General features: G+C 41.5%; 5 protein-coding genes and 1 long non-coding RNA gene across 6 annotated transcripts in view; 3 read left to right on the top strand and 3 right to left on the bottom strand.

Annotated features, from left to right (window-relative positions):
* The window catches only part of LOC109197377 (uncharacterized), a 3,759-nt gene extending 2,135 nt beyond the window's left edge, over window positions 1-1,624 (top strand). The window contains exon 2 of the mRNA XM_025903517.1: window positions 28-1,624. Coding sequence (XP_025759302.1) covers window positions 470-1,309 — 840 coding nt within the window. The 5' untranslated portion in view covers window positions 28-469 and the 3' untranslated portion in view covers window positions 1,310-1,624. The remainder of the gene's footprint in view (window positions 1-27) is intronic.
* Window positions 1,625-3,425: 1,801 nt separating this feature from the next.
* Window positions 3,426-4,093, top strand: LOC112844229 (uncharacterized). Its single transcript, XR_003216969.1, has 3 exons — window positions 3,426-3,630; window positions 3,726-3,848; window positions 3,939-4,093. It is a non-coding gene; the product is annotated as an uncharacterized LOC112844229 (long non-coding RNA).
* A 10,234-nt stretch (window positions 4,094-14,327) lies between these two features.
* LOC100707551 (trace amine-associated receptor 13c-like) lies at window positions 14,328-18,506 on the bottom strand. The gene is made up of 2 exons (XM_003449572.5): window positions 17,213-18,506; window positions 14,328-16,994 (listed from the first exon to the last, which is right to left on the bottom strand). Exons 1-2 carry the CDS (start codon window positions 17,383-17,385, stop codon window positions 16,187-16,189), a joined length of 981 nt encoding a protein of 326 aa, XP_003449620.1. The 5' UTR covers window positions 17,386-18,506; the 3' UTR covers window positions 14,328-16,186.
* Window positions 18,507-43,854: 25,348 nt separating this feature from the next.
* Window positions 43,855-45,618, bottom strand: LOC109197402 (trace amine-associated receptor 8a). The gene is made up of 2 exons (XM_019352384.1): window positions 45,545-45,618; window positions 43,855-44,668 (listed from the first exon to the last, which is right to left on the bottom strand). Exons 1-2 carry the CDS (start codon window positions 45,616-45,618, stop codon window positions 43,855-43,857), a joined length of 888 nt encoding a protein of 295 aa, XP_019207929.1.
* Window positions 45,619-48,619: 3,001 nt separating this feature from the next.
* On the bottom strand, window positions 48,620-50,061 carry LOC109197403 (trace amine-associated receptor 13c-like). Its single transcript, XM_019352385.1, has 2 exons — window positions 49,889-50,061; window positions 48,620-49,433 (listed from the first exon to the last, which is right to left on the bottom strand). The coding sequence occupies exons 1-2, from the start codon at window positions 50,059-50,061 to the stop codon at window positions 48,620-48,622; spliced, it is 987 nt and encodes a 328-aa protein (XP_019207930.1).
* Window positions 50,062-63,861: 13,800 nt separating this feature from the next.
* Window positions 63,862-65,191, top strand: LOC100706220 (trace amine-associated receptor 13c-like). Its single transcript, XM_003449567.3, has 2 exons — window positions 63,862-64,025; window positions 64,378-65,191. Exons 1-2 carry the CDS (start codon window positions 63,862-63,864, stop codon window positions 65,189-65,191), a joined length of 978 nt encoding a protein of 325 aa, XP_003449615.1.
* The last annotated feature ends 6,543 nt before the right edge of the window (window positions 65,192-71,734 follow it).

Here is a 71,734-nt window from a genome sequence, read left to right as displayed (position 1 = left end):
AGATTTTGAATAGTATACATTTTTCAGGGAATGGCACCAATGTCTGCTGCGGAGAAGCAGCGGCGCTACCGAGCACGTCGTGATGCTGACCCTGAGAGAAGACAGATATATCTCAATAAAGAGAAAGAGAAGTGGAGAAAGGACAGAGAGGAAGGGAAAAAAAAGAAAGTGGCAGATCTCAGTGAACGACAGAAGAGAGCACAGAGAAAGCAGTGGCGAGAAAGGAAAAGAAAGCAGAGGGCTAGTGCCAAAGGCAGGACAGAATTTGAGGCTATGAATACTCCTCCCCTAAGTCCAGAATATTCCCTAGAGCCAGAAAATGCCCCGCAACCAGGACCCTCAAGGTTAGAAGAAGAGTTGACAGTTCAATGCTTTGCTGATTAGGTAGATTTTGTATTTGAATGATAAAACACCTTCCAGGCGGCATGATCCCCCTGCGATATGGGCCCATCTTGACCCTGTGTTAGACATGATCAGAGAAAGATACCCTCTTATCAAACACCTCCATGTCTTCAGCGATGGTCCAGCTACACAATACAAACAAAAGGGCAACTTTTACCTGCTCTCAAAAGAACCATTCAAAAAAGGGTTCAAAAACATCAGCTGGAACTTTTTTGAGGCCAGCCATGGAAAGGGGGCTCCAGATGGTATTGGAGCCACCCTTAAAAGGTCAGCTGACACAATTGTCCGCCATGGAGGAGATATCCCCAACGCAGAAGCTATGTTTCACAAGCTGAGAGACATGGGCACTTCAGTGGAACTTTTTTTTGTGGGAGAAGATGATGTTGAGAGGAAAGTAAAAGAAATTATTGATGGACCGACACTTGTGCCTGTCAAAGGAACCATGAAAATCCACCAAGTACTCAGTTTCTCTCCAGGAACAATAAAATACAGGGACATAACCTGCCTTTGCCAGGCAGACAAAGGTGTACTGGACTGTGAATGCTATGGCCTGAAGGAGATAAGCCTTAGTCAAGAGGCAAGTCCACATTGCACTGAGGGACCAACCCGGCCTGAGAACATCACAAAAGATCATATTGGTCAGTGGTGCATTATCAACTACGATGGTGAACCCTACCCAGGAATCATTCTGGAGGTTGAAGAGGATGTTAAAGTGAAATGCATGCACAAGAACGGGACCAACAAGTTCCACTGGCCAAGTCCACGTGAGGACATAACCTGGTATAGGGATGACCAGGTTGTGTGTCTGATGAAAGAACCAACACCTCTGAATAAGAGGTCAGTTCAGCTGGAGAGGAAAGTGTGGGATTTCCTTGAAAAAAACTGGAGTTGCTGGTCTGTTGCATAGGTAAAAGGTGTGAGAAAAATGTTCATTATGTTGGGTGTACAGTGAAAATTTGCTTGTTTAATGTGGACATGTATCTACCTGTGTTGGTTGGACGGGCATGGTGAAGGTGTTCAAAGTTTCTTTAAGGTGGTATTTTTTGTCACTGATGTTATGTCCACCCTGTTACCTCCTGTCCACCCTGTTACCTGTGTGTTTCTTTTGTTAATTAAATCAAATCAACAAACATAATGCATGTCTCTTTGGTTATTGGGAGGGAATGAATCAGCAAAATTAAGTTACTTAAAAATGGAGCCAATTTTTTTTTTATATTCCCTTTGAATCTAAAAACACTCTTTTGAAATTACACTGTGTCTTAAAACTGAACCTGTCTTCTTTCAATATAATGCTTGTTTAAAATACTTCCTTGAAATTTCCTTGCAGATTTTAAAAAGGGACATTGTAGCTTTTAGAAAATGTAAATATTACTATAACTGTGTATTCAAAACAGTTATTAATAGAAAATTGAATGTCCTGTAACAGGGTGGACACTTGGCACGTCATGGGTAAAGACTTTGATTTTAAAAAATATTATAATATAATATCCTTAGCTGGACCAATACATTTTTCTTATAGGTTGAAAATCCCTCTTTTAGATGAAATGTTAAAATAATTCAAAATTTTGTATTTTTTGATGAAGAGTGATCACACTGAAATGGCACCGAATAGTAGGAATGACCCATTAATTATATTTTTACCAATTGTTTTTGTTGTTGAAAATTTTAATTGTAATTTTCGTATTATAGTTTATCAACACTATTTGTTTTAATTTGTTTACTGGTTTGCGTGCACTTAAGATTAAAAAAAAAGAAAAAAAAAAAAAGATCGCCACCACGGCAGACCCGATGGCATTTTCATGCTTCGCCGCATCATTTATTCTTACAATAATCACATGGTTGCTGTAACAGTACATTCAACGGCTGCAGCCGTACACATCACCACCACCAAACCTGCAGCGGCATCGCAGACCACGGCCCGCCACAATAATAAAGCATTTTTTATTTAATTATAAATAAATTATTTCTCCTAATTATGTCCTGGGTTTTAAGTAATTAATAATACAAAAGGAAAAATCACAAAAAACACTTAAGGTCATGAAAATTAATTGCGATTTAGCAATTCAATGAGGCATCCACCTGATTTATTGAAAAGTATCCGTATCGGTATTGGTATCGGCGATACTGGCCTGTATTTACTTGGTATCGGATCGATACCAAAATATGCAGTATCGCACACCACTAATGAACAGCGCCACTGTAAGCGGTAGTGATGGGATTTCCGTCTCTTTTTAGAGAACCGGCTCTTTTGGCTCGGCTCACTAAAAGAGGCGGCACTTTCGGCTCCGAACCGGCTCTTCAGTTTGTTTTGTTGCTTTAATTAATTTATTATTAACAATAATATAAAATTATGCACAAAAGGAATTACTAATGTAAAAAAAAAGGGGGTTTTATTTATATATGTTTATATATAAATATATGCGGTGGCCCCTAGAGACAAAGCATGTACAAACTCCAAAGCACGTACAAACTCCAAAACACATTTCTAGGGTTAACTGACCTTCCAAAACAGAGCTACCTAGATCACTTAAATTACACAATTGAAAGCATATGTGTATAGTTTGTATATTTATACACAAGCACTCATATATATTCAAATAATTAAAATACACACACCAAATCCGGTTGTTGGTACTTGCTGGCTTGTGTAGCCACTAGGTAACAAAAGCTCAACACTGCACCTAGCATCCTGGAGCACTTCTGTTGTGTTTTGTACGTGTTTTGTAGTTTTTACGCGCTTCTGAGTTTTTACGTGTTTTGGAGTTTGTACGTGCTTCAGGGTTTGTACGTGTTTTGAAGTTTGTACATACTTTCTCTCTAGGGGCCACTGTAAATATACTTTTATTTATTCACTCCGCATAAAATGTAATAAATAAATCATATAATACAAAAACCAACTATTCACATTTCAACTTTTAACTATTTAAATTTTCAGCTTTTTCCTTTTAAACAAATTTAAAGTGAAACAACACAAAACACTGCAAACCACAACACAATTAAATATAAATTAAAATATGAAAACAAAAAGAAGATGCACATTTATTAGGAGTTGGTGGTATGTGTGTTGGTGTTTCTGGGGTTTGTTTTCCTTTTTCGGCACAGGTAGGCGGGGGGCGGTGTTTGACGGCATGCCGGCACACCTGCGGCGCATCGGACGTCATCAGTGGGAGCATTTAGGGAGCTGAGTGATGGACGTCTGATGTCGGATTATTGTCGTTCCCATAAGTGGTAACAGTGCTGTTGCAAGTTTAGCCTGTTGGTTCCGAGCACCTGAGCTACATGTTTTAAGATTCATCTCCTGTCTGCTTTTTTCCCTACACCAGCCTGTCTCGCCGCCTGCTCGCCTGCCTGTTTCTTTGTGCGCTGGCCCATTTTTTGGATCTGTGACAGAGACTTACCTGGCGCTGGCCTGCGATCGTTGTTACTCCTGTATCCTGGTGTTTCAAGTAAGCTCTCCAACTCTCTCCGTGTGTCTTAGTTTCATTCTCGATTCTCGCCGGGTATTCGTTAATTCTGTTTTTGTCCCTCATTCTCAGGTAGCTCTGGTTTGCGCATCTATCTGTCTGCGTACCTTGGCTCCGTTCCGTTCCCCCTCGGCTCTGTTTATTTGCACATTTATTTGGTTATTGTATATAGCCCTGTCCCCTTGTAAATATTTCCTGATTACGGTTAATAAATCTGCTTCACCGCTGTTCTGCGCCTGTGTGTGTTTCTGCCACTGAATCCATCTGTTTAAATGAACCTAACAGAATAATCCGACCATTAATATGGATTCGGCAGAACGCACAGCTCCCGCTTCCGGCGACTTACTCCAGGAACACGAGCAGTCTTTGTCAAGCTTAACTCGGCAGTTTAGGGAATCCGAGCAATGGGCTGGTCGGGTTAATGAGACCCTGACAGCCATACAAGAGACTTTAGCCCGGTTAGTTCCTCCGACCGTTCCTAGTGCGCCGCCACCCCCCCGCCCGTTCCGCAGGGTTTGGGCTCTGTTCGTGACCCCGCTCCCCCAGCTCTGGTGCCTTTTACGGGAGAATTGGGCCGTTGTGGGGGGTTTTTGATTCAGGTTTCTCTGCTTTTTCAGCGGTTTCCTCATGCGTTTTCTGATGATGCCTCTAAGATTTCGCATTTTATTGGTGCTCTCCGTGATCGTGCGTTGAACTGGGCTGAATCTTATCTCGCTCTTCATCCCCTAGAGACTGTCACGTATGAACAGTTTGTTCGGGATTTTAAGGCTGTTTTTCATCATCCTTTGCGCTCTGATGAGGCCGCGCGACAGCTGCACGGGCTCCGACAAGGAAGCCGCTCGGTGGCGGAGTTCTCTATTGATTTCCGGGTTAAAGCCGCGGAGACGGGGTGGGGTGATGATGCGCTGCGCGGGGCTTTTGTCATCGGCTTGTCCGATCGTTTGAAGGATGAGCTCGCTACTCGCGACGAACCCGAGAGTTTTGAGGCTCTCGTTAATCTGGCCATTCGCATTGACAATCGCCTTCGCGAGCGTGTGGAGGAGAGGGGCGGTCGTTCCCGTGCTGGGTTGGGGGAATATGCTGCGGTGCGCGTGGTTTCCCGTCCTCCTCCTCCCGGTCCGGCTCGCGCATGGTCTCCTCCAGCTGACACTGCTGTGGAGCCGATGCAGCTGGGTCGTACACGGCTTACTCCTGAGGAGCGTCAGAGGAGGTTTGAGGGGCGGTTGTGTTTGTATTGTGGCCAGTCGGGCCACTTTGTGTCCGCCTGTCCGTTGCGCGCAAAAGGTGGTGCCCGCCAGTAACTGTGGGGGTACTGGTGGGCGATATTTCCTCTCTTTCCCGAGTCCCCCGCATGCAGCTTTCTGCTATCGTGAATACAGCGTCTGGTACTTTTTCCACTACTGCACTTTTGGATTCTGGCGCCGAGCAGAACCTTATTGACTGCGGTCTCACGCATCGTCTCGGCATTAAGACGCGGCCTTTGCCGGTCCCCATCTCCGTTGCGGCTCTTAATGGACAATCACTGCCCTCTGTCACGCATGAGACCGAACCTGTTTCGTTGCTTCTTTCCGGTAATCATCGCGAGTTTCTTCGGTTTTTTGTTTTTTCCTCCCCTGAGTCTCCTGTCGTTTTGGGTTTCCCGTGGTTCGAGCGTCATAATCCTCACGTTAATTGGTCTACCCGGCGCATTGAGAGTTGGAGTAGCTATTGCTTGTCTCACTGTTTACAGTCTGCTCTTCCGCCTTCGCCTGTCTGCTTGTCTCAGCTGGCACCTGAGGAGTTGGATCTCTCGTCGGTACCTGAGCAGTATCATGATCTGGGGGCAGTTTTCAGTAAACGCTGTGCGCTCTCGCTTCCCCCCCATCGTCCTTACGATTGTTGCATTGAACTGTTGCCTGGAGCTCCGTTACCCACTAGCCGGCTGTACAACCTCTCTGGTCCTGAGAAGGCGGCCATGGAGAAGTATATCACGGAGTCACTGGAGGCGGGTCTGATCCGTCCGTCATCTTCGCCGGTGGCGGCCGGCTTTTTCTTTGTAGACAAGAAGGATGGATCTCTCCGGCCCTGCATTGATTTTCGGGGACTTAATGACATAACTGTAAAAAATAAGTACCCCCTTCCTCTGATCTCTTCTGCTTTTGACTCCCTGCGGGATGCGGTCATTTTCACGAAGCTGGACCTTCGCAATGCGTACCATCTGGTGCGCATACGGCAGGGAGACGAATGGAAGACTGCCTTCAACACGCCGCGTGGACATTATGAATATCTGGTGATGCCTTTTGGCCTGACTAATGCACCAGCGGTGTTTCAAGCATTGATTAATGATGTGCTGCGGGACTTTTTGAATCGTTGTGTGTTCGTCTACCTGGACGATATTCTCATCTTTTCCCGCTCTTTTGAGGAACATGTTCAGCAGGTGCGCGATGTTTTGCAGCGGCTTCTGGAAAACAAGCTTTTTGTGAAAGCGGAAAAGTGTGTGTTTCATGCTAGTTCGGTGTCATTTCTGGGTTATGTGCTTGCTCGGGGGCAGGTTAGGCCCGATCCTGGTAAAATCAAAGCAATCGTGGACTGGCCAACTCCCCCCACGCGCAAACACTTGCAGAGGTTTCTGGGGTTTGCTAATTTTTATCGCCGGTTTATTAAAAACTACAGTCGAGTTGCTCTTCCGCTTACTCGCTTGACGTCTCTGGCTCGAGTTTTCTGTTGGTCGCCTGAAGCTGAGCAGGCGTTTACCCGATTGAAAGAGTTGTTTTGCTCCGCGCCCGTTCTCGCCCACCCTGATACTTCCAGGCAATTTGTTGTGGAGGTGGATGCGTCTGATGCGGGTGCAGGAGCAGTGTTGTCGCAGCGCTCACCCGACGATGGCCGCCTTCATCCCTGCGCGTTTTTTTCGCGGCGGTTTTCTTCTGCTGAGCGGAACTATGACGTGGGAAACCGAGAGCTGCTGGCGGTTAAGCTGGCTTTGGAGGAATGGCGTCATTGGTTGGAGGGGACGGGTCAGCCGTTCGTGGTTTGGACTGATCATAAAAATCTTTCCTACATTCGGAGTGCAAAGCGGCTTAATTCCAGGCAGGCCCGGTGGCAGCTGTTTTTTAGCCGGTTTAATTTTACTATCTCTTTTCGACCGGGTTCCCGCAACACTAAGCCTGACGCTTTGTCTCGTCAATTTTCTCCCGACTTTGAGTCTACTGGGGCGGCTACTATCGTCCCCTCGTCCTGTGTGGTGGGGGCCCTGACGTGGGGTATTGAGGGCCTGGTGCGCCGTGCGCAGCTGCGGGAACCGGACCCTGGTTCGGGTCCGCCGGGTAAGCTGTTTGTTCCATCGGCCGTGCGTGCGCGCGTTCTGCATTGGGTGCACGCTTCTCGACTCGCCTGTCACCCTGGTGTGCGTCGTACGGTTTCTCTGTTGCGGCGCTCTTTTTGGTGGCCCACTTTGGCGAGTGATGCCCGTGAATATGTGCTGGCCTGTGACACCTGTGCGCGCAATAAGAGCCGCCACCTGGCCCCTCCCGGGCTGCTGCATCCCCTGCCTGTTCCGGGTCGGCCCTGGTCGCATATTGCGGTGGACTTTGTTACTGGGCTGCCGCGTTCCTCTAACCACTCGGTCATCCTCACCATTGTCGACAGGTTCTCCAAGGCGGCGCATTTTGTCCCTCTTTCTAAGCTCCCTTCGGCCCTCGAGACTGCTCGTTTGCTGGTGGACCATGTCTTTCGGTTGCATGGGATACCTTTGGACATTGTATCTGACAGGGGGCCTCAGTTTGTTTCTCGGGTGTGGAGGGCTTTTTGTGCTGTTTTGGGGGTGGGGGTGAGCCTTTCCTCGGGCTATCACCCGCAATCTAACGGACAGACTGAGAGGGCTAATCAGCAGCTGGAGTCGGCTCTGCGCTGTGTGGCCTCCTCTGACCCCGCTTCCTGGAGTAGTCATCTTGCCTGGATTGAGTACGCTTACAACTCCCTCACCTCAGCGGCTACTGGTTTCTCTCCGTTTGAGATCTGTCTTGGATATCAGCCACCGCTGTTTCCTTCTCAGGAGGCGGAGATTGCTGTCCCGGCGGTGCAGGACCATTTACGTCGTTGTCGGCGGATCTGGCGCCGGGCTAAGGCGGCGCTGCTCCAGACTGTGACTCGGACCCGCCGTGCTGCTGATCGGAGGAGGACGCCTGCACCTCGATACACTGTGGGCCAACAGGTTTGGTTGTCCTCTGCGACGATTCCTCTGAAGTGCGTGTCCAGGAAGCTCGCTCCTCGCTTCCTGGGTCCTTTCACCATCCAACGCATCATCAACCCTGTTTCTGTGAGGCTGCGGCTGCCGGCCTCCATGAGGGTTCATCCCACATTTCATGTGTCTCAACTCAAGCCTGTTTCTCGCAGCCCGCTGTGCCCGCCCTCGGAACCTCCTCCGCCCGCCCGGGTTGTGGACGGCGGCCCGGTCTATTCGGTCCGGCGGCTGCTGGACGTGCGCCGTCGTGGCCGTGGTTTCCAGTTTTTGGTGGACTGGGAGGGTTATGGCCCGGAGGAGCGCTCCTGGCTCCCTCGGGCCTTTATTGTGGACCCGGGTCTCATTACTGATTTTTACAGGAGGCATCCTGAGAAGCCTGGTGGGCCGCCAGGAGGCGTCCCTTGAGGGGGGGGTACTATTAGGAGTTGGTGGTATGTGTGTTGGTGTTTCTGGGGTTTGTTTTCCTTTTTCGGCACAGGTAGGCGGGGGGCGGTGTTTGACGGCATGCCGGCACACCTGCGGCGCATCGGACGTCATCAGTGGGAGCATTTAGGGAGCTGAGTGATGGACGTCTGATGTCGGATTATTGTCGTTCCCATAAGTGGTAACAGTGCTGTTGCAAGTTTAGCCTGTTGGTTCCGAGCACCTGAGCTACATGTTTTAAGATTCATCTCCTGTCTGCTTTTTTCCCTACACCAGCCTGTCTCGCCGCCTGCTCGCCTGCCTGTTTCTTTGTGCGCTGGCCCATTTTTTGGATCTGTGACAGAGACTTACCTGGCGCTGGCCTGCGATCGTTGTTACTCCTGTATCCTGGTGTTTCAAGTAAGCTCTCCAACTCTCTCCGTGTGTCTTAGTTTCATTCTCGATTCTCGCCGGGTATTCGTTAATTCTGTTTTTGTCCCTCATTCTCAGGTAGCTCTGGTTTGCGCATCTATCTGTCTGCGTACCTTGGCTCCGTTCCGTTCCCCCTCGGCTCTGTTTATTTGCACATTTATTTGGTTATTGTATATAGCCCTGTCCCCTTGTAAATATTTCCTGATTACGGTTAATAAATCTGCTTCACCGCTGTTCTGCGCCTGTGTGTGTTTCTGCCACTGAATCCATCTGTTTAAATGAACCTAACAACATTCTCTGTCATATGGGCCTGCATGAATCAACTTTCTGAATCCTTTATCATCCGCAACTGAAAATAGTTGTGGACCATTACTATACCTTTCTAATGTGACGTTTTTGTCCCTGGCTCTCTTTCTCTCTCTTTCCCTCCGTCTCTGTTTCTGTGCTACTGCGAGTGTAACTACCCCCCCTTTCCCCTCTGCCCAGCGCAAAGCACAAGGCTCGCGTGCGGACTGAAGCGGAAAAAAAGTGCGAGAGAGAGGGTGAGAGAAGGAAAAAAAAAACCCCCACGGCTCGCGATAAGGAGCCGGCTCGCGTCATTCACGTCAAAGATCCGGCTCTAAGAGCCATTTCGTTCGCGACCGACACATCACTAGTAAGCGGAGTATCATCTCACTTTAATTCGCATGACATCGAGCTGTATATCAAAAAACTAAATAGGGTTAAATATTACTGACCCGTATAATGCTCCCGGCGTGCTTTTCAAAAGTATTTCAGCGGAAAAAGACGTCCCAGGTCTATGCTATCCAGACATATATAACTACCGTATAACCTTCCTATCGTCCTACCTGGGGGACTCTTTAAAAGCTTATAAAAGCCTGGAGGATTACAAATGGACTCAATCTGGCTTTGTAACAAACATTCAGCTGTGGAATCTTCAAGCAAAAAAAATTCTGCATCATCACTGGAAAGGTAAGTGTCATGTTATCCCAGGCGGTGTAACGTTAGCATTGTTAGCGTGGTCCGCGTTGTCGTTTGTTTAAATTAGCTTGGCTAAAACGCGTCTGGTTGTCAGTACCTATTTTGTGTTTCTGATGTACTTAACCAAGATTGTTAACATTGGACCAACTGTATCACAACCTCTCCCAATGCCGCACACAAGAGGGGAAGATCATCAAACCCTAAATTAAAATTCTAAATTAATGCTATTTTGTTATTAATATAATTCAGTGTTTTATATTGCACCTTACCACTGAATCAAGTGGCTAGTTTGTAGATTTTTGTTCACTGAAAAAGGCAAAAAAAAAAATTTTTCTTAATTTAATTCTGATCTGTATCTCTCAATCAGGAATATGAAACATGGTTAGTGGAAATCATTTGAGATAGATATGAAGATCAAAAAATAGTGAGCCCAGGTGACATCTGCCATACTCTTATTCTGATATTTGTAGGACAAGTAAGAAAGCTTTCCCTTCAAAAGTCAAGTCACAATAAGCGAACAAAAAGTGAGAGTTAATAATGTGTATTTGTTGGTTGAGCACATCAGTCACATAATTTTCATCTACACTGAAAGGGCACCACAGATTCAGATACATTTGTAAGCGCACAACATACACCCACAATTTTGTCAAGATAGGTCACATAATTTTCTCTGTCTATCTCTGTGAAAGTTATGGGGACAGTGATTTTGACGGAGAACACCTATTACTCTTTTATATGTATCCTGAGAGAACCAAGACATCTGGTTTTCTCCAAATCAACAGGTTCAAACTGTTTCTTTCCATGAGTAAATGCTGGAATCTTTAACTCTGCTTGGCATGTCTGAATGGACTCTTTAACCAGGAAACCCGTCTGCTAAAACTACATCACCTGGGAGCAAATGAGATAAAAAATTACTTTGTTCTGTAATAAACTTAAAACTTGTGCGACCTCCACATCCAGAGGAGATGAAACAAGTAGAACCTTGAGGTCAAATTGCAATTAAATATTTTAGTCTGTGTTGTGACTTTTACAAGGAGTAACACTGAGCACTGACTAGCAATCTACTCGGTTTCTCTAGAAATATTTCAAAACATTCTGTGATGCAGTCTTCTCAAAGCTGTTGTTCCGAAATGCATATGGCAGAGATTGTCTTAAGGATTCTCTGTCAGGACACAACACTAGACCTGGCACCAGTCTACAATGCATCACACTGATACAGTGTTTGAAAAGCTTTGGAACAGTGGTTGAGTTAATTTTGAATTAAAAAGTCAAAGGACAAGTTCATTCTAAGCTTCATTAACATTAACATGTACTGCTGAAAACATGTTAAACAAGATTTAAGTTTGAGAAAAGGAACCACAAAATGAAAAACTGTCATGAGAATTGTATATGTTGGCAAACCAGTAAGAATATTAACCCTTTTATCATCATTATGCAAGCTCATTTCATTCAGTGTAGTGTTTCCATGCATGCTGAATCATCCAGGTAAGTAAATCTCCAAAGGTCGATTCTGTTCATCTGGACGTAGCGTTTTGTGGGAGAAACGTTTCGTCACTCATCCAAGTGACTTCTTCAGTCTAAGCTGACTGCAGGTTTCCCCAGTCTTATAAACAATACATTTGCATAATGACTGAAACCAGCCCACTGAAGGAACAATGCACTGGGAGGTCAGTTCCTTAAATCATAATTATGCTAATTCTCATGACCATTTCAAAGCCCATTGATCAAAGGTCACTGATCAATGGCCATGAGTACCATTCACAGAGAGTTGGGGAATGGCTGCAATCACAGCATTGTAAGATGGTGAAAGATGTATCCTTAGGCCCCCTCCTCGATTCAGAAATGGTCTTTCCCTTTTCACGTAAATGGCCTCCTTGACTCCACGCTCAAACCAGCGTTCACATTTACTCAGGGCCTTCTTGATGTGATGTTCTTCTGCTTTCTGAGTTAATGTGATCGGGGACCAACGCATCAAAATCACCAGGGAAGATATGAAAAGTGGCAGGTTAGCCTTCTTAGACTGTGAGATTTCCATCAGTAATGGGGGATATCTAAAAGCTGATCTGTACCGTAAACCTACACATACGGATCAGTATTTAAGGTTTGACTCTCACCATCCACTGGAACATAAACTGGGTGTCATCAGGACGCTACAACACAGAGCAAACACCATCCCCACAGACACAGCGGCCAGGGAAGCAGAAGAACATCACATCAAGAAGGCCCTGAGTAAATGTGGTTATCCCAGCTGGACGTTTGTCAAAGCTGGGAAGGCGCCAAAAGAAAGCTCCAGCTGATCCAGGAGAGAAGGACACCGCTGTCTAAGCGAAAACCTGTAGTGATCCCGTATGTGTCAGCAGTATCGGAACAGTTGAGACACATTTTTTCTGAACACCGTGTCTCTGTGGCTTTTAAACCCCAAAACACGCTGCACCAAAAATTGGTCCACCCCAAAGATCGGGTCCCCCGACACAGAGTAACATAGTGTATGCTGTTAAGTGCCAGGAGGATTGCCAGGATTTATACATCGGGGAAACCAAACGACCTCTGGCGAAGCGGATGGCACAACACAGAAGAGCTACCTCTTCAGGCCAGGACTCCGCAGTCTATTTACACCTACAGGCCAGTGGACACTCTTTCAATGATGAGGATGTACACATCCTGGACAGGGAGGAATGCTGGTTTGAGCACAGAGTCAAGGAGGCCATTTACGTGAAAAGGGAAAGACCATCTCATCGTTTTATTGCACAAAAGGCCAAGACCATGATGGTAAAGTGGAAATGGAAAGGACAGAGACAACCACATTATACGGCTAACACAACTTCAGTTCTTTTCATTAGCATGTTGTCTGTGGGTTTACATGCAAATGTCCTGGATATTGACTCTTACCTGCAGTGTAACTTTCTGACCAACAAATGGCCCTCTTACAAATACCAAATCTGATTTAACTGCAGTTATATCAGATGAGCCCTTCTGTCCAGTAACAACCTTTAGTGAGGGCCACACCAGATGTGAGGAGCAATACGTGATTCGTAAAAATAAGTTGCCGTTTGGTCTGCGTAACAGAAAATGGCAGCATTTCTGGATTATGTTCACATATGACTTCTTCTGGGCATAATCAAGCTTTAATGTGTGGCAAGCACAATGATCTGTGTTTTGTTGCAGTGATTTTCATGACAGAATCTTGACTGTTTTTAATGCTGTACCACTTGAGAGCCCAGAGATCATGGGCATCCAGTATTGATTTTTAACCTCTTCCCTTGACTCTGAGTCCTTTGGTAATATGATTTTCTATAGATTTCTATAAAGTGGTGCTTTGTTGTGTCTCCAATTCAAAATCTTCACAGTTTTACATTGATGACCATTATTTTTAAATTGTAGACAACTGTAAACAATTTTTAGATATGGTTTTTGTGGACTGGTGAATCTTTTATCTGCTCATTTAAATTCACTCATGTTACTGAGCTGCTATCAATGAATCTTTTAGTTGCAAACTAGTGATGTTCGATTCGTGAACGGTTCAATACTCGAGAATCACTTTACTGACTCGTGAATCATGATTCACAAGTGCAACTGACTCACTGACTCATCCCTGTTGCTGTTAGCAAGCTAATTCCATTAGTAGAAATATATCTAGCTTATAATTAAAATTGTGGGGAAAAAACAACAGCCAGTTTCTTAACAAAAACATTTCTGCTCTGAACTGGAAGAAAAAACCCTGAGTAGAAGCTCACATCAAGACAATAGCTCCTCGGTTCACAGTAGCATCGCTCAGCTAGCATGCTAACAGCACATTTGAGTTACTCACCCCCTCCCTTGCTGTGCTGAATCATAGCATAAGCGAATCAATCAGGACTCACTAACCCCCTCCCTCCTGGCTCACAGCTCAAACGAGTTGAACGAATCACTGACTCACTCACCCCCTCCCTTGCTGTGCTGAATCATAGCGTAAAGCGAATCAATCAGGACTCACTAACCCCCTCCCTCCTGGCTCACAGCTCAAACGAGTTGAACGAATCACTGACTCACTCACCCGCTCCCTTCCTGTTACGAATCACTCACTCACTCACTCACCCCCTCCCTCCTGGCTCACAGCTTCTTCTTCTTCTTCTTGGTTGGCAACCAATGTTAAGGCGCTTTACCGCCCCCTGGCTCACAGCTCAGTGGACATTTAGATGAGATATATTTGACACATTTAAGGAAAATACCAATAAAATAAAATAAAAATAAATAAATGTTCCCTTTAGAATTTTTTTTGCTCTTTTTTGCTCTAAAAAATAGTTGTTTTCTTTTACAATCATTCATCTTAGCAGTAGGATTTACATTAAAAGAGAAACAAATTAAGTTTGAGTGAAAATATACATTTTTGCACTCTCTGGTCAACAGACTCAGTGACTCAAATGACTCAAGAAACCTGATTCACTTTGGTGAGTGACTCATTAAAACTCGATTCAGTAAAAAGAATCGAATTTACCATCACTACTGCAAACTGTTCCTCCAGCTGTCTCTTAAGTATCACCTGACCTTGTCTCATAGGAAGTGGCATGTACTTCACTGTGCTTTTAATAAATTCTTTTCTCTTGTTTGTGCTGCACAAGAAAAATTTCCCACTTTCTAAAGAAGTTTGGAAGCTCACAAGCATTACGTACATTCACTCTAACATTATTAATTATTTTTGTATATAAATTATATAAAATGAAAATGAATTAATCTGATCTGTAGTTTTGTCTCATTATCATTTTTTTTCTTTTAATCTTCAAAATTGTTAAAAAATGTCACTTTCCTGCTAATGTTTATATACTTTTGGAAGACACTTAGAGGACCATAACATAGCAGCTGCTGTGTTATGTAAGGACTATTGTTGTGGCCCTGTAAGATTTCTTTGTATTATTATTAGTGCTGTCAGTGTTAATCTCGTTAAAATGATGTTAACGCCACAACCGCATTTACACAGCAAATCTCCGTTAGCAAGTTACCGTGGTTCGCCCTGTGCGTGGGGCTGCGTTAGCGCGGTTAACTTGTTAACGCGTTAGCGCCGTGTTGGGTCTAAACTCAGACCCCGCTGTATCCAGGACTTATTCCCGTGAAAGAAAAACAAGGCAACAGCGATCGATCGTTTACTTGCAAGGGAGGCCTCGTCGGTACCTCAGCTCATTACGAATGACCCCGACGATGGCCTCCTCTCGCTGCCTTTTATTGAAAACATTCAAACAATAGTTTACAAACACCTCCCCTCGTAACCCCCATTGGTTACAAAGACAAGGCACTATGTATATGTGTGTGTGTGTGTGTTCTCCTGCTGATCAAAGGGTCATAAAACATAAAAGCAGGAGGAACATCCTTGGTCATAAAGAGGGTAATCTCCCCCACACCCAATGTATGGTTTACCATAGATAACACAGTGAAACCATACAAAGGGCAGGAAGTTTTACCAAACATCAAACAGACCTTTACAAGGATGTGTCTGTGATAAAAACACTACAGCCCCCCCACCCAGAACCTCGAGAATCTGGGGGGAGGACAGAAAGAATTCCTTTCATCACAGAGTTAAACAATGTACAGATGGTAAGCTTAAAAATGACAAACATTCAACAATTCACTCTAACACGCCGTACAAGCATAACAAGCATCATAATACAGTTCTTATGAAACAAATATAACAGCGGAATATAATAACATAAAGCACTTAATTGAAGAGTCTTTCATTTCTGAGGAAACTGGAGGAAAGCAAACCATCAGTTTTGATATTATTCAATCAAATGATGTTAATATCAGTGGCATTAAATTTTTACTTAATCCCAAAAATTCTATAACCCCTTTCAATGTTCAAATTCTATTAACTGTCATATTTTAAAGAAGGTAAAACATCTGACTAGGTCAAGAATGTATCAAGGAAAAATAAACTTTTCAAATGCAATTTTACATTTCCAGATTACTGGATGTGCCAATTTGCTGATTTAAAACCTTGACGGAGCAGGTTTCAGGTTTCTTCATAGTAAGCTGGCTTTATTGGTGTCGTTTTTGACGATCTGCAGATTGATGATATGTTTAACACCATTTCTAAATCAGGGGTAAAACAGGGCATAGATCAACAGGTTTAGAAAAGAGTAAAAATAAAAGAGCAGGACCACAAAATATGTAGATGGATTATTGAACATATCTTCTGTAACAAAACTGTAGCAGTTCTATGAAAAGCTCAATAAGCTCTACTTACCGAGACCAAAAGAATGGTTCCATTTACTTGTATATCTTTTAAGTTTCAAACCCTTTTAGAACAGTATTTCTACAGTATGTTGACCTCACAGGAGCCAGTCCGGAGGATCTGTAGAGTGACAGTTAGTTTCACAGCTTTTCTAAACCAAGGGTAGAACATAGCATAGATCAAAGGGTTTAAACAGGAGTTTAAAAAAAACACACTTATAACTGTGGAGGCAATTGAGCTATTTTCATCTCTTACAAGAGAGACACAGTAATACGGGCAGAAACAAAGTAGAAACACAACTACAAGAATTCCAAGAGTCCTGGCTGCTTTCAGCTCAGATTTGTTTGTTTGGTTTAGTGAACGCTGAAGTGTGACAGTTGTTACATGAGAGCGCATGGCACGAGCCTGAGACACAGCCACCACAAATACTCTCATATACAGAACTATGATAACAGTAACTGAAACAAAAAAAGATACAACAAGGTCAAAAATGCCTGCAATGGCACTGATGACAAACACACACTCTCCATAGCAAGAATTATACCTGCCTGGGTCAATTAGGAAGTCTGTTGTATAGAGACTGCTGTAGAAAATAGCAAAAAACCAACACAGACAAACACAGACTCTGACTCTTGCCACAGTCATTCTGGTGGGGTAATGCAAAGGGTCACAAATAGCCACATAGCGGTCAATTGATATAAGAACTATGTTCCCTATTGAAGCACAGATAATGTTGCCGGTCAGACACCAATAAACAGAACACATAAGATCACCAAGTACCCAGCAGGCTGTGCTCCTAAAGATTTCTAATGGCATCAACAGAAGACCCACAAGAAAGTCTGAGACAGCCAGAGAGAGGAGCAGGATGTTAGTGGGTGTGTGAAGCTGCCTGCAGAGAGAAAGAAAAAGAATATAAGACACATTAATAATGCCACAGTTGTTCACTAATTGCATTAGTAAGGGATGATTCAATCTAGGCAAGTAAAACATTACATCATGGTTAAAATACATCAAGAATCTGCCAGATTCACTTCATTCATCACGTAATTATAGTGTTGAAGACTTGAAAACTTAAACTATAATTTCAGCTGAGAAGTTGATCTGTGCCTGAAGTGGGAGACTGAGATGATGACAAGAAGGTTTAGAGCAGAAGTGATCAAAGAGATGCAGGACAGCACAATGTTCAACAGCACAGCTTTGGACCAGTGAAGTGTTGGCTTCCTGCAGGAAGTGTTGAGGAAATCTGGAAAACAAAGCTCGGTTCCTTTCTGCATTTCCATTTTCAGTTGGCTGCAGATCCTGCAGCCTTCTGATCAGAGCTTTTCCTCACAGAGCTGTTATATATGTTTTGCCCCCCACCTCTGGCTCTCATGTTTCTTTCGACATAGTCTTGAGTTTTCACTTTCACTCACTATCTCACATGTAGTCACTTAAATCTTTTATTTGTGACACCAGTTATTGGTCGATCATGCATTCCGAAAGTTAAACATTTCCTTAAAAACATGCAGGTCATAATTATTAACAAACTTCAAACCACCTACTCTTCTGAATCATAGTAAATTGACTTGTGTCTCAGTTATTTTCAACATAGCAGTTAAATATTTCTGGATATGCACCTTAGTTGCCCCAGGTTATATTTTAAGGGGCCGCAATAGCCCCAAAGTGCACATCCAGGAGATAGAGTGGGCTGCAAATGAGCTCATGGTGTTAATTTTGCTGACACCTGACCTGGTGTGTCAGATCCAACAACTGCTATCCCACTAGTGTGTAGGTGGGCATGGGAGCGCTGTCTGATGTAGGTGAAGTTTGCCAAACTCCCCAAGCTATAGCACAACAAAGAGGGGGGGGGGGGTATTCAAATATAGGCACTTTCTCAGTTTTTATTAAAATGTTTTAGTCTGAGTAGAACTTGCATATCCCACGTTTTTTGGACGTTTTTGCACAATAAATTAAGTTACATTTACATAAAGATGATAAATGGTACTTTATAATCGCACACAGCAATTATTACCGTTTATGTTTACATTTGGGAATTAAGGCTCTTGATGTTGTAGGGCTGTCTTGGTTGACACGCCTCTACAATGTAGCGTGGAGATCAGGGGCAGTACCCCTGGACTGGCAGACCGGGGTGGTGGTTGCCATCTTTAAGAAAAGGGACCAGAGGGTGTGTTCCAACTACAGGGGAATCACACTCCTCCATCAGCTCTTTATCCTCTCAAGGATATTCGAGGGTGCATGTGTAACACAGTAAAGGGAATTGTTGAAACGAATATATAAATGGGCCAATAGGTTCGACTATAGGAGCACAGGGGTGTGTTTAAATGAGACACAGAGACATGAATGTAACTCAAAAGAACCAGCCGACTTTAGTGAAATAAACCATAATGCACTTTAGAACAACACGCAGCAACACTACACATGAGCGGGAGGAGGGAGGTATGGGGTCTTCACACACCCCCGTTCTCTACTAGCCATCGGGGCGGCGGACTGGGAGGAGGTGTTGGCTGTCCGATTGGCCTCCCTTCTGCTGCGGAGCCTGGGGCGGTCTGCTTTCCTCCACCCCGGGGGAAAGGGTCACATCTCTTGGGTCTGGGTGCCGTTTCCCCCTCTGGGGGCAAGGGAACCTGGACCCGGGGCATAGAGTATGTTTGGGGAGTATGAGTGTGTGTACATGTCCATGTATGTCTATCCCTACGTTGGGTGAGTGCTGAGTGTTTGTATATGTGTGCATGAGGGTGGGAAAGCATGTTTGTGTCTGTGTGTGCCTGTTTGTCTGTGTCTATATGTCAGGTCGGGTCTTAGACTCCACCTCCCTGGGAACTCCCAGGCCCTCCAAAGTGTGGAGGCCTATCTCCCCTCACCACACTCCCTGCCGGTAACTGATGCCCTCAGGGGTTGGTGCATTGGTGGTTCTTGGTGTCCGGGGCTGGGCGCTCAGGTATGCACCAGCCCACTCCCGGTGGCTACTTGGCGGGGCCTGGTGCCTGTCGCTCGGTCAGGCCTCTTCCAGGGCAAAGGAGGCCCTCGGGCCTCCGGCCTCGGGGCCTGGAACTCGGTTCACTCTGGCACAGCTGGCTGCCGGCAGGGCCGGCGGGCACGCCGGTGCAGCCCCCTCTGGCTTCTGCTCCATGGCTACTGGGTGACCCCTCGTCTGGGGATCTCCTCAGCCCTTCCCAGGAGGGTGGCACGGATGCCCCTCCGGTGGTACTCCTTGGGCTCTCGCACTCTGGGGCCTCTGGATGTCTGGAGCCTGGATCTCCTCCATGCCTGCTTCATGCCCTGGGGGACGGGGCTATGGCCCTCCACACCCTCTAGCAGACCGTTACATGGGGAAACCTTTTGTATACAAGCGCGCTGATCAACACAGGTGTGCACACGGGTGTTCACTGTTCGTAGACATAAACTACACCTTTCTTAGCTGCTACTTCAAAGCACATTGTGCGTTGTCTGTCCTGCGTGCTGCACAACAACATTCAATATTTAGTATTTACTGCTGTTCACACTTAGCTAGATTAACGTGATGGTGTTGTGTTTAGTATGTTGCTTTGTTTTTTTGTTTTTTTTGCTTGTTTTCTCTTCTTTTTCTCTCAACAGGTGATCAAGGAGATTTTTTTTTTCTCTTTGTCTTTGTAAGTGCCCTTTCTCACTGTCCCTTTTCCCTTCTGTTTTTCTTTTCCTTCCTCTCTTTCTTTCTCCCTTTCCTATCCCTCAGTCATGTCTGTCCCATCTGTAACAACTGAAAATAAAGTAAATAATAACAACAAAGTTTGATCAAATGGACCAATACGGCAATGCCATGATGATCCATTTGGCAAAATAAATCCATTTGGTATCCTTGTTGGTCTTCAGACAACAATTCTGACGGCTAAAGAACCAAATGGGACAGGCAAAAAAAAAAAAAGAAAAAGAAATAAACCATAAGGTTGACAAGCACAGGTTAAAGGCACTTTACAATTGCAGAAAGGAAACTTACAAAAATGAAAGAAAAGCAAAACACATAAACTGCTAAGACAATGACTTGGCCAAGTGTTACTTTTGGTTTTCAATGTTGGGTTTCAATGCTCGGGTTTCAATGCTCAGGCGCACCCTAGTAATCTGACTCCTTAACTCTTATAGAAACAAATTACACAAATCTAATGTACATTCAAATGAAGATCTCACACTCTTTTCACATGTGGAGAATGTTCTACACAACAGCTTATTATTCAAAGTCCCAAATAAAAAATGTCCAAGGGGTATAGTCCAAAAAATTCCCAGGGTGTGAAAGAAAATAGGGGTGAGAGAATGTCAGTCAGTGGTCTTATGTATAACCAGCTGTGTGTGAAAGTGTGAGTGATACAGTCCTACCACACCGCAAGGTGCAGCAGATCATCTAGTGGAAAAGAAGCGAATCTCAGTCTCTCCAAGTCCAGGTGGGAAGGCTCGCCATCTATTTCACCGGAGGAATCCACCTCAGGAACAATTCAGCATACAAAAAAAACCCTGACCTGTCAACAGACAGGGTCAGAAGAGCAATTCAAATATTAATTATGCTGTTCTAGCTATAATTCACAACTTAGAATTTGGTTGACATCATATTCGACATCAATTTGCAATTAAAATACTCAAATTTGCAAAAATAAAACATCTCTCTTACACAAACTATGCATTACTGCAATATATTGTCAATATTCTTATTTGTACATTGCAAAACACTTCTTCAAATATAATATGAAAACATTGCAACTTATAACCAAACTAAGTAAAGGGTATTGCATATGCAACAATTTTTAATCAAACAATTCAGATAAATTCAGTTACTGAACAATAAAGTGCAAAACAGACTTAAACTGAGGCATACAATATGTGCTCACCAATCTCAGTGCATCACGGCCGAAGACAATGGTATGGTGTCTCTCGGTCGGAACATGCGGGGCTCTAAATAACATAACGGTATGGTTTTTTTCTTTAATGACAGTAATACGATGTGAAGGAAAATAAACATAAGTTACACTTCAAGTGTTACCTTACTTCTGGAAGCAGATTGAGATGAACTTTCAGGCAGTTGATAACAACTAGAGCTAATGAAGGCTAACAGTTTAGCTCCACGAGGTACTTTCTAAGGTCGCCAGAAAACTGCAGCATTCGCCTGTTTACTCACTTTGGCTACTTTTAACATGGAAGGTAGCTGATAACCAGCAAACTTATGTGCAGCACAGTTGGTTGCAACTTATATCTAATACTTTTTCCAGGTCAAAAACTTCAGCTTCTCAGGGATCAAAGTTTTGCTACGGGCCATTCAGTCCTTATACAACTGTTGCAAGAGCTTGGTCCGGATAGCCGACAATAAGTCAGACTTGTTCCTGGTGGGCGATGGGCTCCGCCAGGGGTGCCCTTTGTCACCGATTCTGTTCATAATTTTTATGGACAGAATTTCGAGGCGTAGCCAACTGGCAGAAGGCTTTCACTTGGCTGGTCTCTCTCTGCTTTTTGCCTATGATGTGGTTCTGTTGGCTTCATCGGGTGATGGCCTTCAGCTCACCTTGGAACGCTTCGCAGCCGAGTGTGAAGCAGTGGGAATGAGAATCAGCACCAATCTGAGGCCATGGTCCTCAGCCGGAAAAGGGCGGAGTGCCCACTCCGGGTCAGGGACGAGTTCCTGCCCCAAGTGGAGGAGTTTAAGTATCTCGGGGTCTTGTTCACGAGTGACGGGAGAAGGAAGCAGGAGATTGACAGACTGATTGGTGCGGCAGCCGCAGTGATGTGGACGCTGTACCGGTGTTCTGGAATCCATACTACCTGACAAACCATCCTACCTGTTGTTTCTGCGCATGCGCACAACACAAAGTTAAGTGGCAAACCGTCCTACCTTTGTGAATATGAGTATGTATCTTTCTTGTTTAAATGTGAATTTGTCTGTGTTATTGTGTAAATACTAACACTATTGTGTACTTCATACACATGGAGAAATGCCAAACTGCCTTTCATTGTTCTTATAACAGTGACAATAAAAAGCTCTTCTCTTCTCTTCTCTTCTTCTAGAAACATACTCTAACGGGTAAAATTAAGTGCCCGGTATGCACGGTACAGAAAGTGCACTATACAAACAATCTGGAAACATATATATGGACACGAGTATTCAAAAATATTGGTGTATGTATACACACACACACACACCTATCTATCTATCTATATATATATATATATGATATAGATGTGTCTGTGTGTATAACTAGACTTTATGCATATTATATAAGGTGTGGCTATATAAATATATGTACAACTCTGTGTATATATGTTTATGGCCAGGCATCCATTGTAGTGACAAGGATTGACAAGAACTAATATTGCATATGAGAAATATTGCACATAGAAACTACCATGGTGTATAGTACGCTGCAGGTAAGGAAGGAAAGTAGCCTTGCAGGGAAGGAAAGACCTGAATCTCTCATGGTTAGGGGTTGGGGGAGGGTGTGTTTGCACAACAAAAGCAGGAGAACAATGGAGCTGAAGACCTGTGAAAATCTCAGCGGGGTGCCAAGAGGTGTTAAGGTCGGGGGGAATTTACGCAAATCTGCGCAGGCTAGTAAATCTAGTAGTAGGGACTTGCACCAGGGAAAAAAGGCTCAGTAATTCTAGTGATAAACTACTTACGGTAGGACGTTTTGCCAAAGTAGGATGGTTTGTCAGAACACTGGTCTGTTGTGGTGAAGAGAGAGCTGAGGGTAAAAGTGATGCTCTCAATTTACCGGTTGATCTACGTCCCTACCCTCACACGAGCGGTCACTACCCACAAGCTCTGGGTAGTGACCGAAAGAACAAGATCGCGGATACAAGCGGTGGAAATGGGCTTCCTCCGAAGGGTGAGAAGTTCGGCCATTCGGGAGGTGCTCAGAGTAGAGTCGCTGCTCATCCACATCGAAAGGAGCCAGTTGAGGTGGTTCAGGCATCTGACAAGGATGCCTCCTGGGCGCCTCCTGGGTGAGGTGTTCCGGGCATGTCCCATCGGGAGGAGGCCCCGGGGCAGACCCAGGACACGCTGGAGAGATTATCTCTCAGCTGGCCTGGGAACGCCTGGGTGTTCCCCTGGACAAGGTGGAGGAGGTGGCTGGGGAGAGGGAGGTCTGGGCTTCTCTGCTTGGGCTGCTGCCCCCGTGACTCGGCCCTGGATAAGCAGAAAAAAATGGATGGATGGATGTTGTGCAACATTGTCTATCGAGGTAAGTAAAGGAAAAAGGAAACCTGAATGTTGCTCTGTGCCTATGTTTTGAACATACCACAAGTTTGATCATCCTACTGATGTCACATTTTTTTGTTCAAAGACTACTGCCTGAGTGCTGCCAATAATCACTTTATTTACTTTACGTGAGCTAGAGATCTCCGTGAACACCGGTGCTAGCTGGGCAGCGCCGCTCTCAGGATCCGACCAGAGATTGGTCCTGCTGCCTTCCTGATGTTCAGCACAACAGAGCTTTCCTCACAGCATGCTCTGTGATGATGAAAGCGTTGTCTTCATTGTACATTAACATATCTTATTGTGTAAACTCATGAACCATACTCAGTATAACCAGATAAATATTTTATATAGTGAGAGAGAGAGTATGCAATTGGCTAACAAAAAGTCATTATAATTCATCATACATTGAGAATAGCAGACAAATCAACAATACAGCTCTTCCAGTTAATGGCTAATTAATACTGTGCTGAACACGGTCCAAAAGATTCATAAGCCTCATAAGTGTCTACTGTCTGTCTACTGTTTGCTATCATAGCCAAGTGGCTAACAAAGGTAAACAGAAGTTTTCCAAGTCCCTACTAATGAATGATATCTTGTTTTAGGATACATGTCATATATAACACCTGCCATTATCCAAAGACACATCTGCTTACCTGTATCTTGTGCTTATTTCTCCTCTTCTTTTCTCTGTTTTTTCTTAACCGAGGACCTGATGGCTTTGACCTTTTCTTGTACATCTTCCATCAGTAACTTTGGACTCCAGTATCAATACCCAACCCCACAACATAAACTAATAGACCAACACCTTAGTGCACAGATTTGGTTTGTATAGGTTTTTTTTTTTGAGGGGGGGGGATTTCACACAACCCAGGAAAAATAATTAATACATAATGGGCTTGGATTGACAACATTATGAATAAAATGTACACTATTTGGAAGCAGCATGCCCCCCCTCCCCTTTCGACAGGTTGTGTGTGAGCAGCAGCAGCAAGCAGGCGCACCAAGGGCCCTCGTGCTCACTTTTTGCATACATATACATATATATATATATATATATATATATATATGTATCTATGTGTGATAGAATTTAGAAAACACTTTGGTGCAAATTATAAGTCTATCATAATGTCTTCTGTTTTTGTGTTTGTTGTAGGGCTGTCAACGTTAACGCATTAATGCCATCATCACGATTAGGGGTGATCGTGGCTCAAGAGTTGACAGTTCATCTTGTAATCGGAAGGTTGCCGGTTCGAGCCCTGGCTCCGACAGTCTCGGTCGTTGTGTCCTTGGGCAAGACACTTCACCCGTTGCCTACTGGTGGTGGTCAGAGGGCCCGGTGACGTCAGTGTCCGGCAGCCTCGTCTCTGTCAGTGCGCCCCAGGGCAGCTGTGGCTACAATGTAGCTTGCCACACCAGTGTGTGAATGGGTGGATGACTGAATGTAGTGTAAAGCGCTTTGGGGTCCATAGGGACTAAGTAAAGCGCTATACAAATACAGGCCATTTACCATTAACGTGATTAAAAGTTTTAACGCAATCAACCCATCTGGAGTGCAGAATGGACAAACTTTGGACAAACTGCCCGAAATGGGTTGGTAGTGACGTTTCAGGGATTTTGAGTCATTCTCCGCTCCAGATGGATTAATTGCGTTAAAAATTTTAATTGCGTTAATCATGATGACGGCATTAATGTTGACAGCCCTAGTTTGTTGGTTTGTTTTTATTTAGTTTTATTTTGCGAACTGCATGGTTATTAGCTCTCGCTCTAGCCAGCCAGCGAATCCACCAGCGTCCTGCCCCTCTCTTCCCTGTGCATCAAGCAGCAGGCGCACTTCGTAAATGAAGGGCGCCTGCACTCCTTGCAAATGGGCAATAGAAAACCATGCCCCCACCACGATGCCGCCGTGGGCAATGGCCCATGTCGCCCATATCAACAACTGCCACTGCCTGACACTAAAACCACATTTTGAGTGCAAATAATACCTTCAACCTCGTGGGGTTGCTGGATCCCACAAGTATAGTAAATTTCAGATTTTGATCCCCACCAAGATAGTTAGAAACTGCACACACACACACACACACACGCGCAGGCCTGTATAGGTATATTTCACGGATTCATTCCTGAAATCTAAAAGTAGACATCACTAAAACCAACGTAAACAGTTTGTTGCATCTTAGTGTTCTGTTCCATAACATTCTTCTCTTGTTCCCATTAGAAGCGTCTTTTAAATTACAAACATCTTTGTGGCTATAGTTTGTTAATGTCTATGAAAGAAGGCTTTATTGCACCGTGCGTTGTATATAATGTGTGGTCTTTGACAATAAACTGATGGGAGGCTAATGTGCTAAACTGCCATTGGCTCTGTTTTTATTGCTATGAAATCCATTATGATCTGTGCTTTTGTGGAATGTGAGCTTACACTTAAAGCTAAGCAAGCTTTCTGTAATTTATTATCTTAACAGATAAGTTTCTTCCTATTAACCACCCTAACATGTGTGATGATAGAAGACCTTTAATGACTACCACTGGCTATGTTTCTTTAGCCAGCAAAACCTTGATGATGGAGACTCCTTCGCTTCCCTGGTTTAATAAAACAAGAAACATGCAAGTTGATGTTCCATTTATAACCTGGATTACAAACCACCTGACAGATCAACCACTGAATGTCAGGCTGAAGAGCTGCTGCTCAGACAGCATACAAAGCTGGGAGCAACACATGGGACTGTCTTATCACCCTTCCTCTTCACCCTCTATACTTCAAACTTGGGGAATAGATCAGAATTGTACCACCTACAGAGGCTTTCAGATAACTGCTATTATTAGCTATATTATTGATGAGGAGGAGGATGAACACAGAATGGTGGTGGATAGTTTTATGGAGTGGTGTGGTCTAAACCATCTACAGCTGAACATCAGTAAGATTAAGAATAACCTGTATCAACTCCAAAAGACAAAATAATTTCCCTCACAATTAATAAAGTTCTTATTTAACTTATATAACTTCATTTTAAAATGCTGACAGAAATTGCTCAAGTCTTTTAATTTAGCTGAGAGGTTTGTATTTAAAAATTATCAAAAGTACTTCTGTAAATTTTACCAGTAATTTTCATCCTCAAATATATACTACAGTGACAGTTCATATCCATAAATTAAAGTCAGTGTTATTAATACAGTGAAAGTCTTCCTATCCATTTTCTTCCACTTATTCAGTTATGGGTTGAAAAGAGCAGAAGCAGAATACACCCTGGACACGTGTCCAGCCTTTTAAAGGCCAACAAATAGAGACAGACAACCATTACACCAACAGTCAACTTGGAATCACTTAACCTAACCTCATCCGAGTCTTTAGACTGTGAGAGGAAGCCAGAGTAGCCACAGAGAGAACAGGAAAACATGCAAACTCTGCACAAAGAAAGGTTGCAGGCTGGAGTCAAACTCAGAGCCTTCTTGTTGTGAGGCAACAGCAAGATCCAATGGACCACTGATTTTATATCTTAACAGAGCAAGTTTAAAGTCTTTTTATAATATGTTGACTTCATTTATGTCATACTTGAAGATCTGAAATGTGACAAGAAGCTTGACAACGTTTCTAAACCAGGGGTAAAACAAGGCATATATCAAAGGGTTTAGACAAGAGTTAAAATAAAAGATAATGACCACAGTAGATACAGATGGATTATTTACAATGTTTTCTTCCACAAGAGTGTAACAGTAAAATGGACAGTAACATGCAAGAAACACAACTACAAGAACTCCAAGAGTCCTGGCTGCTTTCAACTCAGATTTGTTTGCTTGAGTCAGTGACCTCTGAAGTGTGACAGCTGTGACATGAGAGCGCATGGCGCGAGCCTGAGACACAGCCACCACAAATACTCTCATATACAGAACTATGATGACAGAAACTGGAACAATGAAGCATAAAACAAGGTCAACAAACCCTACAATATCACTGCTCACAAACATACACTCTCCGTAACAGGAATTATACCTGCCTGGTTCAATTAGGATATCCTTTGTATAAAGAGTGATGTAAAAAATTGAAAAAAACCAACACAGACAAACACTCAGTTTGACTCTTGCCACAGTCATCCTAGTGGGGTAATGCAGAGGGTCACAAATAGCCACATAACGGTCAACTGATATTAGAATTATGTTCCCTATTGAAGCGCAGGTAATGTTGCCAGTCAGATACCAATAAACCGAACACATTAGATCACCAAGTACCCAGCAGGCTGTGTTTCTAAAGATTTCTAAAGGCATCAACAGGAGACCCACAAGAAAGTCTGAGACAGCCAGAGAGAGGAGGAGGATGTTACTGGGTGTGTGAAGTTGCCTGCAGAGGAACAGAAAAGAATATAATTCACATTAATAATTTTAAAATGTCTTAAGTGAATATGCTGTGTTGGGAAAGTATGATTAAGTCTAAGTAAATAAAACATTACAGTCATGGTTAAAATAAACTGAGCAAAATTCATTTAACTCTTTCATCACTAATTCATAAGATGTAAATCTAAGTTTTCACATGTCTAAAAGTTAAACTGTATTATAATTAAAAAATTTATTGCTGCCTGAAGTAAGAGACTGAGACGATGACGAGAAGGTTTAGAGCAGCAGTGATCACAGAGATACATGAGAGCACAATGTTCAGGAGCACAGCTTTGGACCAGAGAAGTGTCGGCTTCCTGCAGGAACTGTTGAGGAGTTGTGGAAAGCAGAGCTCGGCTCCTTTCTGTATCTCCATCATCAGGCAGCTGCAGCTCTGCGATCAGAACCTTTTCTCATAAAGCTGATTTATCTCTCCCCTCCCACTATTCTCTTTCAGTGAAAAACATAATGACCCTCCTCTCTTTTTCTTACAACACAGTTTCCTCTGGGAAAAACAAAGTATTCTGGTTCTGATTCCAAATTCATCATCATACCTTATCTTTTTCACACTCACTATCTCACACACTGTCATGGTGCCGGGTCGTTGACGCAGCGTTTTGTGTTTCATGATTATTTTCCTCTGTTCTAGTTTCCTGGCCAGTTCTGAGACTGTGATGCACTCCAGGGCCTCCCCAGAGGCTGAGTTTCAGCCCTCAGCCCACTCTGGACCCCTGGAGGCTAAGAACCCAGCTGAGGACTGCACCCGGCTGTCGCTGACTGAGCAGAGTCAGTGCTCCGTGCAGCTGCAGTCTGCTCTGTGTTTGCCAGAGGCCCGTGTGCCTGCTGGTTCTGTTTTGTCCCTGCCAGAGGCCCGTGTGCCCGCTGGTTCTGTTTTGTCCCTGCCAGAGGCCCGTGTGCCTGTTGGTTCTGTTTTGTCCCTGCCAGAGGCCCACGAGCCTGCTGGTTCAGCCCTATGTGTGCCAGGGGCCCCTGTGCCCGCTGGTTCTGTGACTATTTCCGCTGGGGGTTCTGGAGAGCCCAGCCAGCCCATTCTCGTCTCCGCTGGAGGGTCCGAGGGACTGCTCCAGCCTCCTGTCTCCGCTGGAGGGTCCGAGGGGCCCGTCCAGCCTCCTGCCTCGTCAGCTGGAGGGCCCGAGGAGCCTGTCCAGCCTCTTGCCTCATCAGCTGGGGGTCCTGGAGGACCCAGCCAGCACATCCTAATGTCTGCTGACGGTTCTGGTGAGACCGTTCAGCCACCACCTGCTCCACCACCTGCAATCTCCACACCGCCGCCTGCCGCAGCGGCTTCATCCACGCCGCGTGCCGCAACAGCAGCTTCATCCTCGCTGTCGCCTGCCGCAGCAGCAGCTTCGCCGTCGCCATCGCCTGGTCCAGCTTCAGCTTCGCCGTCGCCTGGTCCAGCTTCTGCTTCGTCTGGTCCAGCTCCAGTGTCTTCATCCACCTTGTCTGGTCCAGCTACAGAGCCTTCAGCCTCGCCTGGTCCAGCTTCAGAGCCTTCATCCTCGCCTGCAGCAGCCTCCGAGTCTTCATCCTCCCCTGCAGCAGCCTCCGAGTCTTCATCCTCGCCTGCAGCAGCCTCATCATCCACTTCGCCTGCAGCAGCCTCATCATCCGCTTCGCCTGGTCCAGCTTCAGCTTCAGCTTCGGCGTTGCCTGGTCTGGCTTCGCCTGGTCCTGCGGGGGCCATGCAGCCTCAACATCATCAGTTATCTGCCAGGCCGCTTGTTGATTCTCGTCGCCACTGTGGACAACCTCCTGAATGCCGCCACTGCCTTCCGCGTGGCCGGCCTCCGGACTCGCTCTGTCGCCGCCGTTGCCGTCCGCACGGTCGGCCCCTGAACTGTTTCCAATTCGTCACCACTGCCTTCCGCGCGGTCGGCTTTTGGATTTGTGTCGCCAACATGGCCGGCCTCCGGACTTCTGTCGCTGCCATTGCCTTCCGCATGGCCGGCCTCCGAAGGTGAACTGTTCCGGACTACTGAGTTGTCAGCCTCCGGGACGGAGGACTCCAGTATGTGTGTTTGTGTTTTGGACAATTCATTTGGATCACTGGAGCTTGTTTTTGTTTGATTTTGAATTTGAAATAAAATCACTTAAAACTTGCATTTATGTCGCATTGACTGCTTTTCAGTCTTTTCCTGTATTTTTTACTTAATGTCTGAAATTGAACACACACACACACACAGATACAGGCCTGTATATGTATATTTCACAGATTCATTCCATCAGGGCAACCACTGCTTATCCAGTGAAATCTAAAAGTAGACATCACTAAGACAAACATAAACAGTTTGCTGCAACTCAGTGTTCTGTTCCATAACATTCTCGTCTCTTCTCTTGTTACCGTTAGAAGCGTCCTTTAAATGAATAACATCTTTGTGGCTGTAGTTTGTTTTTGTCTATGGAAGAAGGGTTTAATCTGCTTGCCTTTGATTACACTGGAATCTGTAGCTTGTTTTAATTTAATGTGCATGTTGATGTCCCATTACTAATGGTTTGAACTGTCAAGAGGTCAGGTTTGCACTGTGCGTTGTAATTAATATGTGGTCTTTGACAAAACATAATGGTCTTTTTCACACTTGGTCTTTTTCACACTCACTATCTCACACACAGTCGTGTGTGTGTGAGTGTGTGTGTGTGTGTGTGTGGGGGGGGGGTTAAATTATTACCTGTATGTATTTTCTGTCATATTTTTAATCTATAACTGAGTGTGCTGTCTCTCTTTTTGCTCTGTGACAGTCTTGTGACCTGTCCAGGGTGTACACTGCCACTCACCATATCAACTGGGATAGGCTTAGGCCCTCTCCCCTGAAACTGAATTGGATAAGTGGAAGAAATTTAATGGAGTTGTTAGCTCTATTTTTTGTTAATGATAATTTATTTTGTTTGATTGTTTTCATTTTGTTATATTTCATTGTTTTGTTATATTTTATTGTTTTATTTATGTAATATTTCTGTTTTATTTTGATAAATGTATCTTCTGCTTGCTTCTATTTCTTGTTTTGATTAGTTTCAACTCCAGCTGTGTCTCATTGCCACATCAGGCCTCATTGCGTCTCTGAGTAGCCCTGCCCTTGTCTTTATTCTTTGTCTGAGCATCTGTTTTCCTAACATGTGCATTTCTGCTTCCTTGTCTGAAGCCTTCTTTTTGATTTTCTCACCCTCTTCTTTTGACCTTAATCCAAGGTTAGTTTTTTTGTATGTTGCAGGCTTAACAATTCTTTCACAGGCCGCAGTGCCTATGTTTGCTTTGTATTTGTTTAAACATTATGAAATTCCCAAGCAAACATGCAATATCACATTTTCTCTCTCACACACTATTACACCTTTCAGAATTAATCAGTGATATTAATACCATAATTCCAGCATTTCTTCAGCAAAGTGATGAACTCACACATGTTCTTTATCTAGGCTACCACAAGCCCAAAACAGATTTAGTGTTGCTAAAGTAACATAAAGACAAATGCAATACATATAAACACTGAACAAATGAAATAAGCCCATTAGCCACACACCATCACAAAGTGAATAGACTCTACCAAACAAGCACACTCCTTTATGAAATTTTATTCAACAAAAAATTCCAAAAGATGAGATTCTACATATATCTCACACACATTATATTATTTTCAACATATAAGTGGTAACAATTTTTCAATTCACAATTATGGCTCTGTTGTTCTCTATTGCGACTCCACTGAGTCTTTGTCAATAAACGTGTAGAAAATGAATGCTCTGCACTTGCACTTCTACATTCTACTGAATGTAAAAGACATTCAGCCTATGTTGACAATGAGCATATTGCCAAGATCCTTCACAGGTAATTCTTTTGCTATCTATGACCTGAAACAGTTCATGAAATGTAAAAGCTTTTTTGAAAAACTTGGTGATAAATCTTTGTGGTATTGGTCCACCAGGTGTAGCATTTTTTGGTAAAGAACATCAGAGTGTAAAACACATGTATGACATTCACTGTCATGTCCGGTGTGGCAGACGTGTGGAGTGTAGATAAGGACCCAAGATGCAGACTGCTTAAGTGGTGAGCGAGCTTTATTAACCAAAGGGTGACACAAACGGAGATGAGGTGGACAAAAACCAAAACCTAAGAGTAAACTAAACTGGGAAAAGCTAAGCAAAAACAAACCTGAAACCTTGAGACATGAAACGGAGATGCAGGGAGAGTAATGCGGCCAGAATACACAGTAAAATGTAGTGATGGGTCCAGCAACACTGACGCACCGGCGCATGTATCAAGCTCACAGAGCGAAGCTTGTATCGGTGCGTGCGTCGCTTTAAGAAAAAGTCACGTGATCGATACAGCTGCTGTATCGCTCATTGCCAACGCACCAAACTGTCTTTAAAAGGTACCGCGTCCGCATCTGCCAACAGAATGAGTCGCCACCAAAAAAAACACAAAATTACTCTCGCAAAGACAAAAAAAAAAATACACATCTCTCCATAACAAAATGGAGCCCGAAAGAAAAAGAAATGTTTCTGCTGTGTTAAAAGATCATTTTGATCTTTTAACTGCAAATAAGGTCACTGTTTGTCTGTCTTTGTTTCAGTGTAATCTATCAGAATAGGAAAAACAGCAATGTGACTTGCAGTGTAAATTATTTATTTCATTTAATGCAGGTTAAATGTCGCATCTGTTCTGCAGAGCTTTCTTACACAAACAAAAGCACCTCCTCAATGTTTAGGCATTACAGAGCCAAACATGAACATGAGGAGACAAACACACTGAGAATGAACACAGGTAGGCCTATATTGACACTGAACAGCTTTATCATCATTTTTTTTAAATTAATTTGTGTTTTATTATTTTGAAATCAAGCATCTAGGAAGACTGTTCTGGACCAGGCAGTCCTGAATTCTATTATAAAGGACTGCCAACCCCTTAGTATTGTGTAGAGTGTCGGAGAGAAACATTCCAAGATCAGAGGATCCTTTAACGTACTGGGGGAATAGGAAGACATCTTATCAGAACCTTTTCCACCTGGCTTTACAGTTTTTGTGTACCCCAGCTTCATCTGTGCCCTGTGAGCGTGTTTTCCAAAGCTGGGGAAATGGTGTCAAAAAACCGCAATAGACTGAATGCAAAAACATTGGATAAACTTATTTTTTTGAATAGAAATTTATAATAAACTCTGAGTCAATTATATTTAAATGGGTAATAATAATACATTCACAATACTTTTAATTTTCACTTAATATCATTCACAATGTATTTTAAAGACGTCTACAATATTTGCAATGTAAAAGATATAAAATGATTCCATGGAAAGTACCTTACAGTCAATGTTCTCTCTAAGCTGCGCACGTGCGCAACTGCGCACTGCTGGCACGGTCTCTGCGCACAGAAAATCTGCGTTGCGCACAAAAAAAAATCTAACCTGAATTGAAATTAGAATTAACTTTAACAATTCTGTTTTGCAGTGTTAGTCAGTAAGTGACTGGCTGCTCCCGTATGGGATTAGAACGATGCCACCTTATCCTTTAGTCCAGCCAATAATGCGATTCACATTCATATATACGCAGCCAATCAATACGGAAACGTAGAGCTGCCACCCAGGCAAAAGAAAAAAAGAAGTATATCACGTTATAACGTGAAAAGTTTATTGTTCTAACAAGATACTTTTCACGTTTGTACAATATACTTTTCACGTTTGAACAATATAATATCACGTTATTACAATATGCATAAATATCACGTTCGTACAATATATTTATATTGTACGAACGTGATATTTATATTGTAATAACGTGATATTTATGCATATTGTAATAACGTGATATTATATTGTTCAAACGTGAAAAGTATATTGTACAAACATGATAGTATATTGTACAAACGTGAAAAGTATCTTGTTAGAACAATAAACTTTTCACGTTATAACGTGATATACTTCTTTTTTTCTTTTGCCTGGGTGGCAGCTCTGCGCTTCCGTAAATCAACGTCGTTGACAGGCTATGACAGCGTCCTTATGTGCCGACACCGGTGTTTTAACTAGCAAAGCGGCGTGGCTGATGTGGAGTGAAGCCACGTTAATGACAACGTGTACAACCATTGGAGATGTGAGCAGGACAGACGGAACAATTGTCGGAAAAAGTGTGGACTTGATACCAGTTTTTAAATTGTGTTGATAGGCCACGTAAAACCAGAGTTATGATAAAAATATATGCAATGTTTGGTTTTCTTCCTGAATACTATCGTTGTTTATATTTACTGTGGGACGAAATGGTAAAAACTGCGTTTTATAAGAAAAAAGTCTCGAAAGCACTCTCCGCCTGTGAGCAAAAACAACCCGCTCCCCCTTTCCTATTCGTCCAAAAAAGTACCATGTCGACCAATCAAAAAATTATATGGTAACGTGGCATCTAGTTGTTAAGGAACGGGGGAATTTTTAGGAATGACGGCGGTGTTCTGAGATGCGAGAGATTTGAGACGTTTAGCGCAAATCTTGTGTAGTTAGTGTGTAGTGTAGTTTTGCTGTGTGTGTCAGAACAATGAGGCGACTGCTGAATGTTACAGGTGTTACAGGAGTGATACATCTCCTGTTGTCAGGCCTGCAGGTATCAGGCTGTTGTTCTCCTTTATCTCATAGTGGACAGAAATTATTTTTTCGAGTGGCACAAATAATTTGTGTGGCATCAGATTTGATGCAGAACAGCTGATTGTTCTGTAAATAGTTTGAAATGTTTATTTAAAAATGCATTGGCTGCATTAAAAAAAGTTGCAAAAAACTTGGTTGTTTGCCAAACTGAGTTACTTTTTTGAAGAAGTAACTATATAATTAATTGCCCAACATTGGTCATTATATACTGTATTTTGCAGACAGAGTTACAGGACTCTCTCCCAGACCACAGACTCATACTCATAATACAAGTCAGAGCTTTATAAAAAAAAAAAAAAATGAAAGTTGTGTTTTCGAAATTGGAGTTCAAGTTATTTTTACTTCCAATAGTGTTAACATACTACACAGGTCAATGACTAGATTTTTTTTTACATTTTCATTATAAATGGGCTAAAGCAGTTAATTAAAAGTAGTCTAACATAAATGTAAATGCTGTAATTTGATTTGATTTTAATAAACCATGTAACTTGGATGGATTAGATGTGGCGTGACCACAGTGCACACGTCTGATGTCGCTGACAGTGGTCCAAGGGATCGCTCAGGGAGTTTGTGTGTTCGCTCAGACAAGTATGACTTGGTCATTGAATCAGTGTCTGTTGTGAGTCTCAAGTAAGTTGCCTGCAATGATATTCAAGGTCCAGCAGGTGTCAGTACAGAGCAAAACAGCAACACAGTGTCGACACAGTATCGATACAGTTTGGGGAATGTGCTGAAACGCTTCACGAGGCCTCATCTACCCATCACTAGTAAAATGGAGGGGAATAACACAGACGAACCAGCAACGAGGACGGGTGAACACACACCAGTAATCAGGGGATGGGAAACAGGAGGGAAACACACCTGGGAGACATAACAGCTGACGAGGTAGGGGAAACGTAAACAGAACACGCTGACATAAGACAGAGACCTTCAAAGTAAAACAGGAAACACATATGCAAGGACACAGACTAGGAAACGCGGACTTAACACAGGAATAGATGGGCAGAACAGAATAAACACTAAACAGGAGGAACAGAACCAAAATCACAATAATAGAAAACACAAAACGCTGGGTCAAAAGGACGCAGGATCATGACATTCACATCTGAGTGTATAATATAGATCAGATTAATTTCACACTTTAAAATGAACCTTTGTGAGACCTGAGTGATGATGATGATGTTTAGGCTGGCACTGTAGGCTTGATCTGGAAATAGCTATCCCCATGGCTCAGCCTTTTATCCTCAAAAAATTTAATCAAAGTGGCATTTCATGTGTCTTTTGATTATTTCAATGAATTTGCACTGCGCTTCCCATCTGTCTGCAAGAATTGTATACTTGACTTGTTCTAGTCATTTCAGATTGGAGACAGGGCCTTGATTGTGCTTTGCAGGAGACATCTGGTTTTTGGAATGTCTACATCCTTTTCCTACAGCACCTTCGACATTTCATTAATGTGTTCCAGTACTTTGGTCTGCTATCTATTAGAACAAAGCTGAAATTTTCCATTTGATTTTTTTTCCTTTTAGGATTGCAGCTTTGACACATTCTTCCTTCTCAGATGGGACTGGGGTCAGACTAAAATAAAAAGTTCTTTTTAGATAAATTTTTCTCAAAGATGCTGTAAACCTAATTTCACGACTCATGAGGCACAGCATGCTTGTGAAAAGTTTTATTTACAGTTAACAGTTTTGCTTTGTTGTTTCTGACTCCGGCCAGACAGTTTTTCAGTTGTCATCATAGTGGTGGTAGACAAGCAGGTGAAAACGGCTGTAGTGATAGATGTAGCGATATCGAATGACACCAACATCAGAAAGAAGAAACACAAGAAGCTTGAGAAGTACCAAGGGCTCAGAGAAGAGCTTGACCCGAGCTTGAAGGATAGACTGCCCGCAGGGGCGAGAGGGGGATTTTTTAAAATATACATATATATATATATATATATATATGTATATATATATATATATATATATATGTATATATATATATAAAAAACACCCATCTCGCCCCTGCGGGCGGTTTATCCTTCAAGCTCGGGCCCTCTATCAGAGGCCTGGGAGCTTGAGGGTCCTGCGCAGTATCTTAGCTGTTCCCAGGACTGCGCTCTTCTGGACAGAGATCTCCGATGTTGTTCCACTCACCTAGCTTGGGAGTTCCAGCCTCTATGGATCTTGTACTCAGATCCAGCTTGTTCTTGTGCTGCCATGATTAGTGCCTCTGTGCTGTCTTTCAGTCCAGCTTTGTCCAGCCACTGGTAGGATTTCTGGATATCAGCCACCTCCTCTATCTGCCGGTGGTACATACCGTGCAGGGGCCTGTCCTTCCATGATGGTTCCTCATGATGGATCTTGCCCTCTAGCCTTGTGGCTGTTCAACTTGTAGCCAAGCATCACTGCTGCCGTAGTGTAGATCAGCTCGGTAACTAACGACGTGGTTGTAGGTATCATCCGTAGTGCTGCATTAACATCATCTAGCAGACCTTCTGAGGGTACTTCACGTAATCTTGGTAACCGGCTACGGGGATTCAGGTTTCAAGCTTGGTCAGTTCCTCTCGCACTCAACGATCCTTCTCCTATCGCACTTGGGGCTATGTACCCAATCTCGGGTGGGGGTGATGATATCTCCCCCCTGACCTGGCGTCCTGACTCCTCCTTGCCATAGCATTTATGTTGTACCTCGTCAATCTCTAGCTGTGAGAGCAGTCCCTTGTTTCGAATGTTGGAACACTGAGCTACTAGTTGTTTCGCCGTCATTGTGGATGTTGGGTATCGAAGAATCCATAGGTCCCTTATTATTATTATTAATCAAGGTACAGGGCTGCTTTTTCTAAGCTCACAAAAATGTTTTCTTTAAGCTACGTGATTCTAACAATGTTTCCTTTACTGTGTGATCATCACATGACCTAGGGTCACACAGTTCCAGGTGGTAAAAAACATTAGTCATGTTTATATAATATTATGATGCGTAAAAAATACAAAGATAACAGTATGTAACAACCAGGGGAAAAAATGAACCACTGAAGTCAATGTTAGTTCATTACTTTGAACCAAAAGCTGAACACACTGAAAAAAAAAAAAAGATTTACTAGGTAACAATTTCCACATAGGAATTTGTCATAGTTTGTATTTAAGAAATAATCAAAAGTACCTTTGAAAATTTTACCAGTAATTTTCATCCTCTAATATATAAGCTACAATGACAACTCGTATATTTTATCTATCATTATATACATCCATAATCCAAAGTCAGTGTTATTAATACAGTGAAAGTATCCTTGACTTGACTGCAGAGGCAGGATACACCCTGGACAGGTGGGCAGTCTGTTAAAGGCCAACAGATAGAGACAGACAACCATTTACACCAACAGTCGACTTGGAATCACTTAACCTAACCTCATCCTAGACTTTAGACTGTGAGAGGAAGCCAGAGTAACCACAGAGAGAATAGGAAAACATGCAAACTCTGCACAAAGAAAGGTTGCAGGCTGGAGTCAAACTCAGAGCCTTCTTGCCTCACAGCAAAAACTGATTTTACATTTTAACAGAGCAAGTTTAAAGCCTTTTTATAATATCTTGACTTCAGTTGTGTCATACTTGAAGATCTGAAATGTCACAAGAAGCTTGACAGCGTTTCTAAACCAGGGGTAAAACAAGGCATATATCAAAGGGTTTAGACAAGAGTTAAAATAAAAGATAATGACCACAGTAGATACAGATGGATTATTTACAATGTTTTCTTCCACAAGGGAGTAACAGTAAAATGGACAGTAGCATGCAAGAAACACAACTACAAGAACTCCAAGAGTCCTGGCTGCTTTCAACTCAGATTTGTTTGTTTGAGTCAGTGACCTCTGAAGTGTGACAGCTGTGACATGAGAGCGCATGGCGCGAGCCTGAGACACAGCCACCACAAATACTCTCATATACAGAACTATGATGACAGAAACTGGAACAATAAAAAGTAAAACAATGTCAACAAACCCTGCAATATCAGTGATGACAAACACACACTCTCCGTAACAGGAATTATACCTGCCTGGTTTAGTTAGGATATCCTTTGTATAGAGACTGACGTAGAAAATTGAAAAAAACCAACAAAGACAAACACTCAGTTTGACTCTTGCCACAGTCATCCTAGTGGGGTAATGCAAAGGGTCACAAATAGCCACATAACGGTCAACTGATATTAAAACTATGTTCACTATTGAAGCACAGGTAATGTTGCCAGTCAGATACCAATAAACAAAACACATAAGATCACCAAGTACCCAGCAGGTCGTGTTTCTAAAGATTTCTAAAGGCATCAACAGGAGACCCACAAGAAAGTCTGAGACAGCCAGAGAGAGGAGGAGGATGTTACTGGGTGTGTGAAGTTGCCTGCAGAGGAACAGAAAAGAATATAATTCACATTAATAATGTTAAAATGCCATCAGTGAATATCCTGTGTTGGGAAAGTATGATTAAGTCTAAGTAAACATAACGTTACAGTCATGGTTAAAATAAACTGAGCAAAATTCATTTAACTCTTTCATCACTAATTCATAAGATGTAAATCTAAGTTTTCACATGTCTAAAAGTTAAACTGTATTTATAATTTAAAAATTTATTGCTGCCTGAAGTAAGAGACTGAGACGATGACGAGAAGGTTTAGAGCAGCAGTGATCACAGAGATACATGAGAGCACAATGTTCAGGAGCACAGCTTTGGACCAGAGAAGTGTCGGCTTCCTGCAGGAACTGTTGAGGAGTTGTGGAAAGCAGAGCTCGGCTCCTTTCTGTATCTCCATCATCAGGCAGCTGCAGCTCTGCGATCAGAACTTTTTCTCATAAAGCTGATTTATGTCTCCCCTCCCACTATTCTCTTTCAGTGAAAAACATAATGACCCTCCTCTCTTTTTCTTACAACACAGTTTCCTCTGAGAAAAACAAAGTATCCTTATTCTGATTCCAAATTCATCATCACACTTGGTCTTTTTCACACTCACTATCTCACACATTTGGTTATTAGTTTGCTATTAATCTGGGTTTCATGATGCTAGTTATTGCTAGATTATTATCACAGTATTTGATCTTGGAACCAGAGTTTTGAGCATTGGAAACACTTAGTTTGTTTTTTTTAGCTCTAGTTTTTGTTAATAATAATAATTTATTTTATTTCATTGGATTGTTATTAGCGCTGTCAGTGAAACTACCCGTGTTAACGCCTTTAACCATGTTAACGCCTTTAACCGCACTGACCAAAAAAACGAGTCCGGGCCACATGCTGAATGTCTGTCATAAACTCAGAAATGGCCGTCAAGTGGCACTGCTGACGCATGCTCCAAGGGTCTGAGACCTTAGACATTGCAAATGTCAAGGGCTTGTGATCGACCTACACAGCAAAGCTACAACCCTCGAGGGAAAAACTAAAATGTTGCATCGCCAGGTTTAGGGCGAGCAACCCCCTGTCAAAAACACTGTATTTGCGCTCGCAGTCCCTAAGCGTACAACTGAAAAAGGCAAGCAGTTGCCAGACACCGGAGGCCTGCTGTTCCAACACGGCACCCACTGCCACGTCTGATGTGTCAGTGGTCAATGCGATCTTCACTGATGGAAACGGGTGGGCCAGCAGGATGGCATTAGCCAACGCAGAGTCAGCCGTGGAAAATGTCTGGATGCATTCTGGGAACCAGTTGACAGGGTCTTTATCGGTTTTACCCCTGAGGAAAAAAAGAACCCTGTCCGGGAACAGAACCACACTGTCAGCAGAAATGCGGTGCCCTAGGCAATCCAGAACCGGCAACCTGAACTGACACTTGGAAGGGTTGATAATCAGGCCATGTGCCGCCAAGCGCTGAAAACCCTAACGCAGATAGGACGCGTGCTGACTCTCAGAGCAGCTGGCTGCCAATATATCGTCTAGGTACACCATGTGTTCCCAAACTTTTTTTGCTAAGCCCCCCTTTAATTTACAAGAAAATCTTCGTCAAGGCTGGGAAGGTGCCAAAAGAAAGCTCCAGCCAATCCAGGAGAGAAGGACAACCGCTGCCTAAGCGAAAACCTGTAGTGATCCCATATGTGTCAGGAGTATTGGAACAGCTGAAACGCATTTTTTCTAAACACCGTGTCTCTGTGGCTTTCAAAACCCAAAACACGCTGCGCCAAAAAATTGGTCCACACCACGGATTGGGTCCCCCCGACACAAACAGAGTAACATAGTGTACGCTGTTAAGTGCCAGGAGGATTGCCAGGATTTATACATCGGGGAAACCAAACAACCTCTGGCGAAGCGGATGGCACAACACAGAAGAGCAACCTCATCAGGCCAGGACTCTGCAGTCTATTTACACCTACAGGCCAGTGGACACTCTCTCAATGATGAGGATGTACACATCCTGGACAGGGAGGAATGCTGGTTTGAGCGCGGAGTCAAGGAGGCCATTTATGTGAAAAGACCATTGATCAGTGGTCTTTGATCAGTGGGCCTTGATCAGTGGTTGTTGATCAATGGTCATGAGAATTTGCATAATTAGTATGAAGGAACTGACCTCCCAGTGCATTGTTCCTTCAGTGGGCTGGTTTCAGTCATTATGCAAATGTACTGTTTGCATAATGGCAGACTGGGGAAACCTGCAGTCAGCTTAGACTGAAGAAGTCACTTGGATGAGTGACGAAACGTTTCTCCCACTGAAAACGCTACGTCCAGATGAACAGAATCAACTTTTGGAGATTTACTTACCTGGATGACTGAGAATGCATCAAGAAACTGCTGTGCAGTTTATTTCACACCTCAAACATTTAGTAAGCAATTACACAAATAAAAGTAAACTGCAATAAATTACAAGTAGCAAAAAAATAAACTACTAACTCTTTGACGTTACGTGCACACCTACACGGGTATATTTGAAAACGCAGCTTTTGCTATGCAGAAAATGCGCCCTACGGCGCGCAGGCCGGTCCTCTTCCCTGGGCTGTGAAAGTGCAATGTGGCAGGAAGCGATGTGCTCTGGCTCCAAAACGCTGATAGTAGAAACAAAGACTTTTTCTGTGGTGTCACCGCGCAGCTATCCCAGGAGGATGCAGTCTGCTTCCTCAGCCAGGGAGTGATAATCCTTTGCGGCCAGAAGAGGAGAGTTGGCAAGGCCGGCTCTCACAGCAGCCGGCAGCTGTCGGAGGAAGAGGTGGGTGAAGAGGAATCCCAGGAGTCATAGATAGGCAATTCTTTTGCTATCTATGACCCGAAACAGTTCCTGAAATTTAAAAGCTGTTTTGAAAAACTTGATGATAAATCTGTGGTAGTGATCCACCAGGTGTACTATGCTTTGGTAAAGAACAACACAACACAAACAAACAGAGAATAAAAAAAAAAAGCCAAATTTGACAGCATTTCACACAAAACTCAAAAACTGGGCTGGACAAAGTTATTGGCACCCTCAACTTAATATTTGGTTGCATGCTGTATGCTGTATTGAATAACTGTATTCAATTCAATTATTCATTCTCTGCTTTCAATAACCATTAACAAGCTTGTTACACCTCTCAAGTGGAATTTTTGACCACTCTTCTTGCAAACTGCTCAAGGTCTTTCAGATTTGAAGGATGCCAAATTAAGATCTGGACTCATTACTGGCCTCTTCAGAACTCTCCAGCACTTTGGCTTCATTCATTTCTGGGTGCTGTTAGAGGTAATGTTTGAGGTCATTGTCCTGTGGGAACACCCATGACCTCTGATGCAGCCCCAGCTTTCTGACATTGGGCCCTACATTGCACCTACATAGTCTTCAGATTTTATGATGCCTTGCACACAGACAAGGCATCTAGTGCCAGAGGCAGCAATACACCTCAAAACCATCATAGACCCTCCATGTTTGACTGTAGGTACTGTGTTCTTTTCTGCATAGGCCTCATTTCATTAAACCGTAAAATGATGAGCTTTACAAAAAATCTCTACCTTGGTCTCATCTGTTCACAACATGTTCTTCCAGGATTTTGGCTTCCTCAAGTATATTTTGGCAAGAGCACCCCACTGCTTCTGTGTCAGCAGTGGGGTGCTCCTCACTCTCCTGCCATAGCATTTTATTTGGTTCAGATGTCAATCGATAATTCGAACTGACATTGTTGCACCCTGAGTCTGGAGAACAGCTTATATTTGTTTGGAAGTTGAATGAGACTGTTTATCCACTATGTGGATTATCCTTCATTGCAGGCAGTCATTTATCAATTTTTCTTGATAAAAGGAGATCGGCAACAGTGCCATGTGTTGTGAACTTGTTGTGAACATGAAGAAATCATGAATGAACAAATCTTGTACTCAAGTCCTCAGACAATTCTCCGCTCTTCTTTCTGTTCTCCATGCTAAGTGTGGCAGACTCAGACACACTACAAAAAGGCTGAGTGAGCTTTTCTCCATTTTCACTGGCTTCAGGTGTGATTGCTATATTGCCAGCACCTGTTTCTTGCAACAGTGAGTTCAAACGAGCATCATATGCTTGACATAAAACAATTTACCAACAATTTTGAAAAGGTGACAATAATTTTGTCCAGCCACTTTTGGAGTTCTGTGTGAAATGCTGTCAGATTTGGCTTTTTTCCCTCAGTTTTATGTGTTGATCCACTGCACATGAAAGAAATAAACATGTGTATACTAAAACATTTGTAATTCTAACAATATTCTGTGAGAAATTGTGCATTTTCCTCACATAAAAGGTCTTGAATACTGACACCCCCATCTTATCTTAAAGACATCATAGTCATCTTAATAGAGCACTTTGCTTTATTGAAATGTAGGATGTGAGCCAGAGCCTTCAGCTTTCAGACCCATCTTCTGTGGAGCCAACTTCCAGTTCAGTTTCAGTTCAGAAACAGACACCATGTTTGCCATGAAAACTTCCTTTTTGATAAGGCAAATAGTTACGACTCTATCAGGTGATCCTGAACCCTCACCTAGTTAAACAGTAATTGGCATAGGCTGCCAGGGGCTTCCCAGGAGGCACTGTTTCTTCTTCACTCACCTTTGTTTTTCACTCACTATGTGTTTATCCCTGACTCTGCCTTTAATAATTGGTAATTAATAATCTCTGGCTCTCTTCCACAATGGGTCCTGTCTCTCTTGCCTCAGTTTATGCTGGTTATGGCATTTACCTGCTGCTATCTCTTTGTATAGGCTGCTAAAATAACATGTTTGCTAACATGTGAAAAAACAGGAGTAGTGTACAATAATAACTGAAGGAAAGGAATTTACTTCATAACATAATTACTACAAAGAAATTTGTTGTGGTTTTTACACAGAAAAAAAGAAATCTGAAAAATTATTTCTCTAAATTTAGTGAAACATTTTTAGATTTTATCTATCACTAAAACAAATCAGCATTTTTAACTTCAACAAAATTGTTGCCATAAATAGCATAAAAGTTATGGAAGTGTATGAGCACTCAGATGTTTAAATTCAATTAACTGTCATTTCTTGAAACAGTCAAAAGTTATTTTTCTCTTTTCCAGATGACTAAATGTACGAATTTACTGATTTAAAATCTTTGATTTTTGTTGTTTTTGTTGCTTATAGTATGTTAGCATCACTGCTGTGACGCTTAAAGATCTGCAGAGTGATGATAAGCTTAACAGCATTTCTAAACCAAGGATAAAAGAAGGCATAGATTAGTGGGTTTAGAAAAGAGTTAAAATAAACGGCAATGATCAGAAAAAACACAAATGAATCACTGACTACTTTTTCTTCAACAAGGGTATAACAGAAAAAAGGACAGTAGCATGCTAGAAACACAATTACAAGAACACCCAGAGTCCTGGCTGCTTTCAACTCAGATTTGTTTGCTTGATTCAATGAACGCTGAAATGTTATTGCTGTAACATGAGAGCGCATGGCACGAGCCTGAGACACAGCTGCCACAAATACTCTCATATATAGAACTATGATGACAGAAACTGGGACAATAAAAGTTAAGACAAGGTCAATAATCCCTGCAATATCATTGATGACAGGCACACACTCTCCATAGCAGGAATTATACCTGCCTGGTTTAATTAGGATGTCTTTAAGGTAAAGACTGATGTAAAAAACATAATAAAACCAACACAGACTGACATTAAGTTTGACTCTCACCACAGTCATTCTAGTGGGATAATGAAGGGGGTCACAAATAGCTACATAGCGGTCAGCTGATATTAGAACTATGTTCCCTATTGAAGCACAGATAATGTTGCCACTCAGAAACCAATAAACAGAACATATAACATCACCAAATACCCAGCAGGTTGTGCTTCTAAGGATTTCTAATGGCATCAACAGAAGACCAACAAGTAAGTCTGAGACAGCCAGAGAGAGGAGGAGGATGTTACTGGGTGTGTGAAGCTGCCTGCAACAAGAGAGAAAAGTATATATTACAAATTAATAATATAAAAATATATTTAGTGAAAATTCTATTAGTAAAACGATTTATGTTGGTAAGGTGGGAATCTAAGCAAACAAAACATTACAAACTGTGATTTCACCTGAAAATTACATGTCTTGTTTTAATCATGTCAAAATGTCTTTAATGAAAACATGATTGAGCTTAATTAGCAGTCATCTCTTGCAATTTGTTCATTGATAGATGTGAATCTGAGCTTTCAAATATCTACAACTTAAATTGTAGCTTTAGTTAAAAAGTTAATCTCTGCCTGAAGTGGGAGACTGAGATGATGACCAAGAGGTTCAGAGCAACAGTGATCAGAGAGATGCAGAACAGCACACTGTACAGAAGCACAGCCTTGGACCAGTGAAGTGTCGGCTTCCCGCAGGAACTGTTGGGGCGTTGTGGAAAGCAGAGCTCAGCTCCTTTCTCCATCACCGGAGAGCTGCACTACCCACAGCTTTTTGACCAAGACCTCACACAGAAACAACTTATCTCTTTCTGCCTTCACTCCACCCCCTTAACTCTTTCCTGTTCTACAGACTGATGTCCCTCTTTCTCTCTAGACAATCTGTTTCACACTAACAGTTTCACACCAACTGTCTCACGCAGAGTTGATTCATAATTTAGCAGTTGTTTGAGACTCATGATATGGATTATTTCTAAATTATCTTTTGGACCTGAAACTCTCATTGTTAATCCTTTGTGTATGATACACATCTTTGCGGCTGATTGCTAATTATTAAAAGATTCTGGGTGTTTAAATAATTATTGTTTAGCCTTAAATCTTCTTACCTAAAAACTGTTTAGCCTCAACTATTTTGAACAAATATGTCTAACATATGTCTGAAGCTGCCAGGCTTTCCTCCATTGACTCCATTGAAGCTGTTGTGGTTGCTCATGTCATTGGTCATTGCTATGGATTTGTACTTTAATTATGTACTTTTCTTATTGGATTTGAGATAATGTGGCCTGGCTATATATTGCGCTTTTTTCTTGTCTTAAATCTCATTTTCAACAGTCTGACATGAAAACAGCCTGCCTGTCATCTGTTTCACCCCTTCTGTTAATAAATTTTGATGAGGCTATTGTACCAACATCAGGCAGGGTCTTAGTTCTAAGGGTTGAAAAGCCATGGGAAATGTAGGGGGGTTAGTTCTGGGACCTTTGTCTCCCCTGTCTCCACAGGAACATGCAATAAACTCAGCAAACAAACAAACAAACAAACAAACAAACAAAACCCTTTGAAGGCAAGATTATCACCCTTACAAGGCTGTGGCTTTATATCCTGAAATGGCCCCCTTTACCTCCTGTTTTGAGTGCCACCTTCCTCATGAACTAGCAAAGGGACCTTATACAGAGGATATGCATGCCTACACGCACAACACATGCACGGCTGATTGGGAATACGGAATAGTAAATTATGCACTGTGCAATAAAGCCAGGATATTGTCATGAAAGGGAAAGAAAATTTCATGAAATCCAAATTTCATGACTTGGGATTAGTTGTAGAGAGTTTAAATCACAGATGGTAAGAGTGTGCTATAAATTAAGAATATTTAAATTCAATACATGTTAGAAACACCTAGAAGGTCATTAACAGAACTGTTTTGAAAATGAAATGAAAAAGAGCCTGTCTCTTTTCTTGATACCATCTTTTGAGGTAATAAAATACTGAGCTGTGCAGTTATTAGTCATCTTTTATCAAACTACACTCTCAAGGTCAGTGGATTAATCCCTGAGTCGTCCAGTCCACCTGATGAAGTATCCTTAGGCAAGATACTCCAGCCAAGTGTGAGTGTGAACTTTAACCCACAGCAGTCACTCTAAGGGGAAACACAAACTCCAGCAGCTCTACGCTGAGGAAGCAAAATACATTTAGTGGTTGGGAATGACAGAAGCAGGCCATATAGAATCACAAATCAACAAGTCAGTGGATACTGAGGTTCCTAGTATACAGAAGTGGCCGACTTCCTGCATAGTCATTTGCTACAGACCCCCAAACTTCATGTGGGCTTGAGATTTCCTCAAGAAGAGTGTCTAGAGAGCTTCTTGGAATGGGTTTTTCAGGGCCAAGCAGCTGCATCCAAGTTTTACATCATCAAGCGCAATGCAACGCATCAGATGCAGTGCTGTCAAGCATGTTGCTGCTGGACTCTAGAGCAGTAGACATGTATTCTCTGCAGTGACAAATCAAACCAATATGTATCGTTGATGAGACTGACAAATTCTGAGTTTCATCACTATTTAGTAGGCGAACGGGACACATCCTTGAGGAGAGTCAATGGAGCAGGAACGGCAGAGGGAGGGTTCTGTTTCTGTTTTAGCCATTAGTTTCTCTCTGCCATCTTCTGCATGCCATCCCATGCTCTTTAAAGGTTATTAGTGATCAATTTTTCCTCAGGACAGTTTTAATATTAGAGCTTAGCCTTTTTTTATTTCTGCTCCAATAACTCCGTGGGCTTCTCTTATCTCCTTTATGGAATGCTATGTACTTTACCTCGTCACATTCTTTAGGTTTTTTTGTGACCTATAGATTATTGTTTGGATACTCTTTAACTTATTTCTTGTCTTCCTGTCTTGTCTTCTTCACACACTAAGGTTGGTTATAGAGTTCCATAGAGCTCCATGCTAGGACTAATTCTTTTTAAATTTCACATGCTTCCCTTAGGTAGTACTATTAGAAGGCACATCATCCATTTTTATTGCTGTGCAGCTGGTAATATGCGGCTTTATCTGTACCAGAAGCCAGAAGACACACCAATTATTTTACCAATTACACACCAATTAAACTGATGAATGTCTCATGACATAATGGTATGGAGGACCTCGAATTTCTTGATTCTGAATCAAAAAAAATTCAGGTTATTGTATTCCTAAAACTCTGGCCAGAGAATCTAAAAAAAAGTTCCCTGAAAATATTTTGGTTGATCCTAAAGGCTGCAACCAGAGTACTCACAGGAACAACAAAGAAAGAGTATTTTTCCCCATGTCTCCTGTTAAATCAAAAATCAAATTTAAACTATTCATACAAGTTCTTGAATTGCCAGACCTCATCTTATCTTAAAGATGTCATAATCAACTCAGCAGAGCACTTTGCTATGTTGTGAAGTGGGAGGGACAGCCTTTAGCGTTCAGGCCTCTCTTCTGCGAAACCACTTTGGATTTGGATGAGAGACACCCTCTCTACTTTCAAGATTAGGCTTAAAACTACCTTTTTCATAAAGTTTTTAGTCTCTTCTGTATCCTCTTCTCTTTTTTATCAATTGCATGTTTACATATTTACTCACCACTCTGTCTTTAATCATTAGTTATCTGGCACTCTTCCACAGTCCTGTCTTCTTCTCCTCATCTCTAACTGATTGCAACAGATAGCTGCCCCTCCCTGAGCCTGGTTCTGCTGGAGTTTTCTTCCTGTTATAAAGGAGTTTTTGATACTGTTAACAACTGGTGCTAATAGAGGGGTCTCCTGATTGTTGGGGTTTTTCCTCTTATATTATATGGAATTTACGGTTTAAAAGAAAGCACCTTGAGGTTACTGTTGTTATACAACTGAAATTAATGCAGGAACTGTTGCTGTGACCCTCTAACGTCTCATTGTATCATTAGATAATAATGTAATCAGAAATTAGAAAAATTATATCTGTACATTTTAATGATTTCTTTTCTATGATAGATAAAGGTGCTCACACTTAAACAAATCAGCATTTTTAACTTATTCAAGAAAATTGTTTTTACACAAAAGGCATTCAATTTATATACAAAATACATGTGTATGAGTAAAGCTGTTGTTAGTAAAATAAAACATATTTTCCCTATCCACTTTCTTGAAACATTTAAATGCAATTTCTTTTCTCCAGATTACTAGATGTATGAATTTACTTATAATGAAAAGGGTTTTTTTTTGTTTGTTGTTTATAATATGTTAGAATCACTGCTGTGACGCTTAAAGATCTGCAGAGTGATGATAAGTTTAACTGACTTTCTAAACCAAGGATAAAAGAAGGCATAGATCATTGGGTTTAGAAAAGAGTTAAAATAAAAGGCAATGACCACAAAAAATGCAGATGAATCACTGACCACATTTTCTTCAACAAGGGTATAACAGTAAAACGGACAGTAGCTTGCAAGAAACACAACAACTAGAACACCCAGAGTCCTGGCTGCTTTCAACTCAGATTTGTTTGTTTGATTCAGTGAACGCTGAAGTGTGACAGCTGTAACATATGAGCGCATGGCACGAGCCTGAGACACAGCCACCACAAATACTCTCATATACAGAACTGTGATAACAATGATGGGAACAAAAAAGGATAAAACAAGGTCAGCAGTTCCTGCAGTATCATTGATGACAAGGACACACTCTCCATAGCAGGAATTATAACTGCCTGGTTTAATCAGGAAATCTTTTAGGTAAAGAGTGACGTAGAAAATAGCATAAAACCAACACAGACAAACACTGAGTTTCACCCTCGCCACAGTCATTCTAGTGGGGTAATGCAGAGGGTCACAAATAGCTACATAGCGGTCAACTGATATTAGAACTATGATTCCTGTTGAAGCACAGGTAATGTTGCTAGTCAGATACCAATAAACAGAACATATAACATCACCAAATACCCAGCAGGTTGTGCTTCTAAGGATTTCTAAAGGTATCAACAGGAGGCCAACAAGAAAGTCTGAGACAGCCAGAGAGAGAAGCAGGATGTTAGTGGGTGTGTGAAGCTGCCTGGAACAAGAGAGAAAATAATATAAGACAAATTAAGAATATCAAAATATCTTTAGTGAAAATTCTATTAGTAAAAATGTTTATATTAGTAAGACTTGATTCAATCTAAGATAATAAAAAAGTACAATGGTTAAAATACATGAAGAATGCACCAAATTAATTTCATTCATGCACTGAACCTTCTAAAATGTAAACTGTGATTTCAGCTCAAAAGTTCATCTGTGCTGGTAGAGAGAGATTGTAAAGAAATTAAGACAGTTGAGTCATGTACTAATCATGCCAAAATGTCTTTAGTGAAAATGTTTCCTTAGTTAAAACATGATTAAGTTTAGTCAACAGCCATTGTTAAGCTGAAGATATTTATCTCTTGCACTTCATCCATCCATTGATGAAAATTTACGTTTTCACATATCTAAAACCTAAATCGCAGTTTCAACTGAAAAGTTAATCTCTGCCTGAAGTGGGAGACTGAGATGATGACCAGGAGGTTCAGAGCAACAGTGATCAGAGAGATGGAGAACAGCACAATGTACAGAAGCACAGCCTTGGACCAGTGAAGTGTCAGCTTCCTGCAGGAATTGTTGAGTAGTTGTTGAAAACAAAGCTCGGCTCCTTTCTGTATCTCCATTATCACATAACTGCAGATCCTGCAGCTCTCTGATGAGAGCTTTGACTCAGAGAACTTTTATATCAGCTTTTGCTCACCCTCCTCCCGCCCCCCAGTTCCTTCTCTTTCTTTTGAGACCACCTTTTGCTTTCACATTGTCAAACTCACTTTTGGCAACTATTGCTATGACATAAATAACATTTAATTTAATTGAAGTATCTCACAAAAGGGTTCATGTGTGTATTGAGACTTATGTATGATGCAAATTGTTCTTCTGAAACTCAAAAACACAAACTGGGGTCATCAAAATGAACTGTGGAAGTATGTAAGGATGACACAAAAGCTTACCATGTTTTACTCAAACTTTAATCTTAGCTGCACACAACTGAACTCAAAACTACTACAACCCCAAAACATTACCCCCTCCTCCCAACACCCAGTCTTACTAGTCCAGGACACTGGACTTAAGCAAATGGCCAGAATGGCTAACCCTAGGAGGCGGAGAACTTGTAGAGGGAGTCCTAGTCCTAGGATGAGGCTGGGGTGGGCGGCCAGGAAAGGCTGAAGAAAACTTGAGCTCTGGTGGTCGAGAGGTGCTTCTAGAGGGAAAACCAGAGTCCATTAACCATGGGGAAGGTGGTCAGCCGCGGTCTGGGGCCTAGGCCGGCGCTACTTGATCATCCACAAGAGCATGAGCTGGTTTAAGTCTGTCAACACATACAGTCTCTCTATGACCGTCAAATTTCAAAACAAATTATCCTACCAGAATGACTGTGGCGAAAGTAAAAGTCTGTGTTTGTATGTGCAGGTTTTATTATATTTTTTACATCACTCTTCCCCTAAAAGACTTCCTGATTAAAACAGCCAGGTATAATTCCTGCTATGGAGAGTGTGTATTTGTCATCAATGATATTACAGGAACTGCTGACCTTATTTTTATCTTTTTTTGTTCCAGTTACTGTCATCATACTTCTGTATATGAGGCTCGTGCCATGCGCTCTCATGTTACAGCTGTGACGCCTCAGCGTTCACTGACTGAAAAAAACAAATCTGAGTTGAAAGCAGCCAGGACTATTGGGATTTTTTTTAGTTGTGTTTCCACTTTGTTTCTGCCCATATTACTGTGTTATAAGGGATGACTTTAGCTCATTCAATTTTTTTTCTAATTTCTGGTTTCTTGAGAAGTTAAGAATTCTTGAGAAAGAATGTTAACTTAAGTGCTTTATGTTTATCTGTTGTTTATAATAATCTACCACTGTTATTCTGTTTCATAAGAACTGTATTACCATACCTGTCATTTTAAAGACCTATATCACGTAATGACACAAAGAAATATTAGAGGTCCACAGCACTAGTTCTGCATAACACAGCAATTGTTTTAAATACACACAGAGAGAAATTGCTCTTTTACAGTTCCAGAGATTAAAAGAAAAAATGACAATAACACAAAAGTATAGAGCAGATAAAGCTTTTTTCTTATTTTATATCATTTATATACATTAAAAATCATCAACAAAATTAATGTCATGTAGTATAAAATAATAACAGATAGATGCCATAACAATATGGCTCCATAGTGTAGTCATAATACATTTGCATGGCAAGCCAAAAGTTGCTGGTTCATTTCCACACAAATTCCTTTTGTGTTACATCAGGTAACATGAAACTCTGCCAAATCAAACACGCAGTGCTAACTGCTGTAATGGCCCCTTCTGACAAGGGAGCAACTGAGAGTAGCCAAGTGTAAAATAATTATAGAAACCCACTTCCCAAAAAGGTGTGACACTGTTTTGATTCTAAGTAGAAACTGACTCCAACAATTTGCAAAATTCTCTCAAGGAAATCACTGCATGGGATCAGGAACACAACATACAGACCATCATGGTGTCCACACATTAAATGTTGATTATATCAAGTCATATGTGAACATGATCCAAAAATGCTGCCAGACCTGACAGTCCAGACCTTTTAACAAATGAAAAAGTTCAGAATATATTGAAATGAAAAATACAACAAGGAAGGCCCAGGACTGAGCATCTAGAATATCAGACTAGAATGGGACAACATTCCTCTCCCAATTGTCCAGCAACAGGTCTCCTCCTCTAAAGGTTTACAGCCTGTTTTTAAAAGAAGAGATGATGCTACAGAGTGGCAAACATGGTTTTTATCTCTTTTTTTGAGATGTGATTCTGCCATCAAATTTAAAAAGAGCTAAAATTTTACAAAATAAAGAAAAATAAAAACCAGATTCAGCTGGCTTGTGCAGGGCCTGAATAAGACCTTAAAGTCCTTAATTTGTAAATTCATTCAAGAGGATAAATGCAATTGGTATTGCTGGTGTGGCGGAGCTTTGGTCCCTGGCTCAGCTGCAGGGGAGGGATGGTGCAGTGAGCTCAAGCGGGGCGGTGCCGAGTAGGCAAGTGAGGCCACAGGTGGTGGCGATTGTACTGATGGGAGTCTCTCTGTTTCCTTTATAGTGAGGTGAGAGACCAGGTTTGCCGCTTTTGCAAGGTGAATCAAATGTCACAGTTTGATGCTTATCCCACGCCACAAGTCAACGACTTCCTGGACTGGTTGGGCACTGGTTAAACAGAGAGTTTATTCATCATTTAGTCAATATTGGAGTGTGGCAAAAAAAGGAAAGAAATATGACAACTCATACCCTAGACCCAATAGAAATTTAATAGACTGGTACTTAGCATCTTTCTGCTTAGCTGAGTTATTAATCCACTTTCTTCTGCAAGTCTCATTCAAGCAGCCTTTATAACATTTACACACACTCACACTCTGCTGGAGTATCTTGCCTAAGGATACTTCATCAGGTGGACTGGATGACTCTGGGATTAATCCACTGACCTTGAGACTGTAGTTTGATAAAAGATGACTTATAACTGCATAGCTCTCAATATTTTATTACTCCAAAAGATGGTAGACATGCTGTGTCATGGTCCGGGTTAGTGCGGGTTTTTCCCACAGCACTGGGCTCCACCTTTGGGCTGAGACTCCAAATAGCCTTTACACCTGACTGCAATTAAATCACTGGCATTTATGACCAGCACTGACAGAGTTGGCCGACGGCCTGGACAGGCCCGGTAACAATCTCCTGCAGATCACCTCTCATAGACCAAGGCAAGGTAATGATAGAGGGAGGAAGGAGTGAGTGGAGTAGTATAGATGATTGTGAAGAGGAGGAGGTTGGCGGACAGTGTGAAGAGAATGAAGGGGAGTGGAGGGCAGGGCTAGTGAAAGGAAAAGGAAAAAGAGAGGTGACGGTAGTTCAGAAAGCTGTGATAGTGAAGGTAAAGGGGAAGGAGCAAATCTAACCATGAATGTCATCTTGAGGTTTGAGGAGGAGGGAGTAAAGAGAATAGATACACTTAAGTTGACAAGAGTGCTTAGAGCACAAGTGGGGGAAATTGAGTATGCTAAGGTACTTAGAGGTGGTAATCTACTGATTGGCTGTAATACAGAAGTGCAATTGGAAAAAGCAAGGAAACTGATGGGTGTGTGTAAAGTTAAAGTGAAAAATACAGCAAGGGTTGGGGAAAGGGGAGTCAATGGAAGTAAAGGAGTCATTGTGGAAGTACTGGTAACCGTAAGTATGAAGGACCTGGTGGAGAATTTAAAGTTAAAAAATGGTGAGGTTAAAGGGGTAAGGAGAATGACTAGAGGTCCAGAGAAAGTGGAAACAGAAACTGTGGTGGTGGAGTCTGAGACTTGTATGGGTTTCTAAGGCTCAGTGTGAGGGAATTTGTACTCAAGCCACTGAGATGTTTTGATTGCCAAGAATTTGGACATATTGCCAAGGTGTACAAAGGGAAGTGTGTGCTCGATGTTCTGAGGACAATGAGCATGGAAAGTGTGGGATGGAAGTTAAGCCAAAATGTTGTAGTTATGGCGGAGAACATAGTGTTGCTTTTTGAGGGTGTGAAGGGATGAAACAGCAGACAGCTGTTCAAAAGACGAGGGTCGTGCAAAAAGTGACATATGCAGAACCGTGTAAAACGGCTGAGAAAGAGAGGCAGACTGGGAATCCCAGGCTGGTGGACGAGAAAGTACTGGAAAAGGTTATGGGGATGGTAGAAAGGAAAATGGAGGAAGAGAAGAAGAAGATGGTGACATTCATTGCAGGGATAATAAATGCAACGTCAGATGTAAAGTCAAAGACAGAGAAGATTCAGATTATTGTTAAAGCAGCATGTCATAGTTTGGACATAAAGAATATCAGATGGGAGGATATTAGAGGGGAACTTACCAGTCAGGTGAGCCAGGGGGGATAGTGTGGTGGTTAACTTTTCTTGTAACCATCTTAATCTTGCAGTGGAATGCAAGGAGTCTTTTGGAGAATGGCCAAGATTTTAAGAAGTTTGTATATGACCAAATGGAAAAGCCTGACATCATCTGTGTTCAGGAAACATGGTTAAAGCCTTGTTTGGACTTTAGGGTGTATGGATATATAGCAGTTAGATATGATAGGGAAGAGGGAAATGGAGGGGGGTGTCTGACATTGATTAAGGAAGGCATACCATATAGGAAAATTGGAAGGAAGGGGGAGTTGGAGTAGGTTGGGGTTGAGGTATGGTTGGGAAGGAAGGTGATTATGATTATTAATTTCTACAATCCTTGTAAAAAGCTGGAAATAAGTAAGCTGGAAGAAATGGGTATGAAAGGAAACATTATATGAAGTGGAGATTTTAATGCACATCAATAACTGTGGGGGTCTGATGGTCTGATGGGGCGACCGTGGTTCAGGGGGTTCATCAAGCTCATCTTGTAACTAGAAGGTTGACAGTTCGATCCCCAGCTCTGTCAGTCTTGGTCATGTGTCCTTGGGCAACACACTTCACCTATCGCCTACTGGTGATGGGCCGATGGCACGATATGGCAGCCTCGCTTCTGTCAGTCTGCCCCAGGGCAGTTGTGGCTACAACGGTAGCTTGTCTCCACCAGTGTGTGAATGTGAGAGTGAATGAATAGTGGAATTGTAGAAAGCGCTATATAAATGCAATCCATTATTATTATTATTATTATATTTATTATTACGGACTATAACGGTGCAGTATTAGAGGAATTTTTGGATGATGATAATAATCTTGTGTGTTTGAATGATGGGAAGAAGACAAGAATTGATATGACATCTGGTAAGGAATCGGTGTTAGATTTAACATTTGCATCTAGTTCGTTGGCTCCATTATGTGAGTGGCAAGTAAAGAATAAGTCCTTTGGTAGTGATCACTATCTGGTAGTTAGGAGAATAAGGGTAGTTCAAGTTCGGGTACCTGAAACAGTAGGAGGGAAGTGGGTGTTTGGGAAGGCGAGATGGGGGGATTTTAGTAGACTATGTAAGAGGAAGCTGTTACAGATTCAAAATCACTTGAGTGTTGAAAGAATGAGTCAAGAGATAAGTCAAAGTATTTTAATTATTAAGTTAATATTATTTATTAGGTGTGGCAAGTAGGGCGTCTCCCAAGTAGCTAGGTGTAGGTGGGGAGAAATTTAACAGATGAGGGTAAACGGGGAAGAAAGAAGACAAAAAGAAGGAATCTTGAGGCGCTACTCCTAACCCTAACCCTCATGGCTACATAATAAAGAAGCAATAATTATGCCAGTAAAGAAACCTGGGAAGAACCATAGTTATCCAGGGAACTATAGGCCCATTGCTCTGACTTCTAATGTGAGTAAAGTGATGGTAAAGATGGTGAATGATGGGTTGGTTCACTTCTTAGAGTCAAAAAATATGTTAGCATCGTACCAGATTGGCTTTCGTAGGGGAAGAGGGGTTATGGATCCGTTTTTATGTCTGGAGGATGAAATTAGGAAGGCACAGATTAATAAAGAAGTGGTAGTGGCTGTGTTCTTTGATGTAGAAAAGGCATATGATATGCTCTGGAGAGAGGGTTTAATGATTAAATTGTATGGTTTAGGAATAGGAGGACGGATGTTTAATTGGATATGGGATTTCTTATGTGGCAGAACCATACAAGTTAAGACACATGTGTCAGAGCCATGCAAAACAGAAAATGGAACCCCACAGGGAAGTGTAATATGTCCAACATTGTTTTCAGTTATGATGAATGATATTTTTAAAGAGATATCTGATAGTTATGGTAAATTACTTTTCGCTGATGACGGAGTGTTATGGGTAAGAGCAGGGCTGGACTGGGACAAAAAATTGGCCCGGGCATTTTGACTAGAGACCGGCCCACCAGGTATTATAGGAAAAGCCATAAACCCATGAAAACAAATGCTGTTGTGAAAGTGATGTACACTGTTTTGTTGGTATATATGTATGATTTCTATACATTTTACATCAGATAAAAACTTTGATTGTAGGATTCAGATAATTATTTAATGAAAGCTAGACATTTTAAATGAGAATAAGAAAGAAAAGTATTTCTTTGTGCCCCCCTTTCCCTGTTAATGCCCTACCTGGCCCCCTGGCAAAACTTTGCTAGACCCACCCCTGCACAGTTACCAGCTGTCAGCTTCTTAGAAAAGGATCCTGGTGTTATTTGTCTCTCAGAAACAGTTCATAACTTTCCTTCAACTCATTCATGTCACCTAAAAGGTGTCGGGAGTTTTCCTGTATTGCAACTCAGGTCAGAATAAAGACGCTCAGACAGGTTAACGTGTACACGGGTGAGACTCACGGAGACTCTCACACCCCTGGAACAGTTGTCAGGCTTTATTTATACACCTCAAGCATATTCGTGTAGCATGTACAGGAAGAGATAAAATAGAACCGTGCTGCATGCAGGCTTCCTGTTGAACAGAGCGTAACTTCTCTATTTAAGCTGAATACTGAAAGAGCAAACACATCTAGATAATGAAATGTACCTTTAAGCATAACATAATAAAAATCCTAAAAAATCCCTTAACATTCCCTCCTGTTGTTTGATCTTTCCTTCTATAGATGTACATAGCAACCACTAACATTATATCAGTCTATGGCCACTTGTAAACATTTTTAGCCAAGACATCATAAAATAGTGGGTTTTGTGAGTATGTTATATCCAAGTGTCTATCTCATTATCACCTTCTTCATTCTGTGACAGGGTGATGTAAGCATGAATTGAAGCAGTTACCATGTTTGATACCATGTCCTTCAAACAAGGTTTGACACATGAAGTGAAAAGACACAATAACAGTAGAAGAACACCAACAAAAACAAGTCCTTTGATCAGCAGGGACTTCCAAGAGCCATTTAAAAGCCACGTAAGCCAGTCTTCTGTGTTTGTGGCATAGTCTCGTTGTTGTGCATCCCGAAGTTGTCTGAGTGTTTTCAAAGCATCAGTCATGTTGGATGAGTGCACATTATCTGGAATGTATGTGCAACATGTGTTGTTAAAGAGGACACATAGTCCTCCTTTCTCGGCAAGAATCATGTCCAATGCTACCCTGTGTTGCATTACTGCAATGCGCAGAGCATCAATTTCTTGATCCTGTTCGTCGTTGATTTTACATGAAGCATTCAGAAAAAGTCCAAAACGGTAGTTTAGAGTCTCTATCCTTAAAGCGTGTTTTCCTACCCCCACCCATGGGAAGAGTGCGTGAGTAACTTTTTGTCTTTCAGTCCAAAGTTTAAATTCCTCTGGGACATCGGAACCCCACATGGAATCATGCTGCTTGAGGTCTGGGGTGCTTTGTCTCTTCCTTGTTGTTGACGTTGAAGTTGACGTGGCGTCCATGGTTATCTTGAAAGTGTGGTCAGATATGAAAATGGGAGGGCACTGACCTGTCCAATTCCCAGGAAGGATAAAATAGGCCCGTTGGCCACAGAGCCAGGCCATTCCTTGCACCCAATAGGTGCCATTTGAGATGTTGCTGCTCTTCACGGGCCCTCCAGGAGCGTGTGTCTGTACTGCTTTGCAGTTGGTGGTGTTTCCACCAAATTGTGCCACAGTTTGAGCCAATGATATCGATACTCCAAATAGATTTAGAGTTAGAAATAGATTTAGAGTTAGAAAGCCTAAAAACGGCTGCACCTGTTTTGGCGGGAAAATCATGCTGTTAACAGCGCCTGTTCACTTGCTGCTGCTGCTGTCTGTCTGTGTGTGTGTGTGTGTGTGTGTGTTTGTGTGTGTGTGTGACAGAGAGAGAGGGAGAGAGAGCCTTTTTATGGGATCATCTCATTGTAAGATTCAAATTCAATATATTTAGACTGGTTGACTGAATTGGATCTTGTGTGTGTGTCTCTCTGTGCATGTGTGTTTCCATATGTGTCCATATTTGTGATTGTGTGGCTGTTATATTTTTTTTTGCGGATTTTTTTCATTTAACAATTATATTTGAGGGACCCTTAGCATGTTCAACATTTTTTCAGCTGTTCATTTTGCTTTTCCAATTTTTCTATTTAAGTTATTACTATTGTGCTAAATCATACTATTTCTGCTATTTTATAAGATTTGTGCTAAATATAGTATTTCTGCCAAATATAGTATTTCTGTCGAATTACAGCATTTCTGCTATGTTGTACTGTTTCTCTAAATCATAGTATTTCTGTAATGTTTAAGAATGTTTGGCTAAATATATTATTTCTGTTATCTTATACTATTTCTCCTAAATTCTTGTATTTTTGAGAAGTTATCGTGTTTCTGGTAAGTTATAATATTTCTGCTAAGTTCTGCTATGCTATTGTATTTCTGCCAAGTATTATGTTTCCTCTAAGATATTGCAGTTCTGCTAAGTTACTACATTTTAGCAAAGTTCCTTTGCTTCTGCAAAGTTTTTACAATTTCTGCAACTTTTCAGCTTTTTCAGCTAGTTTTAGCAGACAGCTTCAGCTTTAAAGCATCCACACAGCATTTTCGCAGGAAATGCAAATTTTTCTAGTTCCCATTGTTTTCAAGAAAGACTGGGAATGATTTAGCCTTACTTCTGTGCTTCACTTTCAGGTCAACCCAGAATCATTCGTCACATGTGCCATTTCGTAGTCCTATCTGGAGAGGTTCCTCATGGTTGACCACGACTCCCTGGAATTGATACCCAAGGCTGGCGTAGCTTGCGGCACACTTTGCCTGAATTATGTCCATTGCCTTCGTGTACAAGGTGGCGTACTGTGTCGTTGGGGGCATATAGGACAAAAACATAGCAGTCTTTCCTGGGTGTGCTGTCATGTATATATCGATACCATGCATTGTTCATCCATGGGTGAATGTGGTCTTGTGTCATGTCACGAAGATGTGAGTTGTCATGTGTCCATCTTGTCTGCAGGTGGTGTTGTTCATCTTCTTTCTTTCGGGTGAGTGTTAATAAACTCACCAGGAGTGCAACATTAGCCACTAGGAGGACGAGTGTCTTCATGATGACCAGACACACCTGTGACCTCTGATGAGTAGACTACCGGCAAGAAGAAGAGGGCGGGGTGTACCCGATCAGCCCTCCCTCCACCAATAGATCACCAGGAGTTAGGGGTGTCGGCGTCTAAACGTTTAGGTTGTCACTCACTTTTTTGCAGTGGCTTTGATGAATTTGCTGATTTTGCAGGCAGTTGGTGTGGTGAGTAGCACTTGACAAGGCCCTTCCCACCTTGGTGAGCTCCAATTTTGCCCTTGGAGTACTTTGATCAATCACCTGGTTTCACCCTGCAAGACACTGGAGAGATATCACTCGGCAGTTGGTTGTTTAGAACAATCTCTTTATTTTCAAGTAATTTAGTCATCCATTCGGCTAGTGTAGTTTCTCTTATTGACTTATCTATGGGCTCACTTGTGATTGGTAGTGGAAATGGTCTACCGTGAATGATTTCAAAAGATGTGAATTTCTGAGAACTTTGTGTCAGTCTCATCCACATTTTTACCAGGCCTATACACTCAGGCCATGGTCTCCCTGTTTCTTCCATGCATTTTCTCAGCCTCTGTTTTATTGTGCCGTTAGTTCTTTCCACTAGTCCGGCACTTTGTGGGTGGTAAGCACAGTGGTGTTTGATGCTGAATCCTAGTGCTTCAGAGACCTTACTGATTACTTCATTAACAAAATGTGTCCCATTGTCTGTCCTTATCAGAGTGGGGATGCCATATGTTGGAATGAAATGGTTGCACAAACATTTTGCTACTGAGATGGCGTCTGCTTTTTTTTACTGGATAGACTTCTGGCCATTTTGAGAATATGTCTATGATCACTAGAGCGTATTTTGAGCCTTGGTAGCTTTAGCTGTTGTATACAGGGTTTGGCTCATTAGTTGTTAGTATAGGTTTGCTCTTCATCTTAACAAAGTCTCATCTAAGATGACAGGTTTACAAGCAGGTGTAGTTATTTCCTTATTTTCTTCATCTCATATATCATTGTACTGAGTTTGAGCAAACCTTAAGCTTGAATCAGACTACTTTTAACAATCATCCACCTCACATCATAACTGACTGAGGTGCCTCTTCTTATTAATAGTATGTCATTATTAATGTTATCATTGTATTGTTTTTCCTTTTCTATAACAGCAATAGTATATTACAATACACTACTTTACTACTAATATACAATAGTTTATTATTTTATATTTTATTATGTATCCATCACGGGTCTGTGTGAATCTGCAGCTTCACACCTTCCCAAGCTGGAGACACACTTTCCTTGGCTGAACAATGACACAGCCGTAATATACCTTATGCATCTCTCTTTTTTATTTGATATATTTTCGTGTGAATTATCTGGTTTCATGCATTCTATTCATTCAGCTTGGTTGTCTTCCCAATTTTGTTTCATTTGTTAGTACCAATTTAGAGGTTGTTATCCTTCCTATTATCAGTTTGAATACATTAGATAAGCTCTAATTTAATTTAACCTTTTGTTTATTCCACTACATTCCTCTTTCCATGCTTTAAAATATTACAACTCTTGTGTACGCTTTTTCTTTTTAGGATCCTTTTCAGTATTTATTTCTGCTTGGAGGGTTTCTTTTAATTTAGTCAATGCGGAGGGGCTACATTTTCCCTCCCACGTGGGACATTTTGTTTTCTTAGGATTTCTTCATCTACATGCACCAATTTGTCCGGCGCCTGGACATTTTTTCTCTAACCACTGCTCGTCAGCAGTGAGTTTTGAAGCTTCGTTACCCATTCTAATCCTTTACAACTACACAACTGCGGCACCCTCTCTGGCACGAGAATCGAGAGAGGTAGTTGACACGGTCTTCTACTTTCAAGCTATTCTTGAAAGCGGTGTCAGCTTTACGTGATGAAACACGACCTTTTTCTCTTTTCACCAGTACTCGGGTGGCCTACAGCAAACAAATTAGTGGAATAGTTCAGCCTCCTTATTGTGCTGTAAAATCAACTTCTTCCACCAACAAAAATAAAACAATAAATACCTTTATACGCGCGCTACCTTTACCCACTACGGGGGAGCTACCAGTCCCAGACGAGCTCTATCTTTATTTCAAAACGCTACCAGCCCCTCTCGGGCGAGCCTACTTTACCCACTACGGGGGAGCTACCAGTCCCAGACGCGCTCTATCTTTATTTTAAAATGCTACCAGCCCCTCTCGGGCGAGCCTACTTTACCCACTACAGGGGAGCTACCAGTCCCAGACGAGCTCTATCTTTATTTTAAAACGCTACCAGCCCCTCTCGGGCGAGCCTACTACGATTTTTCGCAACGTCTTTCAGAGTGTCAATATTCACCTGTTTGCTGATTAATTGCCGGGTTGTCAGGTCCCCCTCATCGACCCCCACCGTCGTGGACCACTTTTAAGAATGCTGGCCAGAACCCGAATTCACGCTTCTGGTCTTTTATCCTCTACCTAGAGAGGAGCTGTCGACAGACTTCAGCGCGGGCTCCTCACGACGTCAGGACTCGATGAGGTTTTCCCGTGGGGTCACACAAAAGTGTTATGTCCCATCCGGCTCGAAGGACCAAGAAATGTCAGGAGTTTTCCTGTATATCAACTCAGGTCAGAATAAAGACGCTCTGACAGGTTAACGTGTACACGGGTGAGACTCACGGAGACTCTCACACCCCTGGAACAGTTGTCAGGCTTTATTTATACACCTCAAGCATATTCGTGTAGCATGTACAGGAAGAGATAAAATAGAACTGTGCTGCATGCAGGCTTCCTGTTGAACAGAGCGTAACTTCTCTATTTAAGCTGAATACTGAAAGAGCAAACACATCTAGATAATGAAATGTACCTTTAAGCATAACATAATAAAAATCCTAAAATCCTAAAAAATCCCTTAACAAAGGTAAACCTGTTTCTCCATCACCTGTTCAGCTCTGATGATTCAGTAAGGACATCTCCTTCATCTTCATGTTTCTCTCTTACCACATATCCAAACCGATATCATGACCAGCAGCTTTACAGCTGTGGCTCCAGCAAACATCAGCTGATACTAGAAAGTAATATTAAATCAGTTCTAACAACAGCTGATCAAGCTTAAAAGTGCCGCTGTTGTTTAGCGCGACATCCGCTGGTTTCCTCTTTCTGGTGCAAAGTGGGCTCTTCTTGTTATAGTAACTCTGTCTACCTCCACTCAGGCCGCTGTCTGTCTTTCCCCTCCCCAGGATCCGTTCATGGACTTTGAAACATGAAACCCAAACTATGAGCTATTGCTAGATTCCATAGTTTTGTCTCATAGTTCATAGTTTTCTACCTCACCTCATAGATCATAGCCTTCAGAATTGCATTGTTATCAGATTAGTCACTGTAAATAAGGCACTGTATCCACGTTAGGTTTGCCTCCGTCTGTGTCTGCACGTGAGTCCACACACATAACCTGCCCCTTTCGGTCGTAACAGGCAGGTTTTCGATTCATTTTCAAAACAGTTTTGTTAACGATCTTCTAGGTGTTTCTAACATTGAATTTAAATGTCCTTAATATATGGCACACTCTTACCATCTGTGAATTAAACTCTACAACTAATCCCAAGTCATGACATTTTTTCACTTCCATAGCAATATGCTGGCTCCATTACTCAGTGCATAATTTACTATTCCCAAACATCATCAATATTTGCCAACACACGATGAAATGTGTGGCTCTTCTCTAAACTGCATGAATTTTATCTTAGGTGCAGTCTAAGCTGTGACCCCTGTTCAGTTCATTCTCTACTAATCAGCACATCTGCAACTGCAGCTTTCTACCTACCTAAATTAATATTTATTTGCAGCTGGTATCCCTGAAGTAACCCTGCTACATTTCCCATGGATTTTCAACTCTTAGAACAAAGACCCTGCCTGATGTTGGTACAATAGCCTCATCAAAATGTATTAACAGGAGGGGTGCAACAGATGACAGGCAGGCTGTTTTCATGTCAGTCTTTTGAAGACGAGATTTAAGACAACAAAAAAGCGCAATATATAGCCAGGCCACATTATCTCAAATCCAATAAGAAGTACATGACGTACAAATCCATAGCAATGACCAATGACATGACCAACCACAGCAGCTTCAATAGAATCAATGGAGGTAAGTCTGGCAGCTACAAAAATATCCATGTTAGACATATTTGTTAAAAATAGTTGAGACTAACCAATTGTTAGGTAAGAAGATTTGATGCCTAACAATCTTTATTTAAAGACCCAGAATCTTTTAATAATTAGCAATCGGCTGCAAAGATGTGTATTTTACATAAAGGATTAACAATGAGAGTTTCCGATGCAAAAGCTAATTTCAAAATAATCTATCAAAAAATGGCAAAATTATGAATCAACTCTGCGTGAGACAGTTAGTGTGAAACAGTAATAGTGAAAAAGATTGTTTAGAGAGAAAGAGGAACATCAGTCTGTAGAATGGGAAAGAGTTAAGGGGGTGGAGTGAAAGCAGAAAGAGAAGTTATTTCTGTGTGAGGTCTTGGTCAAAAAGCTGTGGGTAGTGCAGCTCTCCAGTGATGGAGAAAGGAGCTGAGCTCTGCTTTCCACAACTCAACAGTTCCTGCAGGAAGCCGACACTTCACTGGTCCAAGGCTGTGCTGCTGACCATTGTGCTGTTCTGCATCTCTCTGATCACTGTTACTCTGAACATCTTAGTCATCATCTCAGTCTCCCACTTCAGGCACAGAATAGCTTTTCTACTGAAAGTACAGTTTAAGTTTTAGAAATGTGAAAGCTCATATTTAAATCTATGAATGAATAAAGTGCAAGAGATGACTGTTGACTAAGATTAATCATGTTTTCACTAAAGACATGTTGGAATATTTAAAACATGACATAAACTTTTGAGGTGAAATCACAGTTTAAGTTTTAGTAATTGAAATCCATTCTTTGTGTGTTTTAAACATGATTGTAATGTTTTATTTGCTTAGATTGAATCAAACCTTACCAATATAATTGGTGTTTTACCAACAGAATTTTCACTAAAGATATTTTGACATGATTAATTTGTATTATATTCTCTCTTGTTGCAGGCAGCTTCACACACCCAGTAACATCCTCCTCCCTTCTCTGGCTGTCTCAGACTTACTTGTTGGCCTCCTGTTGATGCCTTTAGAAATCTTTAGAAACACAAGCTGCTGGGTATTTGGAGATCTCATATGTTCGGTCTATTGGTATCTGAGTGGCAACATTACCTCCACTTCAACAGGGAACATAGTTCTTATATCAGTTGACCGCTATGTGGCTATTTGTGACCCCCTTCATTATCCCACCAGAATGACTGTGGTGAGAGTCAAACTTAGTGTTTGTCTGTGTTGGTTTTATTATATTTTTTACATCAGTTTTTACCTTAAAGACATCCTGATTGAACCAGGCAGGTATAATTCCTGCAAAGGAGAGTGTGTACTTGTCATCAATGATATTGCAGGGATTATTGACCTTGTCATAGCTTTTATTGTTCCAGTTTCTGTAATCATAGTTCTGTATATGAGAGTATTTGTGGTGGCTGTGTCTCAGGCTCGTGCCATGCGCTCTTGTGTCAGAGCAGTAACACTTCAGCATTCACTGAATCAAGCAAACAAATCTGAGTTGAAAGCAGCCAGGACTCTTGGGATTCTTGTAGTTGTGTTTCTTGCAAGCTTCTGTCCATTTTACTGTTACTTTTTTGTTGGAGAAAATGTGGTCAGTGATTCATCTGCATTTTTTGTGATCATTGCCTTTTATTTTAACTCTTTCCTAAACCCAATGATCTATGCCTTGTTTTATCCTTGGTTTAGAAATGCTGTTAAGCTTATCATCACTCTGCAGATCTTTAAGCGTCACAGCAGTGATACTAACATATTATAAACAACAAAAACAACAAAAATGTAAGATTTTAAATCAGTATATTTATACATCTAGTCATCTGGAAAAGAGAAAATTTGCTTTTAACTGTTTCAAGAAATGACAGACAACTGAATTTAAACATCAAAGTGCTCATAAACTTGCATAAATAAAATGGTATTTATGGTAAAACTATTTTGTTGAATAAGATAAAAAATACTGATTTGTTTCAATGATAGAAGAAATATATTAAATTTTATTTATGTATTTGAGGAAAAAAATATTTCAGTAAATTTAGAGATATAACTTTTCTATTTTCTTATTTTCTGTGTAAACCCACAAAGAATTTATTTGTGGTAAATATTATGAAGGAAATTCCTTTCCATTATTTTAATTATATTAAACTGTTGGCTCAGTGTAATTAAACATGTTTAGTGCTTCTATTTGCCTGAGCTATTATCTGCTTTTTTCATATGGCATACATATTATTTTTGCAGCCAATACAAAGAGATTCAGAGACATTAGAGGGACACAGCACAGCAATTCAATTCAGCTTTATTTATTTAGCTCCAAATTACAATAGAAGTCACCTCAAGGCAGGCCCAACTATAAAAAAAAAAAAAAAAGGAGAGTTCTAAGCCTAATCTTTAAAGTAAACAGGGTATCTCTTTTTCAAATCTGAAGTGGGAGTTGGTTCCACCAAAGATGGGCCTGAAAGCTGAAGGCTCTGGCTTACATCCTACATTTCAATAAAGCAAAGTGCTCTATTGAGATGACTATGAAGTCTTTAAGATAAGATGGAGGGTGTTAGTATTCAAGACCTTGTATGTAAGGCATTTAAATTTTAGTCCTGATGTACAGTCATAAATGAAACTAGAAAAATTTGCATTTCCTGCGAAAATGCAGTGTGGATGCTGGAACGCTGAAGCTGTCTGCTGAAACTAGCTGAAAAAGCTGAAAAGTTGCAGAAATTGTAAAAACTTTGCAGAAGCAAAGGAACTTTGCTAAAATGTAGTGACTTAGCAGAACTGCAATATCTTAGAGGAAACATAATACTTGGCAGAAATACAATAGCATAGCAGAACTTAGCAGAAATATTGTAACTTACCAGAAACACGATAACTTCTCAAAAATACAAGAATTTAGGAGAAATAGTATAAGATAACAGAAAGAATATATTTAGCCAAACATTCTTAAACATTACAGAAATACTATGATTTAGAAAAACAGTACAACATTGCAGAAATGGTGCGATTTACCAGAGATACTGTAATTTACTATTAATATTGAAATTTAAAAAAAATACTATGTTTTAGCACAAATATTGTAATTTGACAGAAATACTATCAATCGGCAGAAATACTATGTTTCAGCAGAAATACTCTGGTTTAGCACAAATATTATAACAAAGCAGTAATACAATTATATAGCAGAAATGCTATATTTAGAAAGAAAAATGTAATATAGCAGAAATACTATGATTTAGCAGAAATACTATAATCAGCACATATACTGTAACATGACAGAAATTCCTCCACTTAGTAGTAATACTGTAACATAAAACAAATGTTATGATTTGGCACAAAAACCATTATTTGGCAAAATACTATGATTTAACAGAAATACAATTATGGAGGAGTAATACTTTAAAATGGGAAAAATATTGATACACACACACACATACACAGAGCCTAAAGGGAACAGTATTTGTGCCATGGAGTGTTAACAAGAATCTGAGGTCCATATTAGAAAAGCTGCTAAAATCATAAAAGTTTGCAGAATTGTAATAAATGATCAATATGAATTAGTGGTCTGTGATAGTGTATTAATTTGTAGGGGAAAAAAAACATGTTGCCCAAAGTGTAATTGAACCCACGACCTTTGGGTTGCAGACCTGTGTCATTACCAACTGCGCCACTGGGAAAGAGAGCGAATGCCTGGAAAACAGGGTGATGAGCAGTCAGAATTAGATTGCGGTGAGATGCGAAAAACGCTGTTTTTTGGAGTTACAAAACGTCGTGTAACTCAAAAACTAGGTGGACTAGAAGCATAATTCTTGTACTGGGTGAATCAGCGTACTTTCGTGTACTTTGACTGTGATTTGCATTGCTCTTTGTACATCTGTCGCTGAGATATGACGAGAGAAGAAAGGGCAGACCTCAGATATGATTGGCTGGCTGGGAAGCCGTGCAGGCCCTGATATGTAAATTTTATATGTATCAGTCCTCAAAGAGGATTAGCCGCCTGGGGACCTGGCAGAAATATATACAAATAGTATGATTAAGCATAAATACTACATTTAGTAGAAATACTATGTTTTAGCACAAATACTATAAAATGGCAGAAATACTATAATTAAGCAGAAATACTATATTTGGCAGAAACACTATAGTTAGTACAAATCTTATGAAATAGCAGAAATAGTATGATTTAGCAGAAATGCTGTATTTGGCACAAATCTCATAAAATAGCAGAAATAGTATGATTTAGCAGAAATGCTGTATTTAGCACAAATACTGAAAAGCAGCAGAAATGCTATGACTTAGCACAACAGTAATAACTTATAGAAAAATTGGAAAAGCAAAATGGACAGCTGGAAAAATCCTGAACATGCTAAGGGTACCTCAAATCTAATTGTTAATTGAAAAAAAAAATCAGCAAAAAAAAGTATAACAGTCACACAATCACAAATATGGGCACATATGCAAACACACATGCACAGAGAGACACACACAGGACCAAATTCAGTGAACCAGTCTAAATATATTGAATTTAAGTGATATAATAAGATGCTCCCATCAAAAGGCTCTCTCTCGCTCTCTCTCTCACACACAAACACACACACACACACACACACACACACACACACACACACACACACACACACACACACACACACACACACACACACACAGAGCGTAAAGGGAACAGTATTTGTGCCATGGAGTGTTAACAAGAATCTGAGGTCCATATTACAAAAGCTGCTAAAATCATAAAAGGTTGCAGAATTGTAATAAATGATGAATATGAATTAGTGGTCTGTGATAGTGTATTAATTTGTAGGGAAAAAACAAATGTTGCCCTAGGTGTAATTGAACCCACGACCTTTGGGTTGCAGACCTGTGTCATTACCAACTGCGCCACTGGGAAAGAGAGCGAGAACCTGGAAAACAGGGTGATGAGCAGTCAGAATTAGATTGCGGTGAGAGGCGAAAAACGCCGTTTTTTGCAGTTACAAAACGTCGTGTAACTCAAAAACTAGGTGGACTAGAAGCATAATTCTTGTACTGGGTGAATCAGCGGACCTTGGTGTACTTTGACTGTGATTTGCATTGCTCTTTGTACATCTGTCGCTGAGATATGACGAGAGAAGAAAGGGCAGACCTCAGATATGATTGGCTGGCTGGGAAGCCGTGCAGGCCCTGATATGTATTTGTATGTATGAGTCCTCACAGAGGATTAGCTGCCTGGGGACGTGGCAGAAATATATAGAAATAGTATGATTAAGCATAAATACTACATTTTTTAGAAAAACTATATTAAGCACAAATCCTATAAAAAGCAGAAATACTATATTAAGCAATATAAATATCCTCTAAAAATCCTATAAAAAGCAGTAAAACTGTACTATGATTTGGTAGAAAAACCCTAATTAATCAAAAATACTAAATTTGGCAGAAATAGCAGAAACACTATATTTAGCACAAATCTGATGAAATAGCAGACATAGTATGATTTTGCAGAAATGCTGTATTTAGCACAAATACTGAAAAGCAGCAGAAATGCTATGACTCAACACAATAGTAATAACTTAAATAGAAAAATTGGAAAAGCAAAATGGACAGCTGAAAAAATGCTGAACATTCTAAGGGTCCCTCAAATGTAATTGTTGAATGAAAAAAAAATCAGCAAAAAAAAGTATAACAGTCACACAATCAAAAATATGTACACATATGGAAACACACATGCACAGAGAGACACACACAGGATCAAATTCAGTCAACCAGTCTAAATATATTGAATTTAAATCATACAATAAGATGCTCCCATAAAAACTCTCTCTCGCCCTCTTTCTCTCTCTCTCTGTCACACACACACACACACACACACACACACACACACACACACACAGGGAGAGAAAATCAAGTTTCCAGGTCAGTCAAGCAGCCTGGGAGCTGCTAAATTTGAATCCACCAATCAGAGAGGCTGTGTACTTTTTCCCGCCAAAACAGGTGCACCTGTTTTTACACAGACACAGCACAGAGACAGGATTTGTGCTGTCTATTTTTCATAGTCAGGATTCCCCTCAAACAAATGGCTATAATTTCCTAACCATAGGGGCAAGAATAGACCTCAGATATGATTGGCTGGCTGGGAAGCTGGCACAAATATATAGTAATAGTGTGATTAAGCATAAATACTACATTTAGCAGAAATACTGTATTAAGCACAAATCCTATAAAAAGCAGAAATACTATATTAAGCACAAATCCTATAAAAAGCAGAAATACTATATTAAGCAATATAAAAATCCTATAAAAATGGTATAAAAAGCAAAAATACTGTAATATGATTTGGTAGAAAAACTATAATTAATCAGAAATACTATATTTGGTAGAAATACTGTAATCAGCACATATACTGTAACATGACAGAAATTCCTCCACTTAGTAGTAATACTATAACATAACAGAAATGTTATGATGAGTTGAGCGGCTGGTACTCTGGTGCAGTCAGCACAATCTGGAGCTGAACACTCTTAAAACTGTAGAGATGACAGTGGACTTCAGGAGACATCCCTCAACTCTGCCCCCCCTCATCATATCAGACAGCCCTGTGTCGACTGTGGAGATCTTCAAGTTGCTGGGTACCACCATCTCCCAGGACCTGAAGTGGGAGACCAACATCAACTCCATCCTCAAAAAGACCCAGCAGAGGATGTACTTCCTGAGACAACTGGGGAAGTACAGTCTTCCACAGGAGCTGCTGATCCAGTTCTACACTGCAGTCATTGAGTCTGTCCTGTGCTCCTCCATCACAGTCTGGTATGGTGCAGCCACTAAACAGGACAGGTGCAGACTGCAGCGGACTGTACGGGCAGCAGAAAGGATCATCGGCGCCCCCCTGCCCTCCATCCAGGATCTGTACCTCTCAAGAACCAGGAAACGGGCAGGGAAAATAATCACAGACCCCTCACACCCTGGACACAGACTTTTTGATCTGCTGCCCTCTGGCACATGGTACAGAAGCCTGCAGACCAGGACCACCCGACACAGGAACAGTTTCTTTCCCCTCGCCATCTCCCTTCTAAACAGTTGAACTGTCACACTGCTCCCACTGCCAGACTGCAACTGCACCTTATGTACATTCTGTAGTATTCATTCCACCTCATTTCATTTCTGTATTTTATGTATATACGTTTAGATTAGTTATTTGTAGTTGGGTTACACAGCTTTGTGTATGTATGTGTATGCATGTGTAATGTATATATAGATACGTGTGTGTGTGGGTGCGTGTGTGTGTGTGTGAGAGATTTACATTGCTGTGCTCGAGAGCCACCATCTACTGGAACCAAATTCCTTGTATTTGTCTGCACATATACTTGGCCAATAAACACGATTCCGATGATTTGGCACAAAAACCATGATTTGGCAAAAATACTATAATTTAGCAGAAATACTATGATTGAGCAGAAGTACTAAGATGTAGTAAAAGTACTTTGATTTAAGAGAAATACAATTATGGAGGAGTAATACTTTAAAATGGGAGAAATATTGATACACACACACATTCACAGAGCCTAAAGGGAAGAGTATTTGTGCCATGGAGTGTTAAGAAGAATGTGAGGTCCATATTGGAAAAGCTGGTAAAAAGTTTGCAGAATTGTAGTAAATGATGAATATGAATTAGTGGTCTGTGATAGTGTATTAATTTGTAGGGCAAAAAACAAGTTGTCCAAGGTGGAGTTGAACCCACGACCTTCGGGTTGCAGACCTGTGTCATTACCAGCTGCGCCACTGGGAAAGACAGTGAGCTCTTGGGAAACAGGGTGATGAGCAATCAGAATTAGATCGCGGTGAGAGTCAAAGAGCGCCGTTTTTTGGAGTTACAAAACGTCGTGTAACTCAAAAACTAGGTGGACTAGAAGCATAATTCTTGTACTGGGTGAATCAGCGGACTTTGGTGTACTTTGACTGCGATTTTCATTGCCCTTTGTACATCCGTCGCTGAGATATGACGAGAGAAGAAACTGCAGACCTCAGATATGATTGGCTGGCTGGGAAGCTGGCACAAATATATAGTAATAGTGTGATTAAGCATAAATACTACATTTAGCAGAAATACTGTATTAAGCACAAATCCTATAAAAAGCAGAAATAGTATATTAAGCAATATAAATATCCTATAAGAATGGTATAAAAAGCAAAAATTCTGTAATATGATTTGGTAGAAAAACTATAATTAATCAGAAATACTATATTGGGCAGAAATACTATATTTAGCACAAATCTTATAAAATAGCAGAAATAGTATGATTCAGCACAATAGTAATAACTTAAACAGAAA

The sequence above is a fragment of the Oreochromis niloticus genome, linkage group LG16 (assembly GCF_001858045.2).
Source record: "Oreochromis niloticus isolate F11D_XX linkage group LG16, O_niloticus_UMD_NMBU, whole genome shotgun sequence".
NCBI lineage: Eukaryota > Metazoa > Chordata > Actinopteri > Cichliformes > Cichlidae > Oreochromis > Oreochromis niloticus.
Note: the sequence above shows the minus strand (reverse complement) of the source record. Positions and strands in the feature narration are given on the sequence as shown.

What these genes read in the sequence shown, in the direction of transcription:
- LOC100707551 (XM_003449572.5), bottom strand. Translation starts at nt 17,385, where the DNA reads ATGGAAATGCAGAAAGGAACCGAGCTTTGTTTTCCAGATTTCCTCAAC. An exon ending in ATCTCAGTCTCCCACTTCAG is followed by an intron (nt 16,995 to 17,212) that starts GCACAGATCAAC and finishes TTCTCTCTGCAG; the next exon opens with GCAGCTTCACACACCCACTA.
- LOC109197402 (XM_019352384.1), bottom strand. Translation starts at nt 45,618, where the DNA reads ATGACCAATGACATGAGCAACCACAACAGCTTCAATGGAGTCAATGGA. An exon ending in CCTGGCAGCTTCAGACATAT is followed by an intron (nt 44,669 to 45,544) that starts GTTAGACATATT and finishes CTCTTGTTGCAG; the next exon opens with GCAGCTTCACACACCCAGTA.
- LOC109197403 (XM_019352385.1), bottom strand. Translation starts at nt 50,061, where the DNA reads ATGGAGATACAGAAAGGAGCCGAGCTTTGTTTTCAACAACTACTCAAC. An exon ending in ATCTCAGTCTCCCACTTCAG is followed by an intron (nt 49,434 to 49,888) that starts GCAGAGATTAAC and finishes CTCTTGTTCCAG; the next exon opens with GCAGCTTCACACACCCACTA.
- LOC100706220 (XM_003449567.3), top strand. Translation starts at nt 63,862, where the DNA reads ATGGAGAAAGGAGCTGAGCTCTGCTTTCCACAACTCAACAGTTCCTGC. An exon ending in ATCTCAGTCTCCCACTTCAG is followed by an intron (nt 64,026 to 64,377) that starts GCACAGAATAGC and finishes CTCTTGTTGCAG; the next exon opens with GCAGCTTCACACACCCAGTA.